The 60,948-nt window shown below is 48.6% G+C and overlaps 1 protein-coding gene and 1 pseudogene across 1 annotated transcript; one reads left to right on the plus strand and one right to left on the minus strand.

Annotated features, from left to right (window-relative positions):
* Nucleotides 1-31,594: 31,594 nt before the first annotated feature.
* LOC119823627 lies at nucleotides 31,595-55,214 on the minus strand (annotated as a pseudogene).
* LOC119823103 (serine hydrolase-like protein) lies at nucleotides 35,032-49,420 on the plus strand. Its single transcript, XM_038342894.1, has 12 exons — nucleotides 35,032-35,098; nucleotides 36,620-36,769; nucleotides 36,848-36,961; nucleotides 37,303-37,344; nucleotides 37,701-37,720; nucleotides 38,004-38,078; nucleotides 39,450-39,559; nucleotides 40,446-40,525; nucleotides 44,291-44,325; nucleotides 47,354-47,436; nucleotides 48,512-48,608; nucleotides 49,246-49,420. Exons 1-12 carry the CDS (start codon nucleotides 35,095-35,097, stop codon nucleotides 49,363-49,365), a joined length of 930 nt encoding a protein of 309 aa, XP_038198822.1. The 5' UTR covers nucleotides 35,032-35,094; the 3' UTR covers nucleotides 49,366-49,420.
* Nucleotides 55,215-60,948: the final 5,734 nt, after the last annotated feature.

Here is a 60,948-nt window from a genome sequence, read left to right on the forward strand (position 1 = left end):
TACCAAGAGTATTTAAATGAATACCCAAAAGAGGAACATGTGGTCTCTTTTCCTTCCTCCCCGTGGTCGCGTTTGTGCGGCTTCCCGGGGCCACCCGAGAGCGCAGAACTCCCATTAAACCTGGATATTTCTTAATTTGGCTTGTTTTGATTTGGCTTGATTGGGAATTTGCGTCGGCAGAGAGCTCGCGTTAGGAAAATATTCCTAACAATTTATATTTATTTTCTGTGCTGGAGATGGCATCCAGGGCCTCTCACATGTTAGGCAAGTACTCTGCCACTGAGTTATGCCCCAGCCCCCTCCAAATTCCTCTTAGAACCCGTATGATGGTATAAGAATCAGAGCTGCGTGGTGGCGCACGCCTTTAATCCTAGCACTTGGAAGGCAGAGGCAGGAGAATCTGTGAGTTTGAGACCAGCCTGGGCTACAGAGTGAGTTCTTGGACAGGCAGAGCTACACAAAGAAACTGTCTGAAAAAATTCAAAATCAAAAACAAAGCTGAGTTGGAAACTTTGGGAGCCACCTCGTTCTAACGAGGTCTTGAGGATGGAGCACCAAGCTTGTTAGTGTCTTTCCATGAAGAAGGATGGGAGACTCCCTTCTTCCCAGCCTCCCAGCCTCTCTCCTCCGCATGTAAAGGTCCAATAAGAAAGCACCCGCCCCCTAGAGGCGGCTCTCACTACCCACAAATCTGCCAGCATTTGCTCTTCACTTTGCCCAGCTGTAAGACCACGAGAAGTGTTTATGCCCTGCCCCTCAGCCTGGGGCTTCCTCACAACTGCTAAGCAGACCAGGGACCTTGGATCTTTGGCGTTCCTCGGCTGTGGCAGCATCATGGATCCCCGCTTTCACTCCTCTCTGATGCAGTGTCTGTGCCAAATCCCTCTTCTTAAGACACCAGTCAGGCTTGAGGGTCACACACTAATCTGGTGTGACGCGGTCTGAGCCTCAGCACACTGCCAAGATCCTATTTCTTTCTTTCTTTCTTTCTTTCTTTCTTTCTTTCTTTCTTTCTTTCTTTCTTTTTTTTTTTTTTTTTTTTTTTTTTTTTTTTTTTTTTTTTTTTGGTTTTTCGAGACAGGGTTTCTCTGCACCTTTAGAGCCTGTCCTGGAGCTAGCTCTTGTAGACCAGGCTGGTCTTGAACTCACAGAGATCCGCCTGCCTCTGCCTCCCGAGTGCTGGGATTAAAGGCGTATACCACCACCGCCCAGCTCCAAGATCCTATTTCTAAATCAAGTTGCACACTCAGGGAGACTGGAAGTTAGGCAAAGAATGTTAACCAACCTGGTTCCTTCATTTCCAGCCGCCTGTTCTTGACTAAGATTCTCCAGCCAACTGAGCCATAACCCTAACCCCTCACGAACCCCCACCTCCTCACCCATCCCCACCTCAACCACCCTCACTCCCTCATTCACCCCCACCCTCACCCACACCCCCTCACTCACCCCCACTCCCTCATTTACCTCCATCCCCTCATCCACACCCACCCACTCACCCACTCCTTCATCCACTTCCACCCCCTCACTCACCCCTTGCCCTTGAATTTCCCTAGCAAGCAAAGCTACTAGGCAAGAACTGCTTCTCTGGGTCGTGGCTCTACACATAGTCAGCCCCTCCCCCAGCCTTTGATAACACCGCATTTTTTTCCCTTCCAATTCCTCCTGCAACCCATTTCTAGAGAGGATCAAAGCAGTCACCATCCCGAATGTATCACCTTCCAGGCCACTTCTCCCTGCCAAGTGCTTATCTCAGAAAATCTACCAGAATCCGCATTTATATTGAGGATAATTGGAGCATCAACCAGGATCCCTCCACTAATGGCTCTGTTATTCTTACACAAATTTGCAAACTTGGGCTCTCTGCACGGCCAAAGTATTGGTATGATCGGAGAGCCCTGAGAACAGTTGGGGTGGGTTTTTTTAATAATAGCAGAGGGATTTCTAAGGTTCAAGACCCCTCTTTGGCTGACATTTGTCTAGGGGTGCCCTGGCAAAAAGGGGATGGGTGTGTATTGGGCTAAGGGACGTCAAGTGATCCTACTTACGATAGTTGTAACGTTAGGAATTTCCTTTGGATGGTCTGTTCCTGGGTGGAGCATGGGTGGTTTCAGTTTGTGGTCTTTCTTGGAACCAGGTATTGCCTTAGGGCTCCCTTCCTGTTGGTCTATAAAACCTGTCTTGGCAGGTGTGTGCCAAGCTGCCCTGGATCCTACAAAAGGAGGCTTGGAGCAGAGGGAAGGCTCCCTGAATGGTAGAGACTGCCCCCATGGACACCCAGTGCTCACCCTCCCATTCCAGTGCTTTTAGAACCTAAGGAGGCACTGGCCTCTTCTACATTTTTAATCCCAGACAGGCAGACAGATCTCTGTGAGTTTGAGACCAGCCTGGACTACATAGTGAGTTCCAGGCCTGTCAAGGAAACTCTGTGGGGAGGGTGAGAGAGCACTAAAGGGTTCTTACTGGGAACCATGCTGGAGGCATTCGCTGTGCCAGAAAGACAATGGAATACATTAGCAACGGTCTTGTTTCCTTCTGCTCTGCCAAGCAAAAGCGTGGGAACCTTTGGGGAATTCACTTGACAAGCTAAGAACACGAAGCCTGTGCCAGCGCCGCCGCCATGTGTGTGCTGTTCCCGTGGCTCCTGCGCCTGGGGGAGGCATGACTGTGGGATGTGTCGGTGACGTAGAACTGTGTCCATGTGGCTGAGGGGGGGATGAGGATGGGGAGAATTGGGGGGATGGCACAGTGGTTCCATGCAGTGACTTCTGACTTCGTTTTCTCTTTGTACCAAAGGTGTCTCTTTTGCTCCCTCTGAAGCAGACACCACTAAGAGGATAATGAGAATACAAAGCCTGGCGAGCCTGTTCTCCTCCTCCTCCTCCTCCTCCTGGGCAGTGTTGAGGCTCTGCTGCACCTTCCTCATGCAGCTTAGGCATCTTCACTGGTGTGAGAGGGATTAACGCTGCTTCTGGCACCCTGTTCTTGAGGGAGCACCCTTTCTTATGCTTTAAAAGTCCCCCCTGAAGGCCAACAAGATGGCTCCGAGGGTAAAGGTACTTGCCCTGTATAGCGGTTTGAACGAAAATGACCCCCAGCCAGGCGGTGGTGGCGCACGCCTTTAATCCCAGCACTCAGGAGGCAGAGGCAGGCGGATCTCTGTGAGTTCAAGACCAGCCTGGTCTACAAGAGCTAGTTCCAGGACAGGCTCCAAAGCCACAGAGAAACCCTGTCTCGAAAAAACAAAAACAAAAAAAATGACCCCCAAAGGGGGCGGCACTATTAGGATGTGTGACCTTGTGGAGTAGGTGTGGTCTTGCTGGAAGAAGGGTGTCACTGTGGGGACAGGCTCTAAGGTCTCAGACACACTCGAGATATCACCGAATGACACAGTTCACTTCCTTTGGCCCGCTGATGAAGATGCGGCCAGCACCATGTCTGCCTGCACACGGCCATACTCCCAGCCACCGTGCTCCCCACCATGATGACAATGGGCTAAACCTCGGAAACTATAAACTGCCACCTCAATTAAATGTTTTCCTTTATAAGAGTTGCTGTGGTCATGGTGTCTCTTCACAGCAATAGAAACCCTAACTAAGACACCAGGCAGTTGCGACAATAGGACAGTTGGCATTTCAGTCTCTGGAACCTATAGTGGAAGGACTCTGACTCCCAAAAGTTGAGAACTAACTCCCCAAAGCTGCCTTCTGCCTTCCACGTGTGCTCTCTCTCTCTCTCTCTCTCTCTCACACACACACACACACACACACACACACACACACACACAGGCTAATAATAATAATAATACAATTTAAATAAAAGTTCCTGAGAATCCAGGCATGGTGGCACACACCTGTGATCTAAACACTCAGGATGGGGAGCCAGAGAGATCAGGAGTTCAAGGTCAGTCATCAGTGACTTTAGAGTTTGATGGCTTAGTTTGTTTGTTTTGAATTTACTGTTGAGCCGGCAGGGTCACCCTCCCTATTGATCTGCAAATGGGCTGCATCAGTGGAGAGCCCAAAATATAAAACTGTGAGCCAAAACATATTCTGGGAAAATTGGAGCTACAGCCACTGTTAACTTTTAACAATTGCCTTGCCGTCTGCTTAAGAACAGACATTCTGGCAGAAACTGTGTACAGAGGTAAACTTTTAACAATTGCTTCCTGCCTCCCAGCTCGGCAGTTTCCAGGTAGGCAGTTATGGTGGACAAAGGTTAGCTTCTAACTATTGCCCCTATGGGATCCCTTGTGTTACAACCCCTTAACTTTTAACTGTTCCCCATGTGACTCTACAATTTTGCATTCTTCCAGGGACAGCAAAAAGCAGCCGTGTCAGCCACGAGTCTTTACAAACATCTTAAGTTAGCATCCTAAAATCAAAAGTTGTAAATCCCTTTTGTTCTAGCAACAGAAAAAAAAAAGTTGTAAATCTTAAAATGCAATATGATTTTAAGCTTCACCTTAAAATTGTAAAAGCTCTTTGGTTTTTTTTTCCCCTGAGACAGGGTTTCTCTGTAGCTTTGTAGCCTGTTCTTGAACTAGCTCTGGTAGACCAGGCTGGCCTCAAATTCACAGACATCTCTCTCTCTGCCTCTGCCTCCCGAGTGCTGGGGTTAAATGCATGCGCCAACACCAGGCAGCTCTTTGACATAGACCTAGTGCTTGATTTTACTATAAGAAAAGGCTGGGGCTGGAGAGATGGCTCAGAGGTTAAGAGCATCGCCTGCTCTTCCTAAAGGTCTTGAGTTCAATTCCCAGCAACCACATAGTGGCTCACAGCCATCTGTAATGAGGTCTGGTGCCCTTTTCTGGCCAGCAGGCATTCACACAGACAGAATATTGTATACATAATATATATAGGCTCAAAACTGGCTCCCATTGTCACAGTGTCCGAAGCCCACTCTGACCTGTGGCCCCAGCGACCTGGAAGCTTTTTGCTCCCCAGTGACTGGAGTAAAGCTTGCTTCTGCTTCCTAGACTTCAGGGGTCCTGTATCTCGTCGTCTGCAAGCCCCTGGGACCCAACACCAGGACTCTGTCTAGCCCAGTGACAACAGAGGGGAGTACTCAGGGCTGCTGAGCTCCTTAGAGGGGGACAGGCCCAACTCAATCATTGAAGCAGAAATAAAAAATATGAGTGTTTAAAATGATCTCTTTATGACGGGCACAGTAGAGGCAGGTGGATCTCTGTGAGTTCTAGACCTGCTTGGTCTACAGAGTGAGTTCCAGGACAGTCAGGACTACATAGAAAGACCCTGACTCAAAAAACAAAATAAAACAAAACAAACAAAAAAGACCTCTTTTCAACCTACTTTTTTAAACATATTTTTTTATTTTTAAGTGTATGTGTGATGAGCCATCTGAGAGAGATGGCTCAGCAATTAAGAGATCTGTCTGCTCTCTCGGGAGACATAGGTCCAATTCCCAGCACCCACACGGCAGCTCACAACTGTCTATAACTCCAGTTCCAGGAGATCCGACAGCGTCACACAAACACCATGTAGGAAAAACACCAGTGCGCATTGATATCACCGGGCATGAGAACGGACCACAAGATACACAGTGAAACCCACTTTAAGAGTTTTAGTGACAGAGAAAGGGGGTGGAGGGAGGAAAGAGGGTCGTGCACAGGCCTGTCTGAAAGCAAGGTGGTGAGAGAGGGTGGATCGGGCGTGTCTGCTTTTTTTTTTTTTTTTTTTTTTTTTTTTTTTTTTTTATGGTTTTTCGAGACAGGGTTTCCCTGTAGTTTCTAGAGCCTGTCCTGGAGCTAGCTCTTGTAGACCAGGCTGGCCTCGAACTCAGAGATCCGCCTGCCTCTGCCTCCCGAGTGCTGGGATTAAAGGCGTGCGCCACCACCGACCGGCGCGTGTCTGCTTTTTAAAAGCCATCTAGGGCATGCGCACAGGGGCTTACATAGCTACATCCCACGTAGATTATGTGACCACACTGCGCATAGATTATGTAGAGTGTAAAACCCTAGGGTGGCCAGGCAGTTTGCCTGAACGCTGACGGGCACATGCGCCGCCATGGAACCTGGCAGCCCTAACGCCTGGGGTGAGGAAGCATTTTGCCTGGGTGCTGATGGCTGGGGCTCTGGATGTGATGGAAACAACATTTAACCCTTTTATTTATTATAAAAGCTGGGGGGGGTGGGGGTTAAGGGTAGCAGGTGGGCAAGAATGGGGGTTTTGAGTCTCTCAAAACTGCTTCAAGCTGACTTGGTGGGCGATGGTCATGTCTGGGGGGGGGCTTGTCCTGAGGTAGCCGTGTCCTTCCCGTTGGTTGAGCTCCGTGGAATTTGTGGAATTGTAAGGCTGACAAATTGGCCCTAACAATATGTTGGCGAGGCAGAAGATGAAGTTCAGAAAATTTTCTTTAGAGCCTGGTAATTGAGGGAGGAGGGTCTCAAGGTGGAGGGGGCAGTTCCCCAGGGGTTCCAAGATGAGGGAAGAGGACCCCAAGACCAAGGAAGAGTGGAATGATACTTATCTTGGGTGAATCTGATCTGTTAAGGTGGGTCCAGTTTGGCTCCCTGGACCTTATAAGACTTTTTAAGTTTGTAAAAGAAATGTTTCAGACACATTAACAAGCAACCATGTTAAGGTCCTGGACAGTCACATAGCGAGAGAGAGAGGGGAAAATTATTAATTAAACTTCTTAATTTCTACCTGAAACAAACCTTAAGGCAGCTGTTTTTCAACGCCATGGCATCTCCTTAAAGTCCAGGAGAAACAGGTGGCTGGTTGCCGAGGGCAGCCAATAATAAACCTGTTAAATTAGAATCTGTTTTGTGAGTCTCCCTTCTGAGCCTGGGGGTGTGAATGTCTCCAGAGTGCCACTGTTTCTTACCACCTGGGCATCTCTGATAGTCTTTGCACCTCCGGCTTTGTGGCTAATGGTGGTCCCTGTAACAACAGCTGAGGAATTGGAAATTTGAATATGTCTTTGGCAACACAGAGGGAAATTGGTAAAGCAAGACAGGAGGAAGAGGAGGGGGAGCAATCAGGAAGGAAAACATATAGTTTTCCCAATCCAGGAGAGTTGAACACGGTTGTGGGGTGAGACTTTATCTTCCTGGAATTGGATGCAAAGCAGTTGATCTCGGTGTCCTCTGGAATGGAAGGGAACAGGGCCCGGTTTGAGTCGCTGCGTATGAGAAGAAGTTATCCTGGGGTGGAGGAGTAAAGGGTTTGAAGTGAGACAGGTGTATCCAGTGAGGGAGGCCCTCCAGCTTAGCAGCTGTGGGAGTTACAAGAATTAACTTAAAGGGGCCCTGCCATTTAGGGGAAAGGGGTGAGGGGCATTGGTCTGGAGGTGAGAGAAGGACCTGGTCCCCTGATGTTGATTGGAGATGGGGAGGGGTTGGCACATGGTTGAGGTAGAGAGTTGTCAGTAAAGATCCATAGGAGGAAACAGAGGTGATACAATAATGGGGTAAGTAGGTGATCAGGGAGGGCTGAGGGTTCAGATGAGTGACTGGGAGTCAGAACCGGCCGCCCAGACATGAGTTCAAAGGGCAAGATGAAAAGGGGTCATTTGGGGAGAGCCCAGAGCCTGAAAAGAGCCAGAGGCAAAAGCTTTACCCAGTCAAGGTGAAGTTCCTGTGACATTTTAAAGGAATGTTTTCCAAGGAATGGTTGGTTAGTTCGTCCTGCCTTCGCGGAGGACTGAGGATGACGTGAGATATGAAAATGCCAAGGGGTGGCTAAGAGCCTTAGATAGAGCTTGAGAGATCAGGGCCATTGTCTGACTAAAGGGAGGTTGGAATTCCAAACAAGGGAATAATTTCCTGAAGAAGGATGTCAGAAACTGTCTGGGCCCTCCTGTTAGTAGCTGGAAATGCTTCTACCACCCAGACAGGGCATCTACCAAAACCAGGAGATATTTAACCCGTCTGACGGAGGGCATATGAGTAAAATCAAGCGGCTGGTCAGTCCCCGGAAGGGAGCCCCTGCTGGTGGGTAAGAAAAGAGAAGCTGAACTGAGAGGTGGCTCAGCGGCTAAGAGCACCACCTGCACGTCCAGAGGTCCCGAGTTCGATTTCCAGCTGTAACAGAGTGGCTTTCTGTCCTGAGTTCCTGCGCCCTCTTGTGGCGTTCATGGGGGAAAAAAAAAGAGAAGCTACAGTATTTGGAATTGGAATCTGACTTTTGACAGATTTTACAAGAGGCAGTGATAGTTTTAAAGAACTGTAAGTCCTCGGGTGGTCTGGAGGTGAGCCTTGACAAAATGAGACAGAGCCTGACTATTAGGATGAAAGAGCTGGTGTAGGTAGGACAGAGTTTGCCGAGTGTCAGGGTGACTGTTAGGATGTGGGTTACGGTGTATGGTGTAGGTGGGTGAGGTGAGTCTGGACCCTGGAGGGCTGCTGTCCTAGCTGCCTGGTCAGCTCGGTTATTTCCCTTAGAGATGATGGAGCTGTCAGTCTGATGAGACCAGCAGTGAATAATTCCTATAGCTTGGGGAGATGGAAGGCCTTTAATATAGCCATAATGTGGCCTGAGTTAGTTATGAATCTTCCTTTTGTTTTAAGAAGCCTGTGTTCTTTCCAGAGGGCATCATGGAACAGGAAAATATGTAAAACATATTTGGGGTATGTGTAAACATTTAGGGATTGCCCCTGTGCCAACTGGAAAACACAGGTTAAGGCTATTAACTCAGCCTGCTGGTTAGTGGTATGGGCGGGGAGTGCCTGTGCCTCCACCACCCCAGTATCTGACACTATGGCAGAGCCCACTTTACGGGACCCCTCATGTAAAAAGGAGCTGCCATCTGCGTACCAGGTACAGGTGGCCTGAGGCAATGTGCCCTCCTGGATGTGTGAAGGATGGGGCAGTAGTTCCTCTAAGGTTTCTATGCAGGAATGAGATGGGGAATAGTCAGTATTAGGCTGAAGAAGATTTGAGAGATTAAGGGGTGGGCAAGATTGGAAAGTGAGTGTGGCGTCGTCTTCTAGTGCCATCTGGAGGGAAAGAACTCGGGAAGGAGGTAAAGTTTGTAAGCCTTTGTAAGTTAAGAGATGGGTGGGAAAAGACAGTGGTGGGTGACTCAAAATTTAGTTTCTTTGGTTCACGAATAAGGAGCTCAGCAGCCGCTAAAGCACATACGCAGGGTGCCCAACCCTGAGTGATAAGGTCTAGTTTCATTGACAGGTACGCTACAGGTACAAAGGAGGGACCCAGCTGATGGCCTAGGACCCCAAGGGCATATCCCATAGACTCTGCTTTCATTTCCCAGCCACCCTGACCCGAATAATTACATAAAACTACAATAGGGAAAGGAGAAGGAAGAGGTAGGTCCCCAAAACTCCCTCAGTACCGAGTATGTAGGTCCAGTGTCCAAAAGAAAGGAAATGGACCGCCCTGATACCGTGAGGTCTACCTGTCTCCCTTGTAGAGATGGCAGTCAGGTCAAGGAAGCCCAGGTATCCTCGGTCATCCGGGGCCAGGCCTAGAAAGTCGATTGGAGGGTGGTCTCTATCTGATGTCTCCACGCCACAAGGTACATGGGACTACCCTTCGCCCAGTGCCCCACCCGATGGCACTCTGGATGTGGCCTAGGGGGACTGAGGTGAGGATTAGGACACGCCCAAGTCCAATGCCCATTGTCTTCACATTTAAAAGTAGTGGCCTGGTGGCCCTTGAGCCCTGATGGGGGGAGGGAGCATGGGCAGTTGCCACAACCAGTTGGATGGCCTTGGCCAGCATTTAGTATTTTTATTTATGGACTTTATCATCTCTTTCATGGTATACCTTAGAAGCCAGTGCTAAGACTTCTGCCTACGTTTGGTGGCCCCTCTCCAAATGCTTAAGCTTAGCCCTAATGATGTGGGATTCCCCTCTGTATGCTGTGAATATGTTTAATTTCCATTGGTTAATAAAGAAGCTGCTTTGGGCCTATGGCAGCACAGAATAGAACAAAGCGGGAATTCCAAGCAGAGATAGAGGAGAAAAGAAGGCAGAGTCAAGATTTCAGATATGCAATCAAGACAGATTCAGACAAAAATAAACCTCTGAGTGGAACACAATGGGTTCTAAAAATGTACGTAGGCTTGGGAGAGAAAAGAAAATGTATATATTGTTAAAAATAAAGGTAAATGTGTAGATGGAGTGGCAGGGCTGCGGCAGGGCTGCGTCCTGCCATCCGGCTAGCTTTACACCCGAAATAATTACACGGAAACTGTATTCTTTTAAACACTGCCTGGCCCATTAGATTCAGCCTCTTATTGGCTAATTCTTTTTTTTTTTTTTTTTTTTTTTTTTTGGTTTTTCGAGACAGGGTTTCTCTGCAGCTTTTTTAGAGCCTGTCCTGGAACTAGCTCTTGTAGACCAGGCTGGCCTCGAACTCACAGAGATCCGCCTGCCTCTGCCTCCCGAGTGCTGGGATTAAAGGCGTGCGCCACCACCGCCCGGCTTGGCTAATTCTTATATCTTGTTTTAACCCATAATTAGTAATCTATGTAGCACCACGAGGTGGTCGCTTACCAGGAGAGATCTTAACCTGCTTCCGTCTCGGAGAGGAGAAGCATGGCGACTGCTTATGGCGACTGCCTGAAGCGTCTCCCCAACTCTGCTTCCTTTCTCCCACAATTCTGTTCTGTCTAACTCCGCCTACCTAATTTTCTGTCCTCTTAAAGGGCCAAGGCAGTTTCTTTATTAATCAATGAAAGTAACACATAGACACTCCTCCATCATAAATGGATTTAAAAAATAAAACAAAGTCTTTAAAGAGGCAGAGTACAGACAGCCATAGATCAAAAGAGTAAAGATAAAATGGAAAATATATAAAAATGGAAAATACACAGAGAGTCTGAATTATGTACATTATTACATTTTCTTTGAAGTTTTTGACTGTGAATAAGCTAAGTGCAGAGAGATATTTCTTTGTATGGGCTGCTAAGCTAAACCAACATATATATTTTAAAGGTATCTTGACTTCAAAATTTGGGTCTGAGGATATGTTGCTTTGGAAAAGAGTCCCCCGCCCCCCGTCCCCAGAGGATAGAAAGCTGTGGATTCCTTACTGGCTAATATGGTTTGACCAAACAAGATCCCTTGAAGCAATGGCCTAGGTGGTCCAACATCCATGACAGCTTCAGGACTGCTGAGTTAGATGGACCTACCACACATGATACCCCATGAAAGACCTGATTAATAGCACCCCCAATCAGCAGGAAGTAGTATAAAGAACAATGCCCAAATTCCCTAAATGATTGTTTATAAATGTTTGTTTGCATGTAAAGGGAGACATTCTATAAAGATGAATACTTCTTATGGATCTTGACTTATTGATACAAAATTAAGGTCAATTTTGTTATATGTATATTTCTGTTCTTGATTAAGCTATTCTTTTTGTGCAGCAAGGCTAGTAGAGGAGAAAAGAAGGTGGAATCAGGGAGATGCCAAGTAGCTGCTGAAGGGGACAGATGCTAGAACCTTACCAGTAAACCACGAGCCTCGTGGCAATACATAGAATAATAGAAATTGGTTAATTTAAGGTGTAAGAGTTAGTTAATAGAATCCTAAGCTAATAGGTCAAGCAGTGTTATAATTAACGTAGTTTCTGTATGATTATTTTGGGTCTGGTCAGCCGGGAAATGAACAAGCAACCTCCACCTATAGCCTTAATATCAGGGAAGCTCTGGGAAAAGAAATGGGTCATAAGGAGCTGTCTTCCCTCTAGGTTCTCAGGTTCTAGGTTAGTGTTCTGCAAAAGAGCCTTTGTGAGGCATTCTAGGAAGTGAGATGGATTTTTCTGTTTGTCCTGAACAATATCCAGGAGTTTATCATAAATCACTGGCTTTAAGGCAGCCTTACAAAGACCTGCCAGGAGGCAATTTACAAACTTAAGTCTAGCTAGAATGGCACCTGTGGTGTTGTAATTCCAGTGTGGGTCTCGATTGGAGACTGCCTCCACCCCAGGGTATAGGCTGCATTATTCTGGTGAATTTCATCTGCATGTATTATAGCCTGCTTCCAAACTTGCCTGCATTCCTCAGGAAGTAGATTACTAAGTAGGATCATACAGATAAAGATACAGATACAGATGATACAGGTATAGATATAGATATGTATCATAGATCATGAAAGTGAGACTGTAAGATTGGGTAATGTATTAGAATTGTGTTATGAAAGAGGTAGAATTAGTCACGTAAGGACCTAGGTTTGGTTCTATCTGAGAGAGTTCTGGTAGTGAGAAAGGGACATGTACCTTGACCAGTCTGTCCACTCTGGCTTCCTATCGCAAAGGGAGAACTGTAGCTAGATTGTTTTGGCCAGGTGGGGTTCCGTAGCAGCACGAGATCACATGAGAGGAGACTGAAACTGGGTGCCGGAGTTGGGTGGTTGCAGCAGTAAGCTGCCAGAGAGGAGGAAGGAGCCAGAGGAGCTGGAGAGAAGTGAAGGTCTATTGGGGTTGGAAAGGTGGGGGCTTGTTAGTGCAGAGCAGAAGCAGGGTGTTCCTCTGGTTAGATAGCATAGCTAGGAACATGTGAGCAGGTGAACAGGAGGCAAGGACAGAGGGATTAGAACTCAGATAGAAAAAGGCTTGGGGGCTGGAGAGATGGCTCAGAGGTTAAGAGCAGTGACTGCTCTTCCGGAGGTCCTGAGTTCAATTCCCAGCAACCATATGGTGGCTCACAACCATCTGTACTGAGATCTGGCGCCCTCTTCTGGCCTGCAGGCATACATGGAGGCTGAACACTGTGTACATAATAAATAAATAAATCTTTTTAAAAAAGGAAAAGGAAAAGGCTTGGATATATGAAAACTCTTTTCATTTGCCTGTTTGCTGGCAGAAGTTAGAAAGTTCCTGCAAAATATCAGGGTCTAAGGAGCCATTAGGTGGCCACTTTAGGTTGTTATCTAAGCGATACTTAGGCCTTTTCTTAGTGCAAAGGCAGATAAGCTCAGGAGTCTTTAAGGAAGGCATTAAGCTTAGATGTTTGAGGGTTTGTAGAAGACATCCCAGAGGAGAGGTTGGGCTTATATTATAGGACAATTTATTTCCTGTAGCTGAGTTAAAAAAAAAAAAAAAAAAAAAAAAAAAAAAAAAAAAAAACCAAGATCCAATGGCTTTATTCATCACAGGCATCCCTGAGATAAAACAAGGATAAAGTGAACTGGATGAAGTCACTACAAGTCCTGTCAGAGCAGGGAGTGGGGGTTGGGGCTGAGAAGCCCAAGGGACAACAGTCCGGGCAACGAGAAAAAAGAAACAAAGTCCGAGATAAGAAATAAGGCCTCAATCCTTAGCCGTGGGGAATTGCTGGATATGACTGTTGGCAAAAGGGGCCAGTCATAGCCTTGAAGGCCATGACTGGGTGTACCGCCATTTTGAAGAACACCAGAGGGGTGCCAGACACTCAGTGGTCACCCCCATGGGTTCAGGGAAAATATTTACACTGACTGGGAGGGGAATTGAAGTAACCAGTATTGTGTGTGGTGATCTAGCAGCCTGGCAGATGGAATAGAGCCAGTTGTGGATGAACCCAGTCCATGGTCCCCAGTCTGAGGTGGGGGAATGGTGGGAGAGCCTGTCCAGTCTTGGAACCAATAATATTACCGGGAGTGAGAACAGACCATTCAAAAACTCAAAAATTCACTTTGAGTTTTAGTAACAGAGCAAGGGGGTAGGGGAAAAGAGGGTCGTGCACAGGCTTGTCTGAAAGCAATGTGGTGAGAGAGGGTAGATCAGGCGTGTCCACTTTTTAAAAGTCATCTAGTGCATGCGCATAGGAGCTTGCATATTTACATCATGCATAGATCATGTGACCATGCTGCACTTAGATTGTGTAGGGTATAAGACCCTAGGTATAAGACCAGGCAGCTTGTCTGAACGCTGATGGTGCATGCGTGGCCATGGGACCGGGAAGCCCTCACGCCTGGAGTGACTAAACATTCTGCCTCAATGCTGATGGCTGGGGCTCTGGATGTGATGGAAATAACAACACATATAAAATAAAAATAAGTCATAAGCACGGTGGCTCACGCCTTTAATCCCAGCACTTGGGAGGCAGAGGCAGGTGGATCTCTGTGAGTCTGAGGTCAGCCTGGTCTACAGAGTGAGTTCCATGACAGACATCCAGGGCTATTACACAGAGAAACCTTATCTCAAAAGCCCAAATAAGTTATATAAAAATAAATTATGTGTATGTATGGTTATGTACATGGGTGTAGAGACCAGAAGAAAGCACTTGGAGAGCCTCCATCTGGAGTCATAGGTAGCTGTGAGCTGCCTAATGTGGGTGCTGGGAACTAAACACTAGACCTCTCTGAGAACATTAGACACTCTTTTTTTTTATTTTGGTTTTTCGAGACAGGGTTTCCCTGTAGTTTCTAGAGCCTGTCCTGGAACTAGCTCTTGTAGACCAGGCTGGCCTCGAACTCAGAGATCCGCCTGCCTCTGCCTCCCGAGTGCTGGGATTAAAGGCGTGCGCCACCACCGCCCAGCTATTAGACACTCTTAATTGCTGAGCCATCTCTCTAGCACCGTTACTCTCTAGTCTTTAAGGTTTATTTTAAGTATTTTTTAAAATGACATTGTGCAGGCTTGAGAGAAAATGGCCCCCAAAGGTAGTGACCCTATTAGGAGCTATGGCCTTGTTGGAGTGGTCTTGTCGGAGGAAGTGTGTCACTTTGGAGGCAGACTTTAAGGTCTCATATATGCTCAAGATACTGTCCAGTGTTTTAGTCTACTTCCTGTTTCCTGCCTATCAATGTGTAGCAGTTACCTCTCCAGCACCATGTCTGCCTGCATGCCACCATGCCCCGACATGATAATGGACTAAACCTCTGAACTGCAAGTGAGTGGCCACAGTTAAATGTTTTCTTTGTAAGAGTGGTCAACTGGTCAGTGATGGAGCACACCTTTAATCCCAGTTGTCAGGAGGCAGAGATAGTCGGATCTCTGTGAGTTCGAAGACAGCCTGGTCTGCAGAGTGAGTTCCAAGACAGGCTCCAAAGCCACAAAGAGAAACCCTGTCTCAAATGGTGTCTCTCCACAGCAATAGAAACCCTAACTAAGACAGATGTGTATGTGTGTGTGTCTGTGTTGGTGAATATGCACACGTGTGCAGGTAGCTGAGAAGGCCAGAGGAGGGTATCAGGTCTCCTGGAGCGGGAGTTAGAGATGTTATGAGCCACCACGTAGGTGCTGGGAACCAAAGCCAGGTCTTCTGCAATAGCAGCAAGTGCTCTTAAGCAATGAGTCATCTCTCCAGCCCTTGATTTAAAAATAAAATTTAAAAGAGGACTCAACGGGTTTGGTTCTGATTGCTTAGGGGACAGCATTGTCCTTTACTGAGACAGGGAGCCTGTGAGATGAGCAGCCTGGGGACAGGCAGGTCTGTGGACTAGAGTGTGTCAAGCCTAAGAAAGGGGTACAAATGGGGGTGCTGTAAGTCTGTCAGGCACTTTAGAGGTTCAGGGTGAAGATGGAGCTAAAGATGGAGCCATGGGAATTGCTAGGCATTGGTGGTGATCAACTCTACAAGAAAGCACCTTTTTTTTTTTTCCTTTTGTTTTTTGAGACAGGGTTTCTCTGTGTAACAACTCTGTCTGTCCTGGAACTCACTTTGTAGACCAGGCTGGCCTTGAACTCAGAGATCTGCCTGCCTCTGCCTCCTGAGTGCTGGGATTAAAGGCCTACACCACCACCACCTGGCTGAGAAAGCACTTCTAAAGAAAGAGCAATGTTTTAAAGTTAATTTTGGTTAACATAGAAATATTATTGTCACCCAAACACACAGAGACAAAGATCTCCACTAGGAGATTACAGAAAATCCAGTTTCTTTTCAGTGCCCGCCGCCACTGCCACGGCTGCCACCAAAGTCACAGGAGTGAGGCCTGTCCACGTTATGTAGCCTCTTACCTGCTGGCCTCCCTCATTGGGAGGGGGTACCTCCTCTCCCAGCATCAAAGACATCAAGAAGATACTAGACAGCATGGGCAATGGGGCGGATGGTGACTGTCTCAACAAGGTCATCAATGAGCTAATTGGAAACCACACTGAGGATGTCATCGCCCAGGGTGTTAGCAAGCTCGCTAGTGTGTCTGCTGGTGGGGCTGTGGCTGTCTCTGCTGCCCACGGCTCTGCAGCTCCTGCTGCTGGTTCTGCCCCCGATGCAGCAGAGAGGAAAGACAGAAGGAGGAGGAGTCTGAGGCCATGGGATTTGGCTTTTTTTTGTTTTGTTTTGTTTTGTTTTTCGAGACAGGGTTTCTCTGTAGCTTTGGAGCCTGTCCTGGAACTAGCTCTTGTAGACCAGGCTGGTCTCGAACTCACAGAGATCCGCCTGCCTCTGCCTCCCGAGTGCTGGGATTAAAGGCGTGCGCCACCACCGCCCGGCTGGATTTGGCTTTTTTTTAAATTAAATCCATGTTCTCATTGTAAGCATGACAGCCCAGATGGAAAGGTATCCTGGCAGCCAGGAGTCAAGGAATACCGCAAACTCACACTGTTCAACAAACCTCACGCAAGAGATTTATTAGGAGGGGAAAAAAACCAGGAGGGTGGCTGCCTGTGCTCTGGTGAGAAACCACAGCAAAGTGAACAGGACACGGGGCTTATATCGAGTTTCTTGGGAAGGGTAGAACTTTTCAGGGTGGAGTTTTCCAGGGTGGAGATTGGTGGAATTTCACACCCAGAGATTGGACTTTTTTTTTTTTTTTTTACTCTATAGGATGGGGGCTGGGTCCAGCGGTGAGGAAGCTAGAGTGTTCTTGGGTGGAACCTGACAGTTAGTGGTCCACAGGGAGGGACCTGGCCACTCATGTACCTCAAGGGGCTTACACTCATTCTGAGCTGTGGTGGTGCAGGCCTTTAATCCCAGCACTCGGGAGGCAGAGACAGATGGATCTCTGTGAATTCAAGGCCAGATTGGTCTACAGAGCTAGTTCCAGGACAGACTCCAAAGCTACAGAGAAACCCTGTCTCGAATAAACAACCCCAAAAAATGAACAAAGAAACAAAACAAACAAATACATTTCTGCTCTCCTGCAAATAAAACCTTTTTATGCTTAAAAAAAATCCAGCTTCTGTATACTTTGCCTTGTGTGGCGGGGTGAGGGTGGTGGTGGAGGAGGTGGTGGTGGTGGTGGTGCTGGTGCTGGTGCTGGTGCTGGTGCTGGTGGTGATGGTGGTGGTGGAACCTGGGGCCTGGGGTCTGCTGCGCCACGCTCCACCCCTCACCCCACTCCAGCCGCCAGCTATTCTGAAAAACTGTGACACCAGCTGGAATGAGCAGACAGCTCTTTCAGCCCTTGGTTCAGTTTCTTGCCCTTGAACCTATTATCAGTGTCTCGCCAGTGTGAAACAGAGCCGACAGGTGCCAGCTACGCAGGGACCTTACGCAGAGACAAGAGACAAGGCTACTTAAGCCCAGGAATCAAGAGAACAGCCTGGTGGCCTGGTTATTCTGCAGTGATAAAGGACCCTGATGAAAGTGACTTAGAGGAGAGAGTTGACGCTAGCTCACAGTTCCGGAGGGGTACAGTTCATCGTGGAGGGGAAGACACGGCAGCGGGCAGGGAAGGCGACAAGAGCCAGAGGCTGCACTCAGAGAAGAGAGGTCAGAGAATGCATCCGTGCAAGAAGCATGCTCAGCTGGGCCTTTCTCCTGTCTATAGTGCAGTACCACAGTCAGGGCACAGGTACCGCTGCCCGCCCGCCCGCCTGCAGTGGCAGAGCATCTTGCCTCAATTAAAGCGGTGGGGATAATCTCCCACAGGCAGGCCTGGAGGCCCGTCTCCTAGGAACTCTGTGTTCTATCTGGTTGACAGTTAACACTCACCAGCGACTGGGCAGGACAGAACTCTGCCAGAAGCAGGTGTATCTGGGACATAGATGCAGCATGGAAAACCATGTAGCACCAGGTCATCTTAGCATCTATCTGCCTTTCTGCCTTTTTTGAAATAGAGTCTCACTATATAGCCTTGGCTAATCCAGAAGTGACCAGGCTGGCCTCAAACTCACAGAGATCCTCCTGTCTCTAGCTCCCAAATGCTGCTGGTATCGAAAGTATGCACCACACCTGGTCCTAGCTACTTTTTCTTTTTCTTTTCTTTCTTTTCTTTCTTTCTTTTTTCTTTTCTTTTCTTTTTTTTTGTGAGACAGGGTTTCTCTGTGTAGCCCTGGCTGTCCTGGAACTCACTCTGTAGACCAGGCTGGCCTCAAACTCAGAGATCTGCCTGCCTCTGCTGGAACTAAAGGAGTACGCCACTGCCCAGCATATTTTCTCCCCCTACCTCTAAGACAGGGTCTCATGTAGCCCAAGTTGGAACACACACACATACACACACCAAACGAATAAGTTGCTGAAGTTAGGGGCTGGAGAGATGGCTCAGTGGTTAAGAGCACTGACTATTCTTCCAGAGGACCTGAGTTCAGTTTCCACATGACAGCTTGTAACCGTTTACAACTCTAGTTTCAGATGACCTGGCACCCTCACATAGACATATATGCACATAAAATAAAGTAAATTAATCTTTTTTAAAAAGATGCTGAAGGTAGTGATAGCATGATAATACTGCTTTGGGGGCGGTGATTGTGGCTTTTGCTTGCTTACTGTGTGGCTGACATGACTGAGGTTTTCATTTTCTGGGAACTGATGAGGAGCTGGGCTCTTCCTCCTCATTCCACTTCCTTTGAGCAACTCCATCCATTTTGTGTGATTTGGCAAGTTTGTATTCTGAGCCTGCCAGCCAGAACCCCTGTCCCTAAGAGAGGCCTAAGGGACGAGCTATCAGTCTGGGAGATGGTGGGGTGACATTGTCGCTACTGGAGCCATCTTCCCCAGCTGCATGTGGAGGAAGCCCCACTCTGGGGCAAAGAGGATGGACTTCATAGTAAGTCCCGGTCCCCAGTGCTGCCACCATATGTCCACCTTTGGAGGCCCCGGTTGTCTTCACTAAGACCAAATAAAATTGATGGATAATTTATAAAGAATAATTTATTTGGTTCCCTGTTCCAGGAGCTGGGACAGCAAGCTGGAGGGGCAGCCTCTGGGGAGGGCCTTCTTGCTGAGCTACAGAGTGGCCGAGAACAGAAGTGCCCACTGTCCTCTGATCAGGACCCACTCTCTCCAAAATCAGTGCAAGCCACTCCCACAAGGCTAATCCAGCTGGGTGTGGTGGTGCCCACACCTTTGATCACAGTGCTGGGGAAAGAGAGATAAGTCGATCTCTGACTTCAAGGCTAGCCTGGTCTACGAAGACACATAGATGAGACGAGAGAGAGAGAGAGAGAGAGAGAGAGAGAGAGAGAGAGAGAGAGAGAGAGAGAGAAGATGGTAGTTGGAGAGATGGCTTCATGGTTAAGAGCAAGTACTGCTTTCCAGGGGACCCCAGTCGGTTACTGGCACTCACATGGTTCAGTTCCTGGCACTCACATAGCCAATCAGGAACCAGCACCTTGGACTCCAGATCCAGAGATCCAAAGCTTCCACACTCCGACACTCACAAGCACTCCCCCTGCCCCCACACGGTACACATTATTACGAATATTTTTTAAAGCACTAATCGGTTCATAAGAGCCTTGCCTTAACCACCTGTCTGGCTTCCACATTCTGATTCTGCAGCCCACAGGTCCGGACCAGATGCCAAAGCCAGAGTTTAAAAACAAAACATGTTCCTTAGATTCTCTGACTCCAAGGGGTCCGTGCACATCTGGAAAGCCTCGCCAGCGCAGCTGTGCAATGCTATTTACTCATGCAGTTTAGAAAGCAAAGCCTTTCTCGGCCTTCCCCTCCAAATGAAGGTGAAACCAAGGGGTTGGAAGACACTGGCAAATTAGCAGCTAGAAGCGACAGGCTCTCTTGGTGGGGTGGGGGGGGTGACAGGTACTGAGGTTCCTACCCCTGATGTCTTGGAATGGCAAACCTCAGGATATCATGTAGCGACCCCGCAGACTCCCAGCCTCTGCGCACTTGTCATGGCCAGCAGAGGACCACACTAAAGGCTGGCTCTGGCGGCGGTGGTGGTGGGTGGTTAGCGGGACTCACCTTGCTTCCTAAATGACAGCGGAGAGCCCGGGATGAAATGTTTCTGGGGCGCATCTGAGGACCTCTGTGCATCTGTGATGCCTTCAGTCTGAGGCTTTTCCAGGCTCTACACGGGAATTGGCTGTGCCCTGGCTCGGAAGAGGAAGCGCCAGGCGCCAGGTGCAAACATTTGAACAGCTGCTGTGTTAAAAGGCAGAGCAGGGATTGCTAACTGCGGATCCCAGCAGCAGTAAGGCCCTCCCGGAGTGCCTCTGGGTTAAGCAGGGGGTCCTTGCATCTCAGCCCTAGCGTAGTGAACTACCACGGAGCTGGGGGCAGCTGAGGGAATTTGACCTACCTCGAGGTGCCCTTCTTTAGTAAAGGTTGATTTACCCAAACCAGCAAGGTCAAAGGCTGCCCTGGACGCCATTACTGGTGAGGTGAGGCCTCCAGCTGTTATTTCCTCAGCCTCCTGGAGTAACTCTCCGCATTTGGTCTGAGGTTCAGCTCTCAGAGAATCTGTGTCTGTGAGCTGAGCGTGCTGAAGGCTTGCTGGGCTCCTTTGCTGGGGTGTGTGACCGCAGCTGGTGTTCTCCATCTTCCCAGACCGCAGGGAGCTCTGGAGTTAGGGTCAGACCCTCTGTGCTGTCCGGAGCCAAGGGCAAGGGCTATGTTTTTGTACCATTGTACCTATTGGTTATTGCTGTGAGCTGCTCTCAGGATAACCCAGAGCAAGACTCCCTGCGGTGAAGGGCAATCCCTGTGGAGCTAAGGGAGCAGAGCTAAGGGAACGCTCTGCTCTGCGGTAGCTGAAGGAAGGAGCCGTGGACTGTTTCCCTATGGACCCTGAGCCCAGCTTCTCCATCCCCAACCCTTCTGCATCCTTGATTTACTACTCCTTTGCTACGTAGCCTGTAGCAGTAGAAAATGGTCATATCACAGCTTCTTTTTATTCCAGACAGGCTAAGATTGGAATATAAAACCTAACTCCTCCTGGGACAGAGACTTTGATTCAAGGGTCTAGTGGCCAACCCTGGTGACTGGTGTGGCCTGGTGACAGTCCCAAAATATTAACGTGGCTCTTCAGGGCTTATTCTTGTGACTATGCACCCACCACCACCAAAAGGAGTTCTGTGAATTAGGCACACACATAGAAGGTAAGCCCTGTATTTTCAAAAAAAAAAAACAAAAAAAAAAAACAAAAAACCACACACACACACACACACACACACACAGTTCAGCTTCCAGGCTGAAGCAATCCCATATGCCCAGGCACGGGAGTGTGAGGAGGTGTGACATGTTCGGCACAGTCATACATTTATTCATCCAACAAATATTTACTGAGCACCTGCTATGCTCCAGACGTGATCTCAGGCTGGCGGTACAACTGTGAAGAAAACACAGCCCCTGCCCTGGGACAGCTGACATTCAGGAGAAACAGAAGCAGCCCACAAGTGCTAACCAGGTGGCCATAAGCCCCTTCGATGCCCAGGAAGTCCTGGGAGGGGAGGACTCTTGGTGGCTGGTGAGGGCAAGTGTTGTCAATCCCACACGGTTAAGGAATTTGGTCTGAGACAGGGGCGTTGGAGCAAGTGCCTGCAGGAAATTACCGGCATGTAGAGGTCTACTGAGGTGCCTGAGTGGGAACCAGGAGGCTGAGCCCTTGCAGGATTCCGTAGGCTCTCAAGAAAGCAGGGCTGGCTTTCTATGGGTGTGGAGGGTAGACAACGCTGGGGCCAGCTAGAGGCCTCCTCGGGGATAGGAGACCGGGGAGTCAGGGCCAGAATCCCCGTCATCTCGCCGTACACTCCAAGCACAGGAGGAACCCGCGGCCGGCCATAGTAGGAACTGGGAAACAGACATTCTCAAGAACACGCGGCACCAACACTGCATGGGGGACCAGGAGTGTATGCCACCAGCCGTGCCTGGATGAGTGTTCTGTGAGGAAATGCAATGACACGATCTAAGTGGATCTTTTTCCAAACGTGACTGGAAAGAAAAGAAAAACCCACCTCCCCCATTAGAGGAGGGAGTCGGAGGTTCTAGTCAATGCTACCTAATCAACCGTACAAAATGCAAGCCTCGCCTGGTCACTGGGGAGATGAACGCCGGAGATGCAGGATGCCTGCTGAGAATGTGCCTGGAGGGGCAGGGAGCACGAGGCACATTTCCAGCATAATGATTTGTGTGAGGTTTGTGCTATTATTTCTCTTTGGTGCAGGGACTAGTGAGCCTTCACGTCAAGGGCTCTCAACCTGTGGATTGCCCCCTGGGGGTCAAACAACCCTTTCAGAGGGGCCACCTGCATATCTGCATATCACATAGTTATATTATGATTCATAACAGTAGCCAAATTAATTATGAAGTAGTAATGAAATAATTTTGGGGTCACCACAACATGAGGAACTGTATAAAGGGTGGCAGCGTTAGGAAGGTTGAGAGCCACTGCTCTATGTGGGTGCTGGGAATTGAACCCTGGCCCTCTGGAGGAACAGCCAGTGCTGCTTTAAATGTGGAGCCATTGAATCATTGCTCCAGCCTGATTTTTTGTTTGTTTGTTTTATTTTGTTTTTTGTTTGAGTTTTGTGGGGGGAGTGGCATTGCTTCACTACACTGTTCGGGTTGGCCTCCAACTCTTGGCCTTAAATAATCCTCCTGCCTCAGCTTCCTGAGTGACTGGGACACTATGGCTGAGTTTCCCTCTCCTGTTTAGTTTTTGGGACGATGTTGGGAATTGAACCCAGTGCTTTGAGGTGATGAGCAGGCTCTATCCCTAAGCTTTATTAGGGTTTGTTGTAGTTTTTTTTTTTTTTTTTTTTTTTTTTTCTTGAGACAGGGTCTTACCTTGTAGCTCTGACTGGCCTGGAACTCACTATGTAGAATAGGCTGGCCTCAAACTCACAGAGATATGCCTGCCTTTGCCATTTCTACAGCCCAAGCTTTTATTTTTGAGGTGGGGTCTCATGTATCCCGGGCTAGCCTTAAACTCCCTATGTAGCCTAGGATGAGCTTGAACTTTTTTTTTTAATTATTTATGTATACAATGTTCTGTCTGTGTGTCTGCCTGCAGGCCAGAAGAGGGCACCAGACCTCATTACAGATGGTTGTGAGCCACCATGTGGTTGCTGGGAATTGAACTCAGGACCTTTGGAAGAGTAGGCAATGCTCTTAACCTCTGAGCCATCTCTCCAGCCCGAGCTTGAACTTCTGATGCTCCTGCCTTTGTCTCCCAGATGCTGGGATTAGAGGTATGTGGTGCCACGGAGGACCAAAACTCAAGGCTTCACAAATGCTAGACAAGCACTCTACTGAGCTAGATCCCGTACTCAAATGTCCCCTGCTTTTTACAAAGTTCATCTCTGCCCTTTTCTTTGTTTCTGAACCATGATCCACCAAGCATCAGGTAAGACCCTTAACTCTCTTTATCCAGAACAGCTGACCTCTCCCAACTTTCTTCCCATGAGGTCAGGGCTGTGAAGAGATGGGGCCATTTATCTTACAAACTTTTTTTTTAAAGTTGTTTTATTTGCTAGGCTGAGAAATGGGACAAAAGTGAAAAATCTTTGCAGACTATTGACCTGAAGATTAATATCTAAAATATATAAAGGAGGGGCTGGAGAGACGGCTCAGAGTTAAGAGCATTGCCTGCTCTTCCAAAGGTCCTGAGTTTGATTCCCAGCAACCACATGGTGGCTCACAACCATCTGTAATGAGGTCTGGTGCCCTCTTCTGGACTGCATGCATACACACAGACAGAATATTGTATACATACATAAATAAATAAATAAATAAATAAATAAATAAATAAATAAATATTTAAAATCTATAAAGGATTTTAAAATCTAAACACTGGAGGTCCAAGTAATTAAACCAATAAGGGAACAAAAAGAACTGAACAGACTGAACAGGCAGCTCTCAAAGGAAGCGAGAGTGCAGGCCAGGTATGGCAAAGCAGGGCTGCAGTCCCTGAATTCAGGTAGCCAAGGCAGGAAAAGCTGCGAAGGGAGCAAGCAGGGAATGGGCAAATCAGTAGTATTTGAGAGGATAATAAAGGCCCATCTGTGTCACTCAGAATAACCAGGAAAAAACCCTTTCAATATTTAAAGAAAGAGAAAAAATTAATCCAGAGCAAAGAAATCCGTCAGACTAAGTCAGAGGGTTCCTATATATCTGAGACCAGCCTGGGCTACATAGCCAGCCTAGACTACGGAATAAGACCCTGTGTTGAGAGAGGGATTAACTCTTTCTTGTTTTGTTTTGTGTTGGGCTCTTGTTATGTTCTTCAGGCTGTGCCTGAAAGCACCAGGCAGGCTTTGAGGACTCACATATGCTCAAGCCATGCCCAGTGTCTCAGTTCACTTCCTGTGGCCTTTGGGTCAAGATGTAAGGACTCTCAACTCTAGCACCATGTCTGCCTGAAGGCTGTCATGCTCCCCATCGTGATGATAATAAACTAAACCTCTGAACTGTAAGCCAGCCACCCCATAAGTTTTTCTCTGTAAGAGCTGCTGTGGTCATGGTGTCTTCTCACAGCAGGAGAAGCCCAACTAAGACACATTTGGCTCTGTCCTGCTTCTGTTTCTTGGGTAAGATTCTCTAACATTTCCTTCATGGTTCATGTATTTTTTCTTATGTCCTTGAATGGTTACAGTAGCTATGACATAAGAGGTAAATCAAAGCAGCTGGTGCCTGGGCTCACCCCTTGGCTATTTCAGAGAAAGTGTGAGCACCCAAACTCCTGATAAGGTTTGTTTTGAGACAGGTTCTTGCTATATAGGCATACACCCACCTTGAGTTTACAATCTTCATTCCTCACCCTGCATCCTGCAGGGGTTACAGTCCCATCCCAAATGCAGCAAATTCTAGAACTGATGCCATACCTGAGATCTAAAAATTCATTGAATGGACTCAATAATGGCCCGAATGAACAGAAGAGTCAATATTCTTGACGACAAAGTCATAAACAATGATCCTACCTGGGAGCCATACTTGCTGCTTAGTGGCTGAACTGAGCATCCCTGTCAGCATCAGATAAAGTCCCATCTGAAGAACCAAGACAAAGATGGAGTCATGCGCATTCGTTTCTGTTACTTTGGTTCTATTTGTGCATCTAAGAGTGCCAAGGACCACAGCAGAGTTCCCTCCATCCAGGTCAGCAGTGCACTGACTGTTTGGGTGAGACTTTGGAACTGTGGTGTTCTTTTTTGTTGTTGTTGTTGTTTCTTTGTTTTGGTTTTTCAAGACAGGGTTTCTCTGTGTAGTCCTGACTGTCCTGGAACTCGCTCTGTTGACCAAGCTGGCCTCAAACTCACAGAGATCCACCTGCCTGTGCCTCCTGAATGTTGGGATTAAAGGTGCACACTACTAGTGGGCTGGAACTGTGGTGTTTTGAGTGGGAAATGCTCCCCACAGGCTCGGATATTTGAACTATTAGTCTCTAGTTGGTGGCACTGATGGGGAGGTTATGCATGTCACTGGGGTGGGCTTTGAGGGTTTATAGGCTTGCCCCACTTCCTATTCTCTCTCTGTCTCTCTATCTCTCTGTGTCTCTGTCTCTGTCTGTCTGTCTCTGTCTCTCTCTCTCTCCGTCTCTCTCTCTGTCTCTGTCTCTCTCTCTCTCTGTCTCTCTCTCTCTATCTCTCTCTCTCTTGCTGCTGCTGCTTCTCGGTCCATTGATGAAGAATATGTGACCAGCCATCTCCATTCCACCATCCGTGCATTCCCCACCACAATGGACTCTGTCCATCTGAAACCACAGCCAGAATAGACCCTTCTCCCTGAAGCTGTTTTGGCTGGGATATTTCATCACAGCAGCAGACAGTAACTAATACAGAAGAGATTATATCGGCTCGCAGTTAGCGCATACAATCCATCAGTGTGGGAAGCAGCAGGAGAAGAACAGTGGTGCTCGGCTGACTGTCTCCTTTTCCTTCTGTCTGAAGCTTCAGTTCACAGCACGGTGCTGCAAGAGGTAAGGCGGGAGCGTCCCACCTACAATAACCTAGTTCAAAACCCAAAAATAAAAAATTCCTCACGGACATGCTCAAATGTATATTTTCACCATGATTCTAAATTTAGTCAAGTTGAGAGCAAAGATGATTAGCCACCTGAGAGAACTAAGGGGCCTGACAAGGAAATGAAACACACATTTGCATTTCTTCTCAACAAACAACCCCCCCCATAATATAACAAGCCCCTTCTGACTAAACCCTGTCTCAAATAAAGAAATAAATAAATAAGAGTAAAGTTTTAAAAAGCGTTCTCATATGAATTTTTAAAGATTTATCCACTATGTATACAGTGTTCTGCCTACATGTGTGTCTGCGGACCGGAAGAGGACACCAGATCCCAGCCACCATGTGGTTGCTGGGAATTGAACACAGGACCTTTGGAAGAGCAGCCAGTGCTCTTAATCTCTGAATCATCTCTCCAGCCCCTCATATGAATTTTTTGAGTTGTCTTGTTTCTCGAGTTAGGGTCTCACTATTTAGCTCTGGCTGGCCTGGAACTCACAGAGATCCTCCTCCCCCTGCTTGCCCAGTGCTGGAATTACAGACTTGTGCCACCATGCCTGGTTAAGTTGTTGATGTTTTGAAACAGATCCATGCTTTGTAGCACAGATTGGATTGAATTTGAAATCTTCCTAGCTAAGCCCCTCAACCTCTGAGATTAGAGATAAGCCACCATGTAAGGCTCTGGTCTGAATTTCTTTTTGTAAAAGTAAACTTAAATTTTTAAAAAATATTTATTTATTATGTATACAATATTCTGTCTGCGTGTATGCCTGAAGGCCAGAAGAGGGCACCAGACCCCATTACAGATGGTTGTGAGCCACCATGTAGTTGCTGGGAATTGAACTCAGGACCTTTGGAAGAGTAGGTAATGCTCTTAACCTTTGAGCCATCTTTCCAGCCCCAGTAAACTTAAATTTTGATACAATTTTAGATTTACAGGAAAAAAAAGCTGCAATGAAAGTCCAGAACTTTCTCTCCACCCCCTCCTCTTCTTACACCGTCTGCACTGACAAGCCAGAAATGAACACTGGTCCACTACTGTGAGCTACACTCTAGGCTTTATGTAGCCTCCCCCAGCCATTCCTCCAATGTTCTTTTTCTGTTCCAGGATCCAATCCAGGATCCATCCCACGCTGTGTTTAGTGTCGGGGTGGTTTCCATTTTAGACTTAGCCGGGGGCTTCCTCTTGTGATGGAGGAGGGAACTCCTGGGGAACTCTTGTCTCTCTCAGCTGGGGACGTGAGCATTTACTAAATCCCCTCCACCTCCCCATATGTGCCTACTGTACCCATCCGAGGAAGCCTAAGCACTGGGTAAGAACACAGAGCTTAAAAACCACTCACAAATTCTCCCTGCCCTCTCTGTACTGCTGCTGCTGTTTGGGGAATCCCTAGAGAGAGCCTGGGTCCGCATGCCCTTAGAAGTTCTCATCCAATCAAATCAGCAGCCATTGGGGGCTGGAGAGATGGCTCAGTGGTTAAGAGCATTGCCTGCTCTTCCAAAGGTCCTGAATTCAATTCCCAGCAACCACATGGTGGCTCACAACCATCTGTAATGAGGTCTGGTGCCCTCTTCTGGCCTGCAGACATACACACAGACAGAGTATTGTATACATAATAAATAAATATTTAAAAAAAAATCAGCAGCCATTGATTAAATCACTCCTGTGTGCAAGGCCCTCTGGTAGACAGTAGGGAGCAAGTTTTAAAACGATCATATCCTACTACAAAATATTCGACATGCAGTGGTGGTGCATGCCTTTAATTCTAGCATTTGGGAGGCAGAGGCAGAGGCAGATTTCTGTGAGTTGAGACCAGCCTGGTCTACCAATAATGTTCCTGGACAGGCAGGTCTACATAGAGTAACCCTGTATCGAAAAATCAAAAGAAAAAAAAGAAAGAAAGAAAAAGAAAAGAAGAGGAGGAGGAAAGGAAGAGGAGAAGGAGGAGGAGAGGAAGAGGAGAAGGAGGAGGAGGAGGAAGAGGAAAAGGAGGAGGAGGAGGTGGGAAGAGGAGGAGATGGAAGAAGGAGGACGAGGGGGATAGGAGGAGGAGGGGGGAGGAGGAGGGGGAGGAGAGGACGAGGGGAGGAAGAGGAGGAAGAGGAGGAGAAACCACCAACCTGCATCTGGAGAGAGACACAGCTGGACCCAAGTCAGGGTGAGAGGCAGGTAGCAACACTGTGGACAGAGGCAAGGTGACATTTCCATCTGGGAAGACTGAAGATGACTTCTGGAGATGCTGACTTCTGAAACCAAGGGTTGAAAAGAGGGTAGAACTTCCAGGGTAAAGGTGGAACCAATCTCAGCATTACACTCTAGAGTTAGAGAGGAACGACCCAAAGTTTTTTTTTTTTTTAAAACAACCAACCTTAATTTATCCAGTCCACCTTAATGGAACTGCCAAATGACAGGTATCCCCAATGCTATGTTAAAGCTGAATGGACTCCTGTGGAAATGTTAGATTTGAGGGGATTAAGAAAGCCATAGTCTCATATGGTATGCATTCACCTTTTGTGAAACAGATGTTAAATTCATGGTCAACCAGTAACAGAATTCTACCACAAGACTGGAGAAGACTTGATTAGAGCAGTACTGGAATCTGGTCCTCAATTGCAGTGGAGGAACTGGTGGAAAGATGAGGCTAGATCACTAAACCATGAAGTAGGACTAGAGGAATTGAAATCTCCAAGACCAACTTGTTTGAGAGGGTGATTATGCTAATGTACAAAGACAGTCTGTATATGATGACCACACCTTGGTTGTATGTCATGCAGCAGCTTTAAGTGTTTGGGACAGAATTGAAGTCAGAAAGAGAACTGAGTCATTTACTAAAGTTTAACAGGGTCCAAAAGAAACCACTCGTTTTTGTTGTTGTTGTTGTTTAACAAAGATTGACTTCATCTGTAAATAGGATGATACCAAACTCAGAAGCAACATAAATAATAATTGAATCTCTGGTTTTTGAAAATGCTAATTCACAATACAAAAGTGTAATCAGGCCTTTAAGGGCAAGGTCAGCACCCACAGAGGAATGGATCTAAGATACAGTCAATATTGAATCTCATAACCATGATTATGCTTGGATAGGAGAGGTAAGTTCCAGAAGCTTGGAGAAGAATCAAAATGTCAAGTGCTTTAATTGTGGCAAACAACATCACCTTAAAAGGGATTATAAAAGGGTATTCCTAGAAACAATGTTTTTTTCTAAAAATAATCCAAACAGAACTCCCCTTCCTTCTGGAGTATACAGAAAGTGTGACAAAGGCCAACATTGGACCAATGAATGTAAATCAACAAGGGATAGACAAGGTAACTCTATGCCATTGGGAAATGTCTTGGGGGAGCCTCTTGCCAGCTCCTATGTCAAATTTGGCTCAGTCGTACTCAGGTAATACTATTTCCTTCGTGGGTCTCTGAGGGGGAGTTGAAGACAAGATAGTTATAGTTTTCTGTAGTGCACCAGGCCAGTCTGTGCTCTATGCGCTACCATACAGTTTGTGAACCAGGCAAGGGGCTGGATATTGAAACTCACAAAGACACACAGACAGAGACACGGGTCATCCTTGAAACAGGAATACCCCAAGAATGCCCCCTTTATTGTGTACCAGAGCTGCTTATATAGGGATCCTTAACTGATAGCCACGCCCCAGCCAAACCCACCAGAAACCACTCCCCTGCCATTAGGAACTCCTGAGGGTCTCCTGCTCAGAGCAGCTGCAAACCTTACAAGTTGTTTACCAGAAATTCAAGATCTGGGGTTCACTGCTCCCAACAGTTTTCCTTGTTAACAAAGTCAGAAAAAAAGTCTCACAAATGAAATGTAAAGTGCCTAAGGCTGAGAGACATAAAAGGATAGTTCTGGGTTGGTAATACAGATTAGGATAGAAGGTAAATTTGGGGCAACATTTTGACTCACCAACATAGGATAAGTAATAGAGTATTTTCTCTGAATTTGTCAAATGCAAATGAACTAGACATTGTTAATGTAATTTGTGACTGTATATATTGTATATAGTTATTGTACTTATTGTTTGTAGTTTTCTATGTTAATTATAACTTTCTCTTTTTATTTTAGACAAAAGGGGAATGCTGTGATATTGTTTGTGTTCTGACAAATAAAGCAGCCTGGAGATCAGAGGGTGGAGCCACTAGCTAACCACAGAGGTCTGGAGGTCTATACAGACAGACAGGAAGTGATGAGGTGGGGTGGAGACAGGAGTTCATCCCTTTTTGGTCTGCGGAGTCAGACATAAGAGATGACTATGGCTGGTCCTCTACTTTTCTGATCGTTCAGCTTTTACCCCGATATCTGACTCTAGGTTTTTATTGTTAAGACTAATTAGGATCCTGCTTCACCCAGGTTCAATTCCAAGCTCCAACAAAGTGGCTCACAACCATCCATAATGCCACTTCCGGAGATGCACCTTTTTCTGACTTCCTCGGGTGTGAGACATACATGTGGTGCTCAAACACACAAAAGTAAAACCTTTAAAAATAATAATAATAATAATAATAAGAAGAAGAAGAAGAAGAAGAAAGAGAGAGAGAGAGAGAGAGAGAGAGAGAGAGAGAGAGAAAGAAAGAAAGAAAGAAAGAAAAAAAGAAGGAGAGCAGACTCTAAGAGGGCTACCTTTGTCTCCTCCAAAACCTCTCCTGGGTCAGCCTGGCTGCCTGGCTCTACAGCCAGGAGAGGGAAAAACAGCAAGCACTTAATAGTCCCTGAAAACAGCTGGCAAATTATTCCAGTAGAGGGCACTATGTTCTATGCCAGGGCATAGAAGCTCTGCAGTGGAACAGGGAAGGCAGGAGCTCACTGATGGAGGCCATCAGCCTCCCCAGCAGTCACTCTGGGGCATTCCCAGCCCCCATTTGATGCTGTTCGCTTGGTCTGCTTTCAGCTAGGCCATGCCAGCATCTGCTGCTGGATGGTATGAACAATGATTTATTTTCTTTTTTAAAGATTTATTTAATATGGGGAAGTAGAGAAAGAGACGATCTTCAGAGTAAATTGGGAGCATGGGGACTTTGGGAGAGGGTTGAAGGGGAGGGGAGAGGCAGGGAGGGGAGCAGAGAAAGATGTAGAGATCGATAAAAAATCAATTAAAAAAAGAAACTAAAAACTAATTAAACTAATTAAAAAAAAGATTTACTTTATGTATTGTGTTCTGCCTGTAAATTTGCTTGCAGGTCAGTAGAGGGCACCAGACCTCAGTATAGATGGTTGTGAGCCATCATATAGTTGCTGAGAGTTGAACTCAGACTTCTAGAAGAGCAGAAAGTGATCTTAACCTACCGAGGCAGGTTTCCAGTCCATGAGCACTGACTTGATGATGTCTTGCTGTCTGTCTGTCTGGTGTCTGTGCTCTTTACCTTTGCCAGCCATATACGTACTAAGTGCTCATTCAAAACCAGAACTACAGCTATCACAGAACGTTCTCCAGGTCAGACAGAATAAGGAGTGACTGACTTAAGAGTGGATATTCAGGCTTTATCCAGATATGGCCAAAAAGCTGGATTCCTCTAGCAGAGGCCCCTAGAGTTCAGGTTCAGGAGCTAGGGAGGTTCTAGTAACAACAGGTCTGACCCTTACCTAGTGCCGAAGGCTCAGGCTATGTCCTGATGTGTCTCAGACACAGCCCTGAGAGCTGAGGCCCCTTGGGAAGAGGGGACCCACCTTGTCGCATTCACAGATGCTGGCCCCATTAAATGTCCCTCACCAACCCAGGCCTGGGGAGGAAGCACTGGACACAGTCAGCGGTACTGACCATGAATCCCGCTCTTCATTGGGTGGCTCTCTGTAGAAACCAGCAATGGGCCCTTCAGATTCAAGGCAGCTGACACTCCACTTGGCTTCTGGAACACCACATAAGCTACCTAAAAGCCCTGAGGGGGGAAGAGAGAGAGAGAGAGAGAGAGAGAGAGAGAGAGAGAGAGAGAGAGAGAGAGAGAGAGAGAGAGAGAGAGAGGTTGCATGGAGCCTTTCCACTTGTGACACAAGGTTCTCATACCAGCCCTGGACCAGGGGAGATGGTGCCAGTCTGTTTCATGTATCGTCCCACAGTCTGGGTGAGGGACAGCCATGCTCCTAGCTAGCCAACTGCTGCTGGGACATCCGTGGGCTCAGTGAAAAGCAGGCTGACCCCAGGCTAGGGTGGGTCATGAACAGACAAGCAACAAACTCAGGGTCGGAACCCCCCTGTATCTCACGGAGACATGAGGAACCAGGGGAGTGGGGGGAGGAGCAGGGCTCCTGGAGCCAGGGCCCCAGTCTTGAGAAGGAAGCCACCATCTTGTGGACCCAGGAGCACAGGCATGGACAGGAGTGTTCTGCTTCCCAGTGCAACTGTGTTTCCATGACAACAGCTCCACGTGGGACTCCGCTGTCTCAGCCTTAGGACCACCAATCAGAACTTGCCCAGCCCCAAGAAGTTCCCCTTCCTTGTCAAATAGGAGTGGAGAGAGTGGGCAGGGTCAGATACAGGTCATAAGGAGACTTGGGGGAGACTGGAAGGATGGAGGTTTGCCTCCTATCACAATGTCTGTATCCTACATTCCAGGGAGATCTGACACCCTCTTCTGTCCTCTGTGGTCTCAGTGTTCACGTCCTGCAAACAAACATGGAGATAAAACACTCATATCACAGTAAATAAATACATCTTTAAAAATAAATAGTAGTCAGTTGAATCGCGGTGCAACTGAGGATTCTGATGGAGAGGAGAGATGCATAAACAGTCTCTCCTTGGTAGTTCATTCGCCTGTGGTGAGCAGCTTGGGGCTGAGAGACTGTAAGCAAGGAGCCATGGCAGAGGGGGAAGACACTTGCTGCCCAGCCTGACATCCTCATACATCCTTGGAAGGAGAGAACTGACTCCTGCCAGTTACCTTCTGACCTCCACATGCACTCCACAGCACATGTCCGCTCCCACAAGTTAAAAAAAAAGGTGTGTGTGTAACCCTGGCTGACCTGGAGCTGGTAGAGCAGGCTGGCTTCAATCTCACAGAGATCCGTCAGTGTCTGTGTCTGCCTCTGCCTCCCGAATGTTGGGATTAAAGGTGTGCATCACCTCGCACGACACTAGAATTTTAAATTTTTACAAATTGAAGTGAGCTCAGATAAAAGTGTCCCAGCTGGGCATGGCTGTAATCCCAGCTGAATCTGTGTGTTCCAGACCATCTGAGGTTAGTGAAAACCTGTGCCAAACCTTTTTCTTTGAGGCAGAAGTCTTACTTAGCCTAGGTGGAACTTGAACATTGCTCCTCCTTCCTCCATTTTCCCAAGTGCTGGGATCAAATGTGTGCACCACCAGGGTGATTTATGTATATTGCTTTTCTCCTAAGGTAACCTAAGACAGGATGTTCTATATATGTGTGTGTGTGTGTGTGTGTGTGTGTGTGTGTGTGTATACACACTTGTGATGGGTAAACCTAAAAATAAAAGATGTCCAGGCCAGGCACCGTTGTCTGTCCTCTGGCCAAAGCTCAGGCTTTATTAAATAAATTAAAAGGAATATGTGGGGGTCCACAGAAGTGGGTCCATTCCACCTTGACTTCAGCTCAGAGAGTTTAAGCCTACTCTTGGTCTTTCCAAGTTATTGACAAGAAGTCTGACTTAAGGAGTGGCTACAAACGAGATCCTCACCCAGGCTGTGGTTACTTGGTGTTTTGGATATTAATAAGGCTCGTAGAGGTGGGTCCGGTCCACCTTGACCAAAAATCAGAGAATTCAAGCCTATTCCTGCTACTTCATTTTAGACAGGAGGTTTGGCCCAGGGAGTGGCTTCCTGCAGGATACTTGTCTAAGGTGTTGTTGCTGTGTGTCCTGCCTAAAATATCAGCATGCTTAACTCAGGAAATAGCGGTTTGACGTCTCAGGTATTGAAGCAAGTAATTGTTCTGTTTGTCCACTGTGACATGTTAAAGCAGTCTTTTGCCTTCTTCCCCCCATTTTGGTTTGGGGTGTATAAGCATATGGAAAATAGACACGGACAGATTCAGTATTCTCTGGTTGCCCTTCAGGTTCTATCCTATATCTCTGTATTTTCTTCAGATCTCTGTTCTTCTTGCCTAACATTTCGCATCCACACGCTCCTACCTTGGGACGTCCGAACCCGTTGAGGCTGGATCCTGACAGATGTCACCCCAACGTGTGGCTACTACACTTCCTGCTGCTAGACAAGCCCCCTGCCAGCTGAGCTTCACCTCAGCCCAGTGTCAACTGTTTGACACCATGATCAGGTGGACAGATCAGGTGGATCAGTCGGCAGAGGGACTGGTGGTGAAATTCAATGCTTGCATGTGCTCGTTTGGGGAGTGTTTTGTGGTTTGAGTTCCTAGGGTTTTGTTTTAGGGTGGGTTTACAGGGGCTGAGTCTCTAGAGTGTGGCCCAGGCTTGCCTCGAGTCCCCATCTGCCTTTCTCAGTGTTATGAATGCACCATGCCCACAGCCGGACTCTGGATTCTTCATCTTTTCTGGACTGAACCAGTTTAGAATCCTTCCTTGCCTCAGGGTGGTTTCCACCACAAAGCTCTATTACAATACATTCATTTCTTCATCCAGTTATCAAAGCTGGATAGCTCCTGGCTCTTTTGCATGGCCTCGGACAAGTGGGGACATGGATGACATCTTAAGCTGTAAACACAGTCGTCCCACCTCTGTGGGAGCCAGAGCGGATCCTCAGAGCACTTTGTTTGCTGTGGGGTCACTGGAGCCTGCTCCAGCTGCTGTGCCATGCCGGCCTGCCCAGGGATAGGTCCTGCCATCTGCGTCTCCTTCAGAGCCTTCTTTATCTCTCCAACACCGCTCAGCCAAGCCACCGCACCAGGGCAGGCAAGAACCTTTTGAGTCCTCCCAGCCTTGGAAGGCGGGGCCTGCGTGGGGCGGGCCCTACGTTTTGGGCGGGGCCTATGGATGGTGGCTTGCTGGGCGGATCCTGGGGCTAAAGCGAGGCCTCTGGGGGGGGGGGGGGGGGGGGGGGGGGGGGGGGGAACGAGGGGGAGGCGGTATCCGGGCAAGGAGAAAAAGTCAGTGGGCGGGACTCGAGCTTTTGAGTCCTTCCGCCCTTGTGACCTCCTGAGCTAGGAGTGACAGCCGCGCTGAAAGAGCAATGGGTGAAAATGCCCCTCAGGGCCCCTTAGATCGGAGTGGGAAGGGGGAAGCGGGCGAGAACCCTCATGCACCCACTCACTTACTCGGGCAAGTGGAGCGGACCCTCACCGCCCTCCCCACTGGGTGTCCTGGCTCAGTCAGCAGTGCTGGGATGCAGTGAGCCAGAGTGTGGGCCCCAAAGGAGTCTCGAGGCCGCTGCTGAGTCCCTATAGCCCTAAGATTAGAGGAGTGTGAGCATGGCTATTTGGGGTTGCATTTTGGGGTCAGCAACATGAGGAGGTAAGCTCTGGGACACACCTGACCTGAGTAGGGCCAGCTGGAGTCCCGGAATCATGCTGTCTGCCATAAATCTTCTCTCGATCTTTCCGAATGAGTTTGGCTATCTTCTGTACCTCCCTGTGGCTCAGTTCCATGGTCTGTGTACTGAAAATAGCAGTGTTCCAACTCAACATGTGGGCAGTCGGCTTGTATGAAGTGCCTGGCGCCTGCTCTGAAGGCTTAGAAAATGCTGGCCACGGCAGTCTCCCCGGTTTCTATTTGCAAGAGTTCAGTTCTCCAAAGTCCAAAAATATTTAGTGCAAACTCCAGCGTTGAGTGGGATGCTACTCTGAGTGGTGTTGTAAATCCCGAGGCACCTTAAAGACTGTCCCTCCAGGACCTCTCATGTTTCTTTGAATGTAGCTTTAGCGAGCCTGGACCTCCTTATACCAGTCTGTTCTGAACTGGCTGCAATTCTCCTGCCTCAGCCTCCTCAGGGCTACAATTACAGATGTGCATAGCTATACTTGGATCTTATATAATATCTCCAGAGACAGAGACCCCAGCACAAATTTTCATTACAGTATTTTTTTTGTTTTGGTGATTTATGTTTTATGAGACAAGGTTTCATGTTGTCAAGGCTGACCTCAATTCCTGATCTGTTTTTACCTTGTCTTCTACTGAGAAGACAGGGACGTGTCACCAAATCCCATATATCATAGTCTATTGTTAAAAACAGTGCTTTATTAAGTGTTGTTTATCTCCTGTGCCAATTTATGATGTAAATTTTATCATGGGTGTTTATATATAAAAATATAGCTAGCATTCATCATTATATGGGGTACATTAATGTTTTCAGGCATCCATGGGGGCCTCTTCAATGGGGTCCCTATAGTTGAGTCACTGTAATCTATTTACAGCAATTTAACAGAGAAGGAAACTGAGGATGGAGAGGTTTTAAGCCACCAGTTCAAGGTCATACCGCTCACAAGTGGCAGGATTCAAGGCAGCAGCCCCAACACACTCCTTCCCATTCTGTCCCAACATCAGTGGGTTACATATGAAAAGCCTGTTCAGAATTCTCTCTTGCCCAGGGAATCCAGTTATTCTTCCCTCCTCAGGATATCTGGCAGTCCGGCTATCGAAAGCCAGGACACAGGCCATCAGCACTGAAGCCCATGCATGCTGCTGCATGCATAGAAGAAGGGCTTACGATTTGCTGGTTTGGTGGATGCGGGAGATGAATGACTGCTTCTACCTTACAGGTCTGCTCTCAGAGTTGAAGCTGGCTGTGCCCTGGGGCCACATTGCTGTCAAAGTCTGGGGCTCCCAGAAGAACCCTCCAGTTCTCTGCCTGCATGGCTGGTTGGATAATGCCAACTCCTTTGACAGGCTCATTCCTCTTCTTCCACAAGGTGGGCTATGGATTGAAGGGCAGAGGAGGGGTGGAAGCTGCCATGCAGACCCCTTTCTCGTTCTCCTCTGTGCTGCAGGTTTCCATTATGTGGCCATGGATTTCGGAGGTCACGGACTCTCGTCCCATCACAACCCAGGTTTCCCATATTACCACCAAAGTTTTGTGAGTGACGTCCGACGGGTGGCAACAGGTGAGCAAGAGGGAAAGTGAATGCCATGGAGAGGTTGTGAGTGTGTTTGTGGGGGGGGGAAGTGTGTGTGGATGGGGGTCCTCTGTGACATCCCCTCTCACCCCAGGAGTAGGATACTGTGTCTAGGAGGCAGTGCTGGCTGGGAATGGATGTCTGGGGTCTGACTCCAGTTCTCCCAGCAGCTGAGAGGAGCAAGCTCGCTTCCTCCCACAGTGGAGCTGAGCCCACTCAGCTGGTCTCCAGGGTGGGGTGCTATAGTTATTTGGAGGACAATGGAGACAGAGAAAAACGTTTGGAGTGAGGCTGGGCCGTGCAAACTCTTTCTGACTTTGTGTTTTCAGCCTTTAAATGGACCCAGTTCTCTATCCTGGGCCACAGTTTTGGTGAGTCAGTTTGGGCCAGGCCCTGAGTTCTTTGGAGGACTATAGGGGAGGGAGGAAGATTGATGCATTGGTACCTGGGATTTTCCCTGCCCCTCTGAGGAACAATAAGAGGACCCCAAAATGCTTATCTTAGAGACTGTGCCTCTGGTCTCAGATGAGGGAAGGGGTGGCCTTGCGAGTGTTTTCAGGTGAAGGGACCTTGGTGGCCCAGGGAAAGGCTCCAAGTTGAAGATGCAGAGTCCCAACCCCATGGTGGGAGACAAGCTGGGGATGGGATAGCCCCTAGGAAAGTGGTTTGGGTGAGGATATTGGCGAGGGGTCACATAGGATGGCAGCTCTGTTCTCTTGTCTGACAGGTGGTTTTGTGGGCAGCATGGTGAGTAGCTGGCTGTTCTGTGGTCACGTGGGACCTTGGGAAGCAAGCAGAAGGTAGGCTAGGAAGAGCCCCTTCACACAGTGGATGCGGTGGCCAGCAGAGGCTGTTTCCACATTCACACTGTGTTCTGATAAAGGTCCCTTGTAGAGTTTCTGCGTGTCCCACGTAGGGTCACTGGGTCTGTGGCTGGGTCTGGGAGAAGCACACTGACAGGACAGCAGACTCCGGCTCTGGGAAGCCTGTGCCTTCACCCGCTAACTCCATCTCTGTTTTCACTCTCTAGTTCGCCTGTACCTTCCCCGAGATGGTGGACAAACTTATGCTGCTGGACACATCGCCATTTGCCCTGGACTCGAATGTACGACGAGGCTTCTTTGGAGGCTGTGATCAGGACCCCTGACTTTGTGGGGAGCAGGGCAGTTTCATCTCTGTCTCCTGTGTTGGGCATTAATGAGGCAGGAAATGTGGCACAGGCTGGATTAGTTAGCCAGCGATCTCCTCCAGAGAGGGCAGCATCCTGAAGCATGTGACACTGAGAATGTCAGGGCCCAGGGTATGGGAACTCTTTGGAAGCCCAGTGTGTGGCCTGGATTCTTCAGAGTGCTGATGGATCCCACATAGACTGGGAAACAGCAGAAGGTGGATGAGGGGGGCAGCCATGGGTGGAGGAACTCTGGGCCACAGCAGCTTAACCAGTTCTTTTGTGCTGTGCACGAGGAGCACAACCAGATCCATCCACTGTGAGTGTGGCTGATGGAAAAACACCAGCAGCAGCGCTCACAACAGCCAGTACTGTCCTGTATCTGACGCTTGGCTCTGTCCTTACCTGTGTGACCCTGAGGATGTGAGTCTGCTCCAGGGGACTCCACTGTGTCCGTTTCCACCTTTCCTTTTTTTCCTTTACAAACTGGCAATCCCTTCCCTGAGGATAAGAACTCATTCTTTCTTTTTGAGACAGGAGCTCATTCTGTAACCAAGGCTGGCAGTGAACTCCTGGAAATGCCCCTGCCCCAACTTCCTTACAGCTGCTATTATTTTGTTTGTTTGTTTTTATTTTGATTATTTAGACAGGGTTTTCTGTGTAGCCTTAACTGTCCTAGAACTAGCTATGTAGACCAGGCTGGCCTAGAACTCACAGAGGTCTGCCTGCCTGTGCCCCTGAAGTGCTGGACTTAAAGGTGTGCACTACCCTTCCCTGCTGGAGTTAGTTTTTATCCCCATGTCTCCAGTCCCTGCACACTGTAAGCACTCAGCAATTTTCCATTGCACAAACCATTAACTCATAGGCTAGTGTGGACCCAATACCCAGATTATGGTAAACTTTGACCTTTGGTCTCTGTAATGCCCCACTGACGAAACAAGTTGGGAGCCTTGAGGCTTCCTCCTGGGTGGTGGTGGGTGACACTGAGCCCCCCAAAGCCAGAACCTGCCATTGAGGACATGATGTATGGCCGATGGAACCTGCCTGGACCCTGCACCCCCTACCTATCATTAGCAATGACAGCATTCACTGACGTCACTGAATTTGCCTGCCCTAATGAATCCTAGTGTCACACCTCTACAAAGCACATCCCTCTAGCTGTCCCAGGCAACCTCTGCTGAATGAGAAAGGACAGCTAGCACGGACTAATCCCTCAGAGGGACATGGAGGGCAGCAGGCAGGACCAGGGGAAGGACGAGACCCCTTATCTGGGGCATCCCTATACACCTGCTCTGGCTGAATTCCTAGGAAATGGAGAACATCCTGACCTACAAACGGAGGAACATAGAACACATGCTGAAGGTGGAAGCTTCCCCGAAGTCCCCGAGGGTATCCAGCCCTGAGGAGCTTTTGCAGGGGTAGGTGCTGGCAGCCAGGGCAGAGCAGAGGTGGGCTGGGACCCTTGTGCTCCGGTGGGCAACATTCCAAGTCAGGGAGAAGGTACAGCGTCCTCCCCATCCTCACAATGTCCTCCCCTTCACCTCCACCCCCAGTAATCCTCCCCCTGGGGTGTCACTCAGCACCAGTCCTCCTGGACACTTCTCAGAAGCCCCGTGTAGCCACCACCTCTTTCCTCGTGCTGCCTGTGTTGTGGGGGCTCTTTCTTTCTCCCCATGTTCATGCTCTATGGCACACCTCTTTTCTCTGGCTACCCGCAGTTCTCTCCCATTCTCCTGCTAGAGCTGCCTGGCAGCCTCCACTCCAGAACATCCACCCTGCCTCGTGGCCACGTTGGCCTCTAAATTCTGCACTCACGGTCCAACTGGGAATGCCGTGATCATATCTGTACTCACTGCTTCTGGAGTGTGCACGGTCAGACAGGGCTTCCCTTTTTTGTGTTTGTTGTCTAGAGGATGGGACACAAACAGAATAACAGGCAGATGCACTGATGCTGTAAATCCCTACTGATTCTGAAGGAAATGCGCATTGTTCATGGGTAGCCTCCCTTCCCTCTATCTCTTCTTCCTTCTGTCCTTCCTGGAGGTCAAACCTAAGCCCTTTACCCCTGATCCACATCCCCGGTCTTTTCTGTTGTCTGTTTCTTTGTTTAATTCTGAGAGAATTCGCTATAATTCCAGCCTGCTTTAAACTCACTATGTAGCCATGACTGGCCTTGAATTCAATTCCTCCTGCCTCAGCTTCCTGAAGCGCTGGAATTCAAAATTGGCACAGTATCTACAGCTGCATGTGTTTCTTTCTGTGTGGCCCCTGGGTCTGGTTTCTTTAATGTCTTCTGTATCCCAGGTTCCTGGCTAAGAACAACCACTTGAGTAAAGAGTGTGCAGAACTACTACTGCAGAGAGGAACCAGGAAGGTGGACACAGGTAAGGACCGTCTGTCATTACTGAGGGAGAACATGGAAGGGCACATGTGCCAAGCTGACACTCGGTGACTGAACTGCTTCATTGACTCCCCCATTGCCTCATACACAGTCCTGGAGAGCAGGGAAACTGAGGCTGCACATTGCCGAGGACCAGGTACAATGTCACATAGGCACTGTAGAAGGCCACACTCTGTGTGAAGGTTGGTAGGGTTTTGGACTAAAGTTGGTGACTGTCATGGCTGTGCCCAGCTGGGCCTATGTGCAGGAGGTTTGCAGAAGATGTGGAGGTGCCATGGCTCTGGCAGTCACTGACGACGTGAGAGTCTCTTGTGTTACTTCTTCCATGTTCCATGTATTTGTCAAGAACTCTTACTAAGGGTCTGAGAGGTATAGCTCCCCATCAAGACTGTGAGTTGGCAGTGAGCCACACTGTCCCTGTCTCCATGGGTGCAGAAACTGTAGGTGGCACAACTCCAGGGGATGCCCTTTACAGATGCCCTTAGTGGAAATGGCACCTCCTGGGACTGGGCAAGGGCGAGGCTGGGCAGAAAATGAAAATTTTAGAAGAAAAAGATGACAATCATCCATCAGATGTTTGTCTGTTGCTGCAGCAGAATATTCTTACAACTTCGAAAAGTAAGGGTTTAACTCCCAGTCTCAGGGGACTGTCCATCATGATGGGGAGGGTGTGGCGGCAGGAGCAGGAGGCAGCTGGTCACACTGTGTGCACAGCAAGGAAGCAGAGAGAGGTGAATGCTGGCCTTCAGCTTGCTCTTTTGTTCAGTCCCAGATGCCAGTCCACGGGGTGGTGCTGCCCAGAGTCTGGGTAGGCTGCCCCACCTCCATCTATTCTAGAACCTCCCTCAGAGACATACCAGAGGGTTGTTTCCATGGTGATTCTAAAGCCTGTCAAATTGACATTCCAGATTAATCATAATAACAAACAACCACGGAGTAAACGTGAGTGTCCTGGGGGGGCACGGAGCCAAGCTCGGGTGAGGTGAAGGCTTATGAGAGGTGGTGTGATGAGACAGAACGAGCACCAGATTGAGCCCAAAACCAGGTTCAGTTCCTGTTGGTGCCAGCTGAGCAACCATGGGACTCCCCAGTTTTGTTAGGAAACAGACAAGGTCATTAGATTGTTGTTCTCGCAGGCTGACAGGCTCAACTGAGGTTGTGAAAATTAATTTCTAAGAACCTAATGACACAGGATTCATCTCCACCTACCCAGTCCCATGGGGTTGGGCAACTTGTCAAATCCTGTTGGCCAAGAGGAAGACACTAGGGAGTGATGGGCACTGCAGCCGACAGACCCTGGCAGAGACAGGGAACTCCTGTCCTGTGTGACTCTAATTCCAACCGCTGATTGAGGCCTCCTGGGCTGTACATTGTACCTGTAGGGAAGGCTCTAACACCAAGTGAGGGTCACACGGAGCAGTTCTGGAGTGTTTGGGTGCAGACTGCCATTCAGATCTATTGGGCTTTAGTCCTGAGCTTGCCTCCCTACCCTACAAACCCATAGGAAGGTTGAGGGCCTAGGCTTTTGTGCCCCACAAAGATGGCCAACTCATCAGTTTCCTGGATAGAAATGGGTTAATCCAGAAGAGGCATGCTCCCAGCCAGTCCGTGGAATCCGATTAGGCCTCTGAGTTACCTCAGATATGGGCACAGATAACAAATGGTCACCTAGGAGACATTCGGCATTGCTGAGTAGGTGAGCCATGTGCTGGGGAGCAGGCAAGTGGCTGGAGCACTGTGGCAGGAGCACCCCTCTGTAGCAGAATTAGCTCAAGAGAAGGTAAATCCAGATCCTACTGGCTTCTAGATACAGACAATGTTAGAAAACTGTTGTTCTGGGCCTAACCCCCAAAACACACACACACACACACACACACACACACACACATATATTCATTCATTTATTCTCTCTCTCTCTCTCTCTCTCTCTCTCTCTCTCTCTCTCTTCCCCCTCCCCCATGATCTGAGTAGTGCAGGTGAGGAAGAAGTCATAGGCATCCACTTTTGGCCAGAGAGAGTTCCCAAAAGCGCAGGACATAAGGCTAAAAGCTGATTTAACCAGGATCTGGAACGACCCAGGAAGCACAGCCTTATGCGCATGCCTGTCTGAACACAAGTTTTCCAACCCATAGCCCAGCGCTTGCTACAGACCAGGTGTGGTGGCCTGCCTGCCTGCCTGCCTGAAACCCTAGCAGTTGGGAGTTTGAGCCAGGACGATAGTGCTGTTGAAGCCATCCTGGGCTATATAGAAAGTGGGGCTGCTGTGGAGGTCACAGTGTGCTTGTGTGGGGCCCCACCTCTCTTCCAGCCATGCATTCCCTCCTGCTGGGGCTCTGAGCTTCTCCTCTACCCAGCTAGCTAACTTGTGTCTTAGAATTAGACATTTTGAATTCAGGAAGTCTGAACCTGTCTAACCCGTAGGGGCCCCAGCCCCTGCCATCAGAAAGCTCCCTGTCCAGTGAGGATTGGACAGAAAAACAGCAAGTGATGATTCCACCTGCTGAGTGGCGGTTGTGCTTGGGTGGGGGGAGAGAAAACAGTATGTGTGATGGGGATCCCCTCCAAAAAAGTTACCTTTTCATTTGTGTGTGTGTGTGTGTGTGTGTGTGCGCGCGCACGCGCACACCCGTACTTGTCCCATGTCCTCCCACGGCTCCCAGGGATGACCTGATTGGGGCAGCAAGAAAATGAAGACAGAAAAAAAAATAGCTGGGTTCGAGTGGTCAGGACACGTGGTTAGAAAAGCCTCAGCACTCTGGAAGCTCAGCGTATTTATTATGTAGTTAAACAGAGGGGCGGCGTTATTGCGTACAACTGAACAAGAAGGCAGGTGATTACATACAGATGAACAAGGGGGAGGGGCTCCTGGAACTTCTGGATCAAGGAGGCAGGTTCAGCTAATTTTATTTGGAGCAGTCTCTGGAGGGAGCTGTCTTCAGGCTGTAAATACCAGGGTGTAGAAGTTATGGTGGACGTTTCCTGCACACACTGTCAAATCCACCAGAGGAAGGCTTTGCCATCTCTTCTGAGCCTCAGGGGCTGTGGCAGGGACACTGTGTCATTCCTCCATGGGTCTGAGGCTCTGGGGTCCTTGAGATGGCCATGCCCATGTCAACAGCACAGGTTTACTCAGGGTTTCCTCTGCTCCGCACATGCGTGTGTGCGTGCATGTGCATGTGAGCGTGCCATGGACCTATGTGGAGGTCAGAAGATAATCCATGGTCTCTGTTCTCACCTTCACCGTGGGGATCCCGAGATCAAACTCAGGTTCAGAACTGGCAGCTTGTTCTTTTACCTGCTGATCATCTCTTCTGCCCTCTAGCGTATTTTCTGAGACCTGCACTGGAAGGATGCAGGTGGGCAGGTTGGCCTGCACTTCCTCAGCACTGTGACTTCAGACACCTGCTGTCATGTCTGGCTTTCATGTTGGTGCTAGGACCAGACGCAGCAAGTACTTTACTGCTGAGCCATCTTCAGTCCTAGGACCCCTACTTTCTGAAGTATTTTCACATTCTCTGAGCAGCCAGACCCCAGACCTGGAGGCGTGTACAAGCCTAGGCAGGTCACGAGTCTGCAAGTGCAGAGAGGACCCTTCATTGAGCAGGACAAGCAATCGCCTTTGGGTGACACTCCAGGATTGGACAGAGGCCTCTGCCTTGGATTCATTAGGCTGAGGTTACCTGAGAGTTTGGCAACCAGAAAAGCTCCTAGATTTTAGAGAGAGACCCATGCTTTGTGCTTCCTCCAGGTCTGGTGCTGAACAGGGACCGGAGGATCTCTCTGGTAAGTACCACTGTCTAACAGCTTCCCTCACAGATTGGTTGTGGCCTCTTCTTAAAAGCAGTTTTAAAATTATATGAATAGACACATTTTAGCTGCCTGTAAACACACTGCCGGGTCGTATTAAATATACTGTCTTATGTAACCATCGCCGACATATATAGCCCAACCTTCGTCATCCTCAGTAAACATTGAACCCATTAAAACACTAAGCCTTCGCCTGTCTCACCAACAACCCCTAATTTACTTTTCTGTCCCTGTGAGGCTGCCTGTTAGGGGCCTCGTGAAAGCAGAACCAATGTTTGCCCTTCTGGGCTTGGGTTCTCAGCATCATGCTGTCCAGACCCTTTCATGGGAAACACACATCTGTGTTTACACTTGTGAGACTGAATCCTAACCGTTCCATCCTGGGGACTTTAACCCCAGCACATGGGGGCAGAGGCAGGCAAGTCTCTGACATTTTTTCTTGAAACATATTTCTTACATATATGTCTTATTTTTATCTATGTAATTTTTACTTTTGTGTGTGTGTGTGTGTGTGTGTGTGTGTGTGTGTGTGTGTTAGTGTAAGGGCAGAGGGATGCTTGTGCAGAATCAGGACAATTCATGGGAGTCTCTCCTTCTTCCATGAGTGTCATGGATCAAACTTCGCTTGACAGCCAGTGTGTTCATCTACCTGGCCCACAGCACATTTTCTATTTCCATTCCTCTGTTGACAGACAATGGGGTTGAGGTTTTGGCAATAGAGAGCAATGCTACTGTAACATGGGGTACAAGGGTCTGAGTCCTTGCTTCCGGTTCTTGGCTTTGCCAGAAGAGACTGCTGGAGCCCGCGGTGACTCAGGATTGATCTTTGGAGAAGGCGCTAAACTGCTGTCCGCAGAGGCTGCACTATTTTATGTTCCCACCAGCGATGCACAAGGGTTCTGACTTCATCCCCAATCTCTCACACATGTGCAGGGAGGAGGGGTACTGGGCATTGAACCCCAGGACGTGTACAGGCTAGGCAAGTGTTATACAGTGAGCTACATCCCCAGATCTTTCTCCCAGTTATGTCTTTATACATGTGTACACACATTGACAGATTCGCATCCCAAGTGTCTTTTCATACATGTGCGTGGACACAGACGCAGACCCTTGTCTCAGGACTTTGCATCATTTCCACGCTCTCTTGCTGAAGAAGTCCCTCACAGTTAAAGAAGCCAGTTGTGGGGCTAGAGGACAGAGGCGATCTCCCCTGGAGGAGGACCCCAGAAGTCTGGGGCACAGCAGGGCACATCGACCTGGGTCCAGGTCTTACACCCTGTGACTTTGCTCTTGGGTTAATCTTACTACTTAAAGAGAGAAAAAAGGTGGGTCAGGAAATTGGAAGGGCCTTCAGTGTGGTCAGCCCACAGTGGAGACATCAGCTGCCATAAAACTCAGAAGAGCTTCATGTCTGCAGGCATGAGTGGAGGTAATGTCCCCTAATCCTTGCCCTGGGGCCAACTTAAAATTAAGTTTGAGACCTGATTGTACCCTTGAGCCAGACAACCCCAGTTCCTGAGGAGAAGGAGGGAGATTAGAGGCCAAGGCCCAGCCCTGACCTATTTGCGTCAGACTCCTCCTCCTGTTGGCCATGCCTGTGGCCAGGGTTCAGAGCAGCCCTCTGCACCCCTCCCCCTGCAGACTTGAGGTGAAGCCACAGGGTCTCCCTGGCAGGCAGCCCTCCTGCCTTGTCACAGCTCCTGCGGTTGCTCCGATTGCTCTGACGTGAGGACCAGACTGAGAGAGAGTGCGGCCCCTGGGCGATGTGGGAATCTTTGTATTGAGGACGGACCCATGGTGACTTTAGTCTGAGGAGCAGGATAAGCAGTGACCGTGTTGTGTGTGTCTGTATGAGAGCATGTGTATGCTGTGCACGTGGAGGTCAGAGGTCAGCCTTCAGTGTTGTTCCCAGCCGCAACACTCACATTTATTTGTTTAGGTTTTTGAGGCAGGGTTTCTCTGTTAGCTTTGGAGCCTATCTTGGAACTAGCTCGGTAGACCAAGCTGTCATTAAACTCACAAAGAACTGCCTGCCACTGCCTCCCAAGTGCTGGGGTTAAAGAGTGCACCACCACCGCCAGCCTCATATTTATTTATTATCTACTTATTTTAGAGATGATCTCAAACTTTCCAAATAGGCTGACCTGGCTGGTCAGCGCACTCCAAGGATCGACGTGTCCCTGCCTCTTGAGGGCTGAGGTTGTAGGAATATCACACATTGTCCAGTTGTGTTAAACAACAGATCAGATGCAGGCCTTGTCACAAGCCCTCTACTGACTAACCCATTTCCAGCCCAAGAGTGAATTTTTTCATGGTGTGTCTGAGAACTGGGTATCAGATACTGACCATGCCCCGTGTATAACAGGCAAGCTCTCTGCCACTGACCTGCAGCCTCAGCCCAGCTGTACTGACCTCTCTCACTCTATTAACTATATCATTTCTCTACGAAGTCCCCTGATCCTAGCCTGTATATCACCCCTGCCCTGCGTGTGTCCTAGTGTCTGTCAGTAGCTGCACGGGGCTGGAGGTCTCCTAGCACACTGCAGCGCAGGTGTGTTAAAAGCAAGGCCAGAGCAGTGAGGGCTGGGGGGAGACTCAGGTGCGGGGGACTCAGCTCTGTTGTGGTCCAAACACACTTCTGTCAAGTGGAAGCAGTCTCATGAAGGGAATGGGCTCTGTGTGACAGAGCCTAGAGCCTACAGCTGGACTGTGCACCAGGAGGGGCTACAGGGGGCTCTCAGTCCTCAACAGGTCCAGAAGTCACCTCCAGTCAACAGCCACGCCCGACCTAAAAGGGTTCTGTGAATAGATGGGGGTGGAGACAGAACTTTGGCAGACGGAAGCCAAGAAGCCTTGATGAGTAAGGGACTTGGTGGACACTGGCCTCCCGGGGAGGGTGGCCCTGCTGACCTCACTGGAACCCAGCTGCCCTGAAATAAGGACTCTAACTGCAGGAGGGCATGGGACTTCATGGTAAGGATTCACCCTGGTTTTGTTTCTGCAGCCAGAGAACGTCATTGACTTTGTCAGCAAGGAGATGTTTGCATATTATACCAGAAGCCTGCAGGCCAATGTGTTGCTCATCAAGTGAGTCTAGACAGAGTGCCCTTGACAGACCCAGGGACCAGGAACCTGAGGGAGCCTGGCACAAGATGTCCAGTTCTCCAGGGTGACAACACACGACTGCCCGCTCAGCCTTTCTCAGGAAGCATCCTTGTCAGCAGGTGCTGGGAGGGGGAAGGCCAAGGAAGCAGCAGCCTGGGAGCAGAGGGCAGGGGTGAGGACTGCAGCACAGATCGGCAGGTCTCTGGGGAAGCCTGACATGGGCTGTGCTTATGATTCCACTTCCCACGCTGAGAAAGCAGAATGCACGTCACAGACACGGCACTGGAATCTGGGGACTTTGAGTCCCGCTCTATTAGGACAGGTTGTCCTGTTTGCGTGCACAGCTTCAGGAAGGAGGCACCTGGAGTGATGAGTAGGGGGCACACCCCTAGCCAGATCCCCAAATTAACTCTGATGACCAGTGGGGTGACAGACATCCCAGGATTGTCTTTACATTTGGGAATTTTGAATTAGGAACCTCTCCTGGGCTAGCGACCCATAGTTTGTCTAGCCTGATCCTTTCCTTGATGCTTGGTGGTGGCAGCGACAGCCGTGAATTCAGGAAAAACTTGTTAACACTGTTATAAATTAAGGCAAATCAAAACTTAAAAAAGGAACCGGCTGGGCATGGTGGCTCACACCTGCAATTCAGGGAGGGCATGGCTAGTCTGTGAAGTCTGAGGCCAGCCTAGGCTACAGTGTGCTTCAAATAGGGACGGGAATGTTTGTGCGATCTGTAAATTAGGTTTTATTATACAGAAAAGCCTGAGCTTGAGACCTGGTTCAGATCTCAGCCCAGCTTTCAGTGGCCCCCACTTTCCGCAGTACTGACAGCTGCACCCCAGCAGACACTCAGCTTGTGCTAGCCTGCTACCAGCTCTAAGAGGAACCTGGTATTAAATGACTGAACCCCAGGATCAGTCTAGGCTCAAAAGTACATAGGTGAAGGAAAATCAGAATCAGCCTAGGCTTGGGCTCCTCAGGTCCTGAAACACAGACAGGGCAGAGGGCTCCGTTAAGACTCAGAGCCGAGACACCCCCACTTCTTCCTGCCCAGAGCAACACAGGGGTACTTTGATGTGAGACGGGAGAACGATGCGAGCAAGGAGCCGCTCTTCCTCATCCTGGACATGCTAAGAGCCATCTTAAAGGAGGTAAGGCATGTGGCCGGGGAAGGTCACAGGTATTTATGACTGCTATGAAACCCACATTAATAAAATTGATGGCCTTATATTCCCTAAGTGGATGCTTCACCCCTCCATATCCAGGCCCCAGAAACCTGGGACACATAGAGTTCAGGACCCTAACCCATGGCCACACTTACTTGTGGGGTGCACCTCTGAGAAGCAGCCCTGTGCTTGCCTCCACTGCTCCTGGAACCAGCACATTGGCACGTGTGATGGCTACAGGGCAGGAGGAGGCCCGTGGTGGATCCAGGAGCCTGTGTAGGTCCTGGCCCTCTATGGTCATCATGCATTTAGAATCTCCAAGGCCTAGAACAACCAGATGCTACCCCAAAGGGCATCTGCTATTCAGGCTTCTGTGCAGTGGGAGCTGTCCTGACACCTGCCTTGCACAGAGTGCTTCATCTCCATCAGAACTAGCAGAATTGACCCTGACTGTGAATGCCCAGATTACCACGGTAGTCTCACAGCTCAGATGCCTACATTACTGGAACAGACCCCAAGTCCCCAGGCTGCTAGAAATAAAGGTTGCCTCTGACCCTCTTGGACACGCAGCTGTGGGAGTCTCCTGCATGGGCAGCATCTCACCTCCTGCCCCTTTCTCCAGCGGTTCCAGTATGTGGAAGTCCCAGGCAATCACTATGTCCACATGAATGAGCCCCATCTTGTGGCTGGATTCATCAGCTCTTTCCTACAGAGCCAACCCAGGACCTCTTCGAGGCTGTAGCTCTGGCCTTGGAGCTGCTCACACTGCCTACCTAGCACCCTCTGCCACAAAATAGGGGGGGGTCTCACTGTGCTTGAGACCAAGAGAGGCAGCAGAGAATCCTGTGGCAGAGCTAGAAGCAAGGGGAAATAGAAGAAGAGTCTAACCTTTAATACGTGGCTTCAGGAAGGGGACAGTGGTCTGGGGCTTGCGGTAGGTGAGCTGTACTAAGCTGGTGCCACTGAGGGAGCGGGGCTGCGGTTGGGTCTCTGGAGCTTGTGCTTATCACCAGTCTCTGTGGAAATAAAATCTTCCTCCCTCTTTCCTGCCTTCCGAATGACTCTGTTGCCAGCAGGGGTTCATGGAGGGTAACAGGTTCAGAGCAGAGTGCAACCACATTTCCCAGGAGTATCCTCACGACCAAATCCTCCTCTAGTCCTGATTTCCAGCCTGCGTGGGTGTAGAGACAGCAGCTTCTTGGCCTGGCATCTAATTCCCTAAGCACAGTCCCCGAGGCAGCAGGCGTGCCAGTCTTTGTGTTCTCCATGCAAGCTCTCCACATCCAGAACAGCTCAGTAGGGTCGGAAGTTGCGTTGGGCAGACAGGTAAACAGGAAGGCAATGAATGTGGCTCACCTGAGAGAATCAGAGCCCATAACCTGACAACCGCCTACAGCACACATTGCAGAGACTACTCAGAGCCACAGAGAGTGGTCCGTCTGAAAGTCTACTGCTGAGCCCACCCAGGCCCCACCCACTTGCCCCCACTCAATGGAACCTGAAGGTACTGGGCAGCCTACCGGAACCAGCTTGGGGTGAAAAAACTTCGACATTGGCTCCTTAGGGCTCTCGGCAAGGTCAGGCTTCTCCTGCATCTCCACTGTCTTGATGGTGCCACAGGAGGCCAGGAGTCGAGACAGGCACTCCTGCCATGGTCAGAGGGGAGCAGAGCATGAACACCCACAGTTCCTCAGAGTCTCTGGGCACCCACAATAGCCCAGAAGGACTCGGAGCCCAGGTCAACACTACCCAGGGGATCTGAGTGCCCAACCCTGACCAGCTCCCAAGACAACATGGAGGCAGATCTCGCTAGCCTGCAATGAAGATGAGGACTTCCGGTGTCACTGACTTCAGATGACAACTGATTAAGCTTTACTCCTAAGTCTGAGAGAATGAGTGTTGGGCTGGGCATGCTGGTCAGCTTTGGCAGGAAGATATGAGGGGACTTCTTAGGTCTGTCCTGTTTACACATAGCGTCATCTCCATAATGAGTAAGATGCAGCTCAGGCTACAAGACACCTTGTCTGAAACAAAACAAAATAATCAAATGTACATAAATGAAATAGCTTCTGCAACACATCATTATGTCGAGACAGGACTGCACGTGATTTTTGTTAGATTTTCTTAAACAAAGAAGAAAGAAAACCTAACCAGTAACCAAAAAAAAAAAAAAAAATCACTGGAAGGAAAAATAATTTTGAAGCCACGTGTGAGCATTCATTAACAGTACTGAGTGGAGGGAGTAATGGGTGGTGGAGGATAGTAAGTCTGAGGTCAGCCTGGACTATGTAGTGAGTTCCAGAACAGCCTCCGGGAGAGTGAGGCTCTGTTTGGACAGAGTTTAAAACAAACAAAACCACTTTCTTACTCTGAGAGACCTGATCTTTTCAACATCCTACAATGAGGGTTTGCAGGCATTTCCAACTGACTGTCAGAATTTTGTAGGTCCCATGACAAGCCCCCATTCTGAACCCCACTGGACCCCTGACACAGGCTTGCTTACCTCTTTGCAGTACGGGGGCACATTGAGGATAAAAGGGTCCTATTGGCAGGCCACGTGGACTGGGTGTCTTGGCGAACTCTGTGCTGTCTCACGTACAGGTAATGAGAAGCCTGCTGCTTTTCTGAGAACTTGACTGGAACAGCTACGAGGGCAGGAGAGAGTTCGCGGTACCCTGAGTTGAGGCCAGAGCCCATGTCAAGCAAGTTCCTTTCTCTGTGTCCCTGTCTAGCTCCACCGGCCCGCCTGTTCGTCCATCCCACCCCCAGGGAGCCAGGGACCACGTACTCGGGTAATCATGGCCGGGTAATCATGGCCGGCGCGGGCACAGTGAGCCAGCGGCTCTGTTCTGCGCTCTCGGGGTACTCGCTGCCTCACACCATCAGCCCCCACCGCACTGGCTGTTGTGCTTGGCAGACCGACCCTGTTTCCTCCAGCCATTCTTCAGCTTGGGGCTGACTCGCCTGACCCCTCATGCCGAGCGAGCCCCACCTTCCCAGGATCTACACCGCTGGGATGCCACTCCCATAAAGCTAGGGAAGCTTTTCTTTGGGGACGGAGAAACAGCAGCGGCCACCACACTCAGGGAGCTCTTGTTGAAGAAGCAGACGCGAGCAGCTCAGCGATGACAAACCTCAGTGGCTGAAGCTGGGCGCTGGGCGCGCTCCCAAGGCCTCTTTGAGCAAAGCCCGCGGGGTCAGTGGCCAGAGTTGGCGCGGCGGGCTCCTGCGCCCCGACGAGCTGCTGTGGCCTCCGCCACCCGCAGGCCACCTCCCAGCGAAGAGGTCAGTTCCCGGTCCTCAGCTGCTCACCTGAATAACCGGGTGGGTCCGGTATAAGCCCCTCGTGCTCTCCGCTCCGGCTTTTTTTTTTTTTTTTCTTGAGGGCCACCACCTAGCGGACCCGGGAGCGCAGGGATGGACCGGAGTTGTATTGCTCCACCAGGCATAGCTGTGTTTCCATGACGACGACTCCACGTAAGGCTCCGCCTTCTGAGCCCTAGGACTCCCTCCCTGAACATCCCCAGGCCTTAGATGTTCCTTACCAAAATGGAGGTGGAGAGGGGAGGCAGGGTCTGATGGGACTGGTGAGGGCTCATTGGGGAGGCTGAATGAAGGCTGGGAAGGTAAGTGCACTGACTGCTCTTCCAGTGGATCCGGTTTGCTCCTTTCACTCACAAATATCTGTAATCCCCGTTCCAGGGAGATCTGATGTTCTCTTTTGGCCTCTGTGGGCACGGTATACACTTCCTGCAAACAAACATGGAGATAAAACACTCATAACACAATAAATAAATACATCTTTAAAAATAAATAGTAGTCAGTTGACTCTTGGTGCAACTGAGGAGCCACTGTGGGATTCTGATGGAGAAGAGAGATGCATAAACAGTCTCTCCTTGGTAGTTCATTCGCCTGTGAGAGGGCAAGGGGTGAGCAGCTTGGGGTTGAGAGACTGTAAGCAAGGAGCCATGTCAGAGGGGGAAGACTCTTGCCACCCAGCCTGACATCCTCATACATCCTTGGAAGGAGAGAACTGACTCCTGCCAGTTACCTTCTGACCTCCACATGCACTCCACGGCACATGTCTGCTCCCACAAGTTAAAGTTAATATGTGTGTGTGTGTGTGTGTGTGTGTGTGTGTGTGTGTGTGTGTGTGTGTGCATGTAATCCAGGCTGTCCTGGAGCTGGTAGACCAGGCTGGCTTCAATCTCACAGAGATCCGTCAGCGTCTGTGTCTGCCTCTGCCTCCCGAATGTTGGGTTTAAAGTTGTGCACCACCTCGCACGACACTAGAATTTTAATTTTTACGAATTGAAGTGAGCTCAGATAAAAGTGTCCCAGCTGGGCATGGCTGTAATCCCAGCTGAATCCCAGCTGAATCTGTGTGTTCCAGACCATCTGAGGTTACAGTGAAAGCCTGTGTCAAACTTTTTTTTTTTTGATGTAGCTGTCTCACTTATCCCACTTATCCTAGGTGAACCTGAACATTGATCCTCCTGCCTCCATTTCCCCAAGTGCTGGGATCAAATGTATGCACCACCAGGGTGATTTATGTATATTGCTTTACCTCCATAGCAACCTAAGACAGATTGTACACTGTTATTTCCTGTCCGTGGGCACCCCAAAAGACCACCAGGGAGTCTGACTCACCGAAATACAAAAGCAAAGTTTATTGTGTATACAATACAAGCTGGCAGGAACCTTATCAAAGCAACTGGCGCAGCAACAGCAAGAGGGGGTACCCTCCGTTCTAGGGGGCATTATTTAAAGGCAAAACCCAGAAAAGTTACATTAGCATGGTGTGGGGTGATGGGTTCAATCCTGATTGACTCATATCCAGGGACTTTTCAGAAATTTTATTTTTGAATATCACCTGTTGCTTGTCAAGTTTTCTTTTCTTTTCTTTTTTTCTTTTTTTTTTCGAGACAGGGTTTCCCTGTCGTTTCTAGAGCCTGTCCTGGAACTAGCTCTTGTAGACCAGGCTGGCCTCGAACTCAGAGATTTGCCTGCCTCTGCCTCCCGAGTGCTGGGATTAAAGGCATGCGCCTCCCCGGCTTGTCAAGTTTTCTTATCGGCTGGCCTTCAGGTGGGGACATTCTGCAACCATCTGGACTGTCCAGGTGGCTACCCCATTACTTTTGCCCCTCGCCCTTTCTGAGGACTGGAATGTTTTATAGGAAATAGCTTATACAAGACACACGATGGAGGCAGAAGACAAAATGGAGGAACTTTGGTTCTTCATTACCCCCATTCTAGTAACTATAGTGAACCCAATCCTCCATTCCTGACAGTTCTCCTAAGTATCTTCAGTCCTGAGAGGTCTATAGATTTGTGATATTTGGACAATAGGTTATATTGTACACAGCCTGCCTTTCATGAGTTTTACTAGCCAGTTAAGAATGCAAGGCCCAGCAAAGCAGTGACGGCTCACACCTTTAATCCCAGCGCTCGGGAGGCAGAGGCAGGCGGATCTCTGTGAGTTCGATGCCAACCTGGTCCACAAGAGCTAGTTCCAGGACAGGCCCCAAAGCCACAGAGAGACCCTGTCTCAGAAAAAAAAAAAAAGCAGAATCCCCAGGGGTTCCAGTAGAGATGAGAATGGTCAACCCAGGGGAGCTCTTAAACCAGATTTCAAAGCAACCCAGCCTGGCCTGGCGTTCTCTTTTCCGCTTTGCCAGTCCTTCTCTAACTCTAGCCATGCTGTCTTTGATTCTTCCTGAATGATCAGTGCAGAAACAACATTCTTCCCCTAGTGCTGCCCAGAGCCCACCCTGCTGTAAGAAGAGAGGATCTAATCCCCTCCTGTGCTGCCAGACTACCTCCACCAGGGAGGACTCCTCTGGGTGGGGGATGGATTTTTCTATGTGCTCTGTCTATCTCCACATCTATGGCAACACATAGGTTGGAGTAATATTGATTCTGGGTCACTAGTGCTGAGATTCCCGTGCCCAATACCCCCCCCCCCCAGGCTAGTGGCTAAAAGTAGGCTAAGGGTGAGGGCTGTCATAGGCTCTCTCTTATGTCTCCATAGCCTTAAGGGCTGGCTCCATCCTTGCTGCAGGTCTAGGAACTCTTGATCAGTGTGATAGGTATTCTTGGAAGGAGCCTGCCTAGTACACAATGTCCCCTGCTCTGGTTTAGGACTTCAATATGCATACAAAGGGTAAGCCCCGGGGAGCAGGATCACCAAGTGTCATTGTGTGGGGGCAAGTACCGATCCTGTGTGAAATTGTGGATAGACAGTGAAGAATTACAGATGGAAGCTTTATCTGGGGGAACCTGCCCTATACATAGTCCCTGCCCAGTCACTTATTCTAGGGTAAGGCCTTGTCTGCTCTGTTGCCCCCGGCAGTGATTGATGTCAGCTGTCGTGGAAACAGAAGCACTAACTGCCAGGCCCTTGTAGTAAGGAGGAGCTATATCATAACATTGCCAGCAAGCTTTGGTCAAATTGTGTTGGGAAGCATTCAGTACCAGGTACGATCTACCCAACAGATCTACTAAAGGGTGCTCGTGTCCCATCGATGGGTTGACGGTTGATGTGATCATGAGGCTGGAGCGGACATTCGCCTGAGTTGGTTGTGGAGTCATCCTGCCGGGCAGAACTTGGGGTGACTGGCTGGGGGCCTGGGGTGGATTAATGACCCAGTTGGGTCCTATGGAAACTTTAATGTCAGTACTGAGTCAGCCAGGGCGGTAGAGCTGTAGGCCCAAGGTCTTATCGGTGGTCCAATCGGTCTTTCTGCAACCTCGGTAAATTTGATGCCAAGCTGGTTGCAGCGCCCTCCAGCAGTCGCCCAGGGGTGGTTGGGGTATCGCTCCATATCATAACAGAGTCCATAGTCAACTCATTTGCCTACATAGCAAGTCCCTATCCCGGCTGTCTTCATATCCCCTGCCTGTTGGACAGTAATTAAGTCCCCAGTGACAGGGGGCGACCAGCTAATCCACCCAGTCGACTCACATCCCCATTTGGTACAGTAGACATCCCCAGCAGCCCCCAAGTACGTTGTCGCTCCCTCTAGTGAGAGTGGCCAGGACAGATAGAGAATCCCAAGGATTAAGTTGATCCCAGCCATCCAGGAGTTTTGCATCCATACCTGGGGGATGGTTCCTGGTCTGAGGGGTCCCACCTTTCTCCTGCCAGGCCACAAAGGTCTACATAGAGGTGGGGTTCTGAGCAGAAGAGGTGCTATTAGCTATGGTACTGTCCTCATTAACAATCATCCAGGTTTTGTTCCATGGGGAATGGGGGTTATGCATCGAGGAGGAAGAGGGGACGTGAGTAGCTAGCAATAGAAACAAAATCAACGGGACTCGACTTGATTGCCGCGGCAAAGATGCAGTTTTAGCAGATTGTAGGGATGTTTGGAAGCTTCCCACATCCACCCGTCTCCATTGTAGTCCTCTGAGATGGTGAACGGATCTGCTGGATGGGCGTGGGAGTAGCATACTCAGGTGGTGATGCCATTGAGGGCCGTTGGCGTGGTCATCAGAACAACAAATGAACCCTTCCTTCTCGGCTCCGAGGTCTTGTGCTGATGTCTGCGAATGAGGACCCAGTTACCTGGCTGGAACCTGAGGGGTTTAAGGGAAGCAGCTACTTCATATATGGCCCTCAAGCGGGGCCAGACCTGCTGGTGGGTTAACTGCAGTCTGTGGCTGGAGTTCAGCATATCCTGGTCATCCAGGGTAGAGAGTAGGCCATTCTGGAGGCTTGGTATCATGGGAGGGGGTGTCCCATACATAATCTTGAAGGGAGTGAGGCCCATCTGATATGGAGAGTTCCTCATCCTAAACAGGACAAAGGGGAGGAGAGTCACCCGGTCTGTGCCAATCTCCAGAGCTAATTTAGATAATTAGATAACCTCTTTTAGGGTTCTATTCATCCTTTCTACCTACCCTGAGCTCTGGGGTCTATAAGCACAATGGAGTTTCCAGTGGGTCCCCAGTGCAGTGACTATTTCCTGGCTTACCTGTGATATGAAGGCTGGGCAATTGTCAGACCCAATCATGGCTGGGAAGCCATATCTGGGCAGGATTTCTTCAATTAATTTCTTTGCTACCATGTTGACCATCTTGTGTTTGGTTGGACACACCTCATTCCATCTGGAGAAGGTGTCTATGAATACTAACAAGTACTTGTATCCAATTTTTCCAAATTTGATTTCAGTAAAATCCACTTCCCAATACATACCTCTCTTCTATGAGGTTCAGTGTGGCTGGCTTTATTGTGAAATCTTTGATCCATTTGGACTTGAGTTTTGTGCATGGTGATAGATATGGATCTGTTTTCATTCTTCTACGTGTTGATATCCAGTTATGCCAGCACCACTTGTTAAATATGCTTTCTTTTTTCCATTTGATATTTCTAGGGAAGCTGACTTTGAAACCCAGCCTTGAAAAGAGGGTAGAACTTTCAGGATAAAGGTGGAAGGGAACAGCATTCTGGAGGGAAGGAACAGAGGCTCAGCAGTACAGAAAGCAAGAGTCAGGTCCAGAGAATGAACTGTCATGGAATATTATTTTAGGTAGGCAAAGATGCATTACATTTCTTTATGCTATGGAATATTACTTTAAGAATGTAAGGCTGTGTTACTTTTGTTTATGCTGCATTTGTTTAGATATGTAAAGAAGTATTAAATTTTTTTCACCTTGCCTGCCTAAGACACCTGATTGGTCTAATAAAAAACTGATGGACCAAAATCTGGGCAGGAGAAAGGATAGGCAGGGCTGGCAGACAGAGAAAATAGAAGAAAAAGAGAGGGAGAAAAGGAGAGAAGAACGAGAGGAAGAAGAGAGGAGAGAACGAGGGAGAAATCCAGGACCTGAAGCCAGGCATCTGCCAGCCAGCAGACATGGAGGAAGGCATACAGAAAGAGAGGAAGAAAAGCTAAAAAGCACCAAGGCAAAAGGCAAAAAGAAATAAATTAATTTACGTAAAGGATCTAGGCAGAAATGAGCCTAAGCTAGACTGAGCATTCATAACTAATAAGAAATCTCTGTCATGATTTGGGAGCTGGTTGGTACAGTGGACAGCACAGGGCTCCCATGTGCAGGAGGAAAGAGGGGCCCCTAACATCGTCTAATAGTATGGCTGGAGATCCACCTCTCCCAGCCTGCAGCGAGAAGCACCCAGATTCTCACACAGAGGTAAAACCAGAGCTGGGGCAGAGGGACTGGTGGTGGCTCGTGGTAGGAGTAGTGGGGTGGGGTGGGGTGGGGTGGAGGGCACGGCAGGCAGTGATTTGTCTTATAGGGTCATAAGTACTGAATCCAAGGGGTTCACAGGAATGGGAAGGCTGGCAAGGAAAGAAATGGGATGATAATGGATTGTGAATATGAGGACGAGGCTGGATGGAGGGAGGGAGGGCGACGGAGGTTATGGGCCAGCAGGACAGGCAGGAGCCAGCAGAGGCCATGTCTGTTGATGGAACTGATTGAACCAAAGGAGTTTGGAGGTCAAAGGCACAGGAGATGCCAACCCAGAAACCAGGCTGGACGGAGACTGTTACCCAAATTCAAGTGTCTGTGGCAATGTGTCCTCGGGGAAGAATGGGAAAGACACCGTGTTCCCAGTTCCTCTGCTTCCTGAGTTGCTGCTGTATAATTTGGTAAAGATCCATGTCCACGGGATGTGAAACCATTTCCTCTACTGATAGACACCACTGCTTGGGCCGTATAGAAAAGCTTTCATGGGCTGGAGGGTGTAGCTCAATTGGCATGCACTAACCTTGGGTTTGAAAACCAGCATTGCATAAGACAAGCAAGGGTGTAACCCCAGTATTCTGGAGGTCTCAGTTCATGGGCATTCTTGGCTGCATTGTAAGTTCCAACCCTGTCTCAAAGAACAAATAGAACAGAAAAGTTTGCATTGTTCCTAGATCCTAATCTCCTCAGAGCCAACCCACTCAGAAAAGTTGAAGCTCAAGTCCTGTCACAACCTGATGACCCCATTCTCTGGTCCTTCATCTACCCTGGACTACTTCCCTGCCTCTACTTTCCCTACACGGTGGCTCTGCCCAGACTCCCCTTCCCTACTGCAGCCTGTGGTCTTTGTAGGAACCCCAGGACAGACAGGACTCATGATTGAGTCCTGTCCTCAGTACTTGTCAAGTGGAAAAAAATGTTGGGCCCAGGGCAGCTTTCCCAGGGCAACTTAGTACACACCTGCCAAGATGGGTTCTATAGATCAACAGGAAAGTGGGCCTGACTCTCATTGCCCTAGGACAATGCTAGCCCTTAGACTTCCTCCTGTTACCATTTTACCCTGGGACCTCTTCCTTCCCTTCGCAGGAGATAACATTAAGAGCTAGTTACAAACTTCTTCTGTTTTTACCCTCGGAATGACTAATTCAGTTTCTTTATTAGCTTCAATTCAAAATCATTACAGAATGTAAAGTTCTAGTCTTGTGAAAGCTGCTAACTTATTATAGACTGTTAGGAAATACAAGTTAGTCATCTTTAAAGTTCTGATATCATTAATTACAGGAATCAGCCTTATTCAGTTCCCTGTATATGTTTTGAAAGTCAAACTTAAAACAAGTAATGAGAACCAAAGTTTATCTAATCAGATATACCTAGGCAGCCCTCATACGTCAGAGATCTGCAGAATATAGCATTTAAAATAATGATTAAAAAGCTTAATTATATTAGACAGAGACTCTGAGATGCTAGCAGTAACCCAAGGTCTTCAAAGAAGATTATGGAACACCATGATGTCTCCACTTGGATTACGACGACGTTGACCACTGGATGAAGTGTCCCAGTGCAACACCTGCTGCCAGGACCCAGTCTAGACTGAGGACAAACAGCAGGACATTGGAGAATTGATTCTATCACATTTTCCTAGACAGAATAAGCTCAGTCTTTCCATGTCCCTCTTCCACTGGAGAAAAAAAATTCACCTTCTGGCCTAAGACTGTAAGACTGCTGTTCTGAATACTTCTGCCTCCGATACTATGGAAACCTGGGTATGACTAACTGAAGATGAGCTCTGGTCACTGTCATTTTCAACAGATTTGGAAACTCAGGTGTAATTTATTTATCCATCTGGGAACTCTGATAGTATTGATGGTTAGGCTAGCTATAATGTCAGTTTAGCAGCAAAAGATATCCAGATCCTTCCACAAAGCTATAGCCAGCTTGTTAGCTCATTTTATCTATATATAGAAATCAAGCCTTGCTTTTCCTTGCTGCTAGGTCTCTTAAAAAATGTTTTAAGGTCTGAGGATATAAAAGTTCATAAGCTTTGAGGCTCTAAAAAGATGACATAAGATGTAAATACAGGTTAAGATATGGAAAATAGATGTGGAATTCTCCTCTGTATGCTGTGAATATTATTGATTAATGAAGTAACTGTCTTGAGCCTATAGCAGAGCAGGGCAGAACAGAGCTAGGCAGGGAAAACTAAAGTGAATACTGGGAGAAGGAAAGTGGAGTCAGAGAGAAGCCATGTAGCCCCACTGGAGACAGACACGGAGAACTTTGCCCAGTAAGCCACAGCCACATGGCAAAACACAGATTGTTAGAAATGGATTAATATAACATATAACTGTCAGCCAATAAGAAGCCAAGCAGTGTTTTTATTATTATTTTTGGGTTTTCTTTTTTAAAAAAATTATTTATTTATTAAATGTACAGTGGTCTGCCTGCATGCATGCCTGTGGGCCAGAAAGAACCAGATCTCATTACAGATGGTTGTGAGCCACCATGTGATTGCTGGGGTTTTAACTCAGAACTTTGGAAGAGCAAGCAGTGCTCTTAACCTCTGAGCCCTCTCTCCAGCCCCAGTGTTTTAAATAATATAGTCTCTGTGTGATTATTTCGGGTCTGAGCTGCCAAGAGTCCAGGAAACGAACAAGCACAAGCAACCCTCCTCCAACAGAAAATATTTCTGATTTCTTCCCCCGTACGGTATAGTTCTAATAAGGTGATAGAGCAAAGACTACTTACTGTCTGGGTCATAAGCTCAAGATTTTAGATTTATTCTAGTTGCCATTTAAAAAATTAACTAAAAGGTGCTTCTCATCAGGCCAAAGGCATCTCCGGCCAATCCATACATGGTTCTCTGGACAGCAGAAAAATATACAAGTTTCTAACCAAAATCTGTCGTTTTTGCTAGGACTCAAAGGTACGAATCTATTCTTTCTGTTTACAGATACCTGTTATCTGCTCTTTTTCTACAATATGGATTTCAATAATGTGTTATTTTTCTTTAAGTACATAAACTTTTTTTTTTTTGGTTTTTTTTTTCGAGACAGGGTTTCTCTGTGGCTTTAGAGCCTGTCCTGGAACTAGCTCTTGTAGACCAGGCTGGCCTCGA

The sequence above is a fragment of the Arvicola amphibius genome, chromosome 9, assembly GCF_903992535.2.
Source record: "Arvicola amphibius chromosome 9, mArvAmp1.2, whole genome shotgun sequence".
Lineage (NCBI taxonomy): Eukaryota > Metazoa > Chordata > Mammalia > Rodentia > Cricetidae > Arvicola > Arvicola amphibius.

What these genes read in the sequence shown, in the direction of transcription:
- LOC119823103 (XM_038342894.1), top strand. An exon ending in CCTGAGGAGCTTTTGCAGGG is followed by an intron (nt 39,560 to 40,445) that starts GTAGGTGCTGGC and finishes TCTGTATCCCAG; the next exon opens with GTTCCTGGCTAAGAACAACC. An exon ending in GGGACCGGAGGATCTCTCTG is followed by an intron (nt 44,326 to 47,353) that starts GTAAGTACCACT and finishes TTGTTTCTGCAG; the next exon opens with CCAGAGAACGTCATTGACTT.